At 39.1% G+C, this 72,089-nt stretch overlaps 1 protein-coding gene across 1 annotated transcript; it reads right to left on the reverse strand.

Moving 5' to 3' along the window:
• Positions 1-3,491: 3,491 nt before the first annotated feature.
• On the reverse strand, positions 3,492-41,292 carry jam3b (junctional adhesion molecule 3b). Its single transcript, XM_058414826.1, has 10 exons — positions 41,198-41,292; positions 33,209-33,375; positions 11,002-11,070; positions 10,791-10,904; positions 10,488-10,640; positions 9,586-9,785; positions 8,289-8,388; positions 8,022-8,151; positions 5,852-5,906; positions 3,492-5,760 (listed from the first exon to the last, which is right to left on the reverse strand). The coding sequence occupies exons 1-10, from the start codon at positions 41,290-41,292 to the stop codon at positions 5,725-5,727; spliced, it is 1,119 nt and encodes a 372-aa protein (XP_058270809.1). The 3' UTR covers positions 3,492-5,724.
• Positions 41,293-72,089: the final 30,797 nt, after the last annotated feature.

Here is a 72,089-nt window from a genome sequence, read left to right on the forward strand (position 1 = left end):
ATCTGGTCAGCATCCCAGTGAGCTGACCAATAGCCAAACCAGCCATTAAAATAAGTCCTGTTTCCACCAAATTTCAAACCAAGGACCTGTCGTGTGTTAGAGAAACGTGATAACTGCTGCAATACAGACACTGAGTGCAAGGAGGAACACTAGGAGGAAGCACCAACAGAGACTCATTGGGGCAGCAGTAGTGAAACGGTTACCCCAAATCTTTTGTATTGGGACACTCCTCCAGATCACTGAATTCAGGTGTTGTGTTTCAGGGGTTGGGCTCGGCACCTTAGTTCCAGTGAAAGGAACTCTTAATGCTTCAGCTTCATACCAAGACATTTTGGACAATTTCATGCTCTTTATGGGAACAGTTTGGGGATGACCCCTTCCTGTTCCAACATGACTGCACACCAGTGACCAAAGCAAGGTCCATAAAGACATGGATGAGTGAGTTTGGTGTGGAGGAACTTGACTGTCCTGCACAGAGTCCTGACCTCAACCCCACAGAACACCTTTGGGATGAATTAGAGTGGAGACTGTGAGCCAGGCCTTCTCGTCCAACATCAGTGCCTGACCTCACAAATGTGCTTCTAGAGGAACGGTCAAAAATTCCCATGAACACACTCCTAAACCTTGTGGAAAGCCTTCCCAGAAGAGTTGAAGCTGTTATAGCTGTAAAGGGCGGGACAACTTGTAAGCATGTAAAGGCAGACGTCCCAAAACTTTTCCCAATATAGAGTACTTATTAGTACAGGCAGTGTAAGTGTCTATGATACGCAGAACCATTTCTATTGTAAGATACGTTATATTGAAAAGACTGTAAAGGTATACTGTAAGAGGTAAAGGTGGACTGTGGATAAGATCTGTATATCTGAAATGTATTTGCACCACAGTGACCTTGTTTCCCAAACAAAGGCTAAGAAAGAAGAATAAAAACGTGTCTTCCTTTTCCAACATATTTTGGCTATTTTCAGATCTTTTCTGCTGAAACCTGGCAATTTAGGTGATGATTTTTCACTTCTGTCTTTGCTTCACAGTGTGAGAATGGCAGTGAGATGGCAGTGTTGAACAAAATGAGCTGCTAGACTGTGTGCTGTAAGACTGCATGATGAACTGAATTACTCTAAAAAAATTGCCAGATATTAGCTTGTGATATGTGATAACCTCCACTCCAACAAAATCTTTCCATCAGCTACTGTTTCTTTGAAAGTAACCCAATAAGGCAGAGGTTAATAACCTCCCAGTTCCCTTCAAATCCCCTGCATGTGCTGCTCCTCTGCAACTAGCATGCTAATGAAATTATCCAGATAGGGCAAATCCAGCTGGCTGCCGCTGTTGGATGTCGATGGTGTGGTTTGTCTGGCAATCAGAACTGAAAAGGAAGGACAGGCAACTGGGATCTGACCTGGAGACCAGCCTGCAGATGTTGATAAAGAAGTTGAGAAACCCTGCAAGCGGAACAACTATGAGGCAACTGCCAGGCCTCAATCAGTGACTCATCCCCTCCTGACCATGTAGACTGCTTCCAAATGTTGTGTCATCTTTATCTGATGAGGGTTAAACCCATGTTTTGTAACTGCAGATCTTTTCTCTGGAAGTGTAGTGCTGGCCTGAACATCTCTCTCTCTTTTCTCTCTGGTTTTACTGTAAGAGACGTCCAGACACAACAGCTCGTAGAGGCGCAGATGGTCTCGCATGCTTTCAGCTTGAACGTGTGATGGAATCATGGCAGCATTCCGGTGGTTAAATATGGCACGGGAGCTACATTCGTCTGTAACAAGATTGCATTAAGACTGATAAAGACTCAGCATGTAGGCTTTTAACGCTCCATTACACTCTTTTTCTGAGCAATGGTCAGTGTTCAAATTGGTAGTGTTGTAGAAACAGCTTTTGGAAGAACATTAAGTCTGTAAAAAGGAGGTAAATGTGACCTATCTAGTGATTATAGGAATGTTTTAGTGTGTCATTTATTATCTCCATCACATTAACTACAGAGTGAATACCCCCTGGATCAGACACCATCTATCGTAGAGCATTATGCATACACATTCACACCTAGGGGCAGTTAAGTGTAGCCAGTCAACCTTGTTTTTGGAAAATAGAAAGAAACCAGAAGTAGCCCACAGAGACAGTAATCGAAGCTCTGTACTGAATGAACTGAAGCTGTGAAGACGTTTTCCACCACAACGCCACTCTGATTAACTCCTCTGTGGAAAAAACACTAGATACCTTCTTACACTGGAGCTGTGAGGCTGACAAGTAATGTATAAAGTTAATGTATATTAAATTCTGTTTTCTGTTGTCATTTATTTTTACTGATTATATTTTTATAACAAGGACAGTCAATAAAGCATTTCACTACATGTGCATGCTCGTGTATGTAGCAAATAAAATTTTAGATTTTAACAAAAGTGACCAAAAAATCTGTTCTCTAAATACAGGGGTGTAAAGAACAGTGCCACTACATACACCGGTCAGCATTAACATTATGAGCAGTGAGAGGTGCAGTGAATAAGACTGATGATCTCCTCATCATGGCACCTGTTAGTGGGTGGGATATATTAGGCAGCAAGTCAACATTTTGTCCTCAAAGTTGACGTTAGAAGCAGGAAAAAAAATGGACAAGTGGTCATGATGTTATGCCTGATCGGTGTATATCCGTATATCTAGTAAGTTAAGTGTTAGCATATTCATATCTGTTTCTGTATTTAAACTCCAAGTGGACATGACCTTAAGTGGAAATGTTATTATTAATATTAAATATGAAATGTGATACACACTGCTGATCAAACCCAGAGTTAAAAATACCAATTCAGCTTCATAGCTCATCGTAATGCAATCATAACTCACAGCTGATCTCAACTAGCGATGTGTGTGGGACTTCTTTTTTTGTAATGATTATTTTGGTTTGTAACTGCTTGCAACAATTTTTATCTGTCTATATTTGCCAGAATGTATTTACAAATTAGAAAAACTAAACTGTGCTTTGAGATGCTTTTCTTCTCACAATGGCTGTAAAAAGTAGTTCATTAAGATTCTGTAGCCTTTCCTCTCAGCTTGAACCAGTCTGGTCATTCTCCTCTGACCTCTCTCATGAACAGAGTTTCTGATAACTCACAGGATGGTCTTTTTTTTTTTTTTTTGGCATTTACACCATTCTGTGTAAACTCTGTAGACAAGGTGTGTCCAATTTTATCCAGAAAGGTCCAGTGTGGTGGCAGGTTTTCACCCGAACCGAGCAGAAGCTACACCTCAGAGTATTCTGAAAACTAAGATCAACTTTTTTAGGTGGAATCTCCTTCGCAGATCGGATCGGTCATCCCTGCTGTAGACCACAGTGCGTGAAAAGTCCAGTAAAATACACAAGACCATGTTCGATGTGAACATTAACTGTGATATCTTTAGAGAATGTTTGTAAATCGATGTTATGAATGATAAACCATGCTGGATTTTGAATCATTTTGTCCACCAGGCTAGTAAACTCAGAGAAACAACAAATCTTAAGAAGTAAGTTTTATTAATCACAAACATAAGCTACTGCTCAAGAATTCACACAGGATTTGTACCAACCTAAAATGAATGCCAGACCAAAACTCTGTTTTAGGACTGAAAAGGGCACAAAATGTAAATTTAACCTCAAAAGACAATTCGTCCAGTCCCTCTGTGCAGGAAATTACAGAAAGAGGATAAAACGTGGTTTATTCAGTCAGTATTTGGTAAAGCTTTGCACTCCTCGACTCGCTCGCTGCTGTTAAGTCGACACTCCATTAAACACTTTTATAATGCAATACACATGTTTAAACTGTCGTCATACCAAACGCTTATGTGAAATAACAGTGTCTTCTTGCTTGAAACACCACTTCACTCTATATTTAGGCACTAATACAATATCCAAGCTCTATTTCTACTTCACTGACCAAAAGAAAAAACAAAAAAAAACAAAATCATCAGCCATTAAATCAGCACACAAGAAAATTCAATTCTATTTACAAAAGAAAAAAAACCCAAAAACAGTTGGATATGTGCTGTATATGATCAGAATAAGCCATCATTCCTCTCAAACACCTGCTGTGATTTATACAAATGGTATAAAATGTATTAGAAAATCGGTCAGTCTGGACAATGATGTGTCCAAACAGACATCACAGTATATAACAAGCCACGATTTATATAGAGCACAATAAACACTGTCTTTTATCACACGGCCACACCCAAAGGCACTCAAGAGGAATGATTTTTAGAACGTTTCTTAAAGTAAGTAATCAACTCAAATATGAAGAGAAAAAAATAAAGACAACTCGAAAACATCACACTACAGTTGGTTGTATTCGCCCGTGAGTGTACGTCGAAAATAATCATCAAATTGTATCTGACATTTCGTGTGAATTGTAGATCGGGAATCAAATGCAGCCTGCAAGGCAGATCCTCTCTCTCACATGATACACAGCTCACCTGAAGTCGTGAAAAGAGTGTCATATTTGCCTCTTTCTGGATATTCTCATACCGAAAACCGTTTTTATTTCCAAAAGAAGGGAGGTACAAATGAATTGACATACAACTGACGCGGCTTTCTGTTAGCCGAACACAAAAACCCTGTTTTAATACAAAAAAAAAAAAAAAAAGAAAGTAAAAGACCAATAAAGAAAAGAAAAGAAAACACTACCTGGACACTATATACATGATCAACAAAAGGACACTTAAACTCAAGGATACACAGCTCGGGCTGTTTACAGTGTTTTCTGCTGGCTTAAAAAAAAAATTATTCTGTCTAAGACTATCTACAAAAGCTAACATGGAACCTTACGCTAAAACAATTTAGCCTGCAAAAGTAAACTAAGTAAGGTAAGACCTCTGAAAACGTCATCATTGGATATGATACTGAATCACTGGGTTTTGCCTGGGGTGGGGGGTGGGGGGGGGTGTTAAAACGTCTAGGTGGGCATCTTCATGTTCAAATGAACAACAATCCAAGGCTCTGAAATTAGAACAGGAAGTCCAGCAGAGGGTTTGTCCCCTGATAATGTATTAATGCATTAGGTTTTAATGTAATGTGTTTAATAATAAAGAGAATTTTTTAAAGTAGCCCAACCCAGCACCCCCCACTAAACCTGGCCCTGATCTCAGACTCAAAACAAGAGCGTTGAGAGATGTCAGAAATTTGGAGATGATTTATTTACGGAAAAACTACAGACTGGTCAGAAAATGATTAGCTTTCTTTCAAACATCAAATTGGTCTATAAAACATACTGGCTTCCATGTTAGTCATTTACAAATATTTCTTTTTTTAAAAAAGTAAACCTCTAAGCATTTCAAAATATATTCTATCAAAAAATATTCTGACATTTAACCGGTACAAAACAAAAGTTATACAAACGACGAGCGATTTCAAAGCAAAAATGTTTAGGCGATTCTGCTGAAGCTGTGACTGAAAAGAAGGCAAAGTGAAGAAATCAGTCAAAAAAAAAGTAAAGAGGAAAAACTTCAGTGGTCTTATGGAGATTAATGCTTGGAGGTGGAAAAGGAGACTTTTTTTGTTGTCCGCTTTGGCAAATATGAATTGTGTTGTAGCAAATGTGCTGTGATGTTAACCATGTCCTGGCACAGCTAGAGTCTTTTTCCTCAGTGTGTGTGTGTGTGTGTGTGTGTGTGTGTGTGTGTTTCCCTCATTGACTGCACGGTATTGCGCTAATGACTCCAATGTGTTTCAGGGTGTCTCCTCGTCTTCCCTTGATTTTAGATGACAAACGATGATTTGTGTTTGAAGTCACCCTGAAAAAGACGAGGTCAAGGTGAGCCAATGGTGCCAGAGGGATTCAGCATTTTATAGACAAATCTATGTGGAATTAATCAACCAGTTCACCTCATCATCTGTTCGGATGTAATCCACTCCATCAGTCTTTCCTGGTGCTTTGTAACTAGAAAAAAGGAAGAAAAAAATTTAAGACACAGCTTCATTCACATGATCATGCTGCATCAATTATTATTAAAAATCTATGGAGGTGTAGACAGAGGTTCAGAGAGTTGCTGTGTTTCTGTTAGAGGACTCGTCTACGGTGGCGGAGAAATGCAAAACACGATAACAAACCCAAAAACACAATTCAGACAAAACAGAAAAGGTATGTCTAATGGAATTCTTCCCTCTGATTGGACGAGACATGGGTCACTCAGGATCTACAGGAAGTCCAGCAGTATCTGCAGCAGTAGAAAGTGGATTGGTGTGTGTATGAACACAGCTCTGCTCTTATAGCGCTCCTTACCTCCTTTAATCTGGAATAGTTTGCTCTTCCCAACATTCCTGTGTTCTTCAGGTGTGTTTTTAGAGATAAACTAATCTTTACTCCATGATACACTATCAGTATATCCAACATCACACTGACCATATGAACGTCCTTCCTCACAGTAGAGCTGAATGAACTCCATTTTATTATAAAGATAAATATATATGTTTGTTATTTTCTTTAAAAGATTTAAAGTTGTACTATGGAAAATAACTGGTTTAGCGTGAAGGCAGAACTCCACACATGTACAAGAAGTAATGTTTCCTACTTCCTGTATATCCTGAGTGACAGATGTCTCGTCCGAACAGAGGTCAGAATTTCATTCACATTTTCATACGTCCTTGTGTTTTTGTATTTGTTATTGTGTTTTGCACTTCTCAGCCACCGTACTCGTCTCATAGTGTGCTGTAAGGGGTTTAGGAGGGGCTGACTGTAGTTGTGTCTAATACCTATTAAAACAATCCACCGCTGACAGCTGGAGTCCGTGTGTATCTTGGCAAACTGTCATAGGGTATCGTGTCATAGGGTTCAGTGTGGTATGTAGTGAGGCTTCATGGCCTTGTTATACATGGATCCAGTCCTTTTTTAGGACTTCTGAGAATTAATTTATTTTCCTAATGTTCTCAAATTCACTTTTTTACAGCTAGATATCATTCATATATAGGATGTACATCCTTCTAATCACAAATCAGAGGTTTTCACACTGAAAATACAAAGTCTGGAGGGAAATGCTTGTGTATAAAAAAATGCTATATCAGTATACACCGATCAGGCATAACATTATGACCAGTGCCAGGTGAGGTGAATAAGACTGATGATCTCCTCATCATGGCACCTGTTAGTGGGTGGGATATATTAGGCAGCAAGTCAACATTTTGTCCTCAAAGTTGATGTTAGAAGCAGGAAAAATGGACAAGTGTAAGGATTTGAGTGAGTTGGACCAAAAAGGCCAAATTGTGATTGCTAGACCACTGGATCAGAACATCTCCAAAACTGCAGCTCTTGTGGGGTGTTCCCGGTCTGCAGTGGTCAGTATCTATCAAAAGTGGTCCAAGGAAGGAACAGTGGTGAACCGGTGACAGGGTCATGGGTGGCCGAGGCTCATTGATGCACGTGGGGAGAGAAGGCTGGCCCGTGTGATCCGATCCAACAGACGAGCTACTGTTGCTCAAACTGCTGAAGAAGTTAATGCTGGTTCTGATAGAAAGGGGTCAGAATACACAGTGCAGGACGGGTCAGGGCTGTTTTGGCAGCAAAAGGGAGACCAACACAATATTAAGCAGGTGGTCATAATGTTATGTCTGATCGGTAGAAAATAGAAATATAGGTATAGACAGGTCACAGATTGCCGTCTGGCTCGAGTTACAGGAAAATGCAAGTTAAGATGGGATAAGATATGACATGATGATGTACTTGATAAGTGAAGTGATTTGGATACCACCAGTAGGTGAGAGGTACCTGTTTTCCTCCTCTGTTTTATGTGTGCACACACAGGCCTGATCCACACACTTCACATCACTAACAATCACATGGGCAGAAGCTGCTATACACTGAACCTGAGTGACTAGCAGCAGCTTTGTATTTGCACTGGTAGTACAGGATAAACGGTTCACAATGGACAACACCACTATGGATGACCACCAAATCGGAATCTGTAGACCTGATTTAAAAATGGTGCAGTAAACAGCTGTGGGAAGTGACCATCTATCAGGATAAAATCAGCAGGAAAGGCTCTCTTCCTTTGTCACTTACTTGCTTCCTGTCTGCTTCTCGACAGCAAAAAAACCTCTCCTGTATGCACAGCAGATGCCCACAATTATGAACAACAGCACCACCACTACCACCAGCACACCCAGAACGATGCCAACAACATTCAGGTCATCTGGAAATAATGAGAGAAACAGCATGAGTGTAATATGGGAGGTAAGAGCAGGATGTATACTTGATTCACACTAATTAGGACACAGTTATGACGTGATTATAAGCGAGTGTTTTTTGTCTGTTAAGAAAATGACTTACAGACTTCCATCATCTGTGGGTTGCACTCGGCCACTCCTGCCTCATTCTTGGCTTTGCAGTAGTACTGACCGGCGTCCTCTTTCCTCACTGCACTGAATTTCTACAGGACAATAAATAACACATCTATCATCACTGGTTATTTATGGGATATAAAGATTCTATCAGTCAACAGCGGTCAGTCATCAATTGTGTACAGACAATTTTTAGACAAACAGAGTATATCTCTTCCAAAAAAGATTCGAATTAGACTGCTTTTAGAAATAATTGTCTATCCTGAAGTCTCTGGGAGGAAACACTTGTGGGCTGCAGATTGCATTTATTGACCGGCGAGCTGCTAATCTGACAAGAAATACTAAATAAGGACAGAACTGGAGACTTTCAGAACTATGATACGTTCTGAATATTTAAAAAGACAATATATAAAATTGTATGAAGTTCACATAAATGTTTGTTTAATGTATTTACATTTTTAATTAATGCTAATGTTTTGTCTGAGCGTTTGAAAGAGGCAGTGCTGGAAAAGTACTTGCCAGAAACACACTGGACAAAAACTGTCTATTGAACACACATCTATGAACACAGAAGACTAAGCAGGCAATAAATTAACAAGATTTATTATTATTTATATTATTTTATATAATATTATTATAATATTATATAATATTATTATATTTATATTATTTATATATTTATTTATTATTATAAATTAACAAAAAACAAATAAAAAACAGATATTTTGTGAACTGTATCCGGACGTTTTGTTGTTACGACACTGTAACGCATCATTCTAGAGCACTCTAGCTCAGTCTCGTATGTCAGATTAGTAACTCCTGTGTCAAGAACTGTCATCTACAACCCATAATGCACTGTACATTTGGTTCCTCTCCTGCAGACGGTTGAGATGTGTTTCCAGTGAAATCAGAGGATGGTCTTGGACCGGTTGTTCTGGACTACGCTCGAGAGCGTCACCTGCCGCGAACAAACTGTGCTGGGTTTAATAACAAACACACCCAGGTTTAATTTAAACACACTAAATACTGCACACGTAAAAGTAACCTCAGTCATGCCCAGCACGCTCTATGTCCTTCAATGGACAATGTAAGATTTTGACAGCCAGGACAGGATTTAAAGGGCACTGTGAAGGTTGAGTGACCAGGGTGGGCCACTGAGTGTGAATGGCAAAGTGTGGCACTGTGGAAAGTGCAAGTGAGTACAGCAGATTCCCTTCATGTCTGGAGGCATCACACATCAACTGGCTCCCCAAAATATCCCTTCTCCCATTCCTGCCGGTGCTCACCAGCACGCCCGTTTCGCTGTTCAGCACATAGGATGAGTTCGAGAACTTTGTGCTGCTCTTGGGGTCCCTGAGCTCCTCTTTGTTGCGGAACCACTGGTACTGGGACTTGGGGAAGCCCTCGTTCTCCACACATGTCAACTCGGCTGATTTCCCCACCGGCACAGACGTGGGCACGGTGCACCGAGGAATCACTGGCTTTACTGAAAAACAGAATGCAATATAACCAAAGTAAGACTCACATAGAAAACAGCATCTGCATCTTTAAATCGAGTGAAGAGTACAAGCCGCCTAAATCTGTAAGCATTAAGGCCATGGGTGGTACGCTTTCTCTTTTTAGCCGCCTGATTAAACTCAGATGCAGTTTCAGAATTTTCCCCATTTAGCCATGGACACGCCCGAGCCTGAGGCAGGCCGGAAAGCATCCTCAAATGTGCGCCAAGGGTTGGAAGGGTAGTGAGGCTGAGCTCAGCTTACAGCGGCACGGCGCGGCAAACGCCGACAACAACGTTTCTCAGAAAAGAAATGGTGCACTACTAATTGCCAGCGGTGTCTGAGCAGGGATATGGGCAACTACAATTAATACAGAAAGATCGTTATGGAATGGTGACGTGTGTGTAGTGCATTAGCAAGGAAATAAATGCTCTTATTAAAATGTTATATAGTAAATGTTAAGCTGCCGAGGAGATGATAGAATCCTTAATTATCAATACATACATTAAAAAAAAAACAGTCAGATAGTCAAGTGGACTAGTAAGATAGCTAAATGACTGTAAGCTAATTTGTTGTAATGATACGGACGATGCCCTTCCTCTTTTACGCAGTCACTCTGGAGTGGAGAGAAGTGGCAGGACGCTTTATGTCTCATGCTCTGTGAATCACTGTGACTGTGGAATGTCTCTCACCCCTGATGGCGAGGCTTATAAGAATCTCATCAAAGTTCCTCACGTCTTCAGGGGCCGTGACTTCACAGCGGTACGATGCGGTGTCTAATCTTGTTGCATTAAGAATGACTAAAGTCGCAGGCTCTCGAATCTTTGCTCTGTTCGCCAAGTCACCTGAAGGAAACAAGAGCCATTTTTAAACATCTTATTAGTGATCAAAATATAAAATATTAACTTTACCAGATTTAGGAAAGCAATGTAATGTAAGTATAAAGTCATGTTAGATTTAGCAAAAAATATGATGATGAAAAGCCAAAGATTCACCTGAAATTTTGTTTTCGAAATAGACATAACTTGTTATCCCATTCTTAATCTTCTTCCATTCAATCCTGGGAGCGGTTGTGGAGATTGACTCTATCTGACAGGACAGTTCAGTTGCTGCACAAAGAAAAAAAAAAAGACATTACGTACATTTGACCACCTTAAAATGAGAAAAACATTTATTTACAGCTCCTCAGTGTAGTTTTGTGCTTACATTCAAACTCATTGGCCCATGGTGAAGAATTTGCAGTTTTCAGTACCACTGCCAAGATGCTGACATAGCCTGTAATGAAGAAGAGAAAGAGAGAATTAACCGCGCTGCAATGTTTGCCAAGTTTCCCTTTTAACACAGTAACATGGGCTGTGAGGTGAGATCATTCAGGCTGGCCATCACCAGAGTTTGGGGCTACTGTAGATGTCTACTAGTGGACTCTTCCAGAAAATTCCTGAAACTCAATTAACACTCAGCCCCCAGTGCTTAGTGCCTGCACCCCACCCTCACACATTCTTCACATCTCTGTGTCCTGCTGGCAGATCTGTTACCGGCCATTTTTAGTTTATCTCTGACAAACACGTCACCTTTGAGTTCAAACCACGTACACGGTATTTGAGGGAACGTGACCTGGTCATGTTATCGCTTGAATTTAAACGTGACCCATAAAATCGGTGTGATTTACAGAAAGAAACCAGTGCATCGCTTTGTTTTTGTTTTTCGGTCATGCTGGCCTACCGTATTGAGCTCTTATTATATCTTTGTCTTGTTAGTGTTCTGTAGTTGTTCTGACAGTTGCTGCTGTCTGTGGCATGAAATAAAACTGATTAGCATTCGCAGTCCCCAGCTGAAACCCCTACCTACCTCTCTGCTAAAACTACACATGCTTAGTAAATTATAAAGGAAAAGAGGTAGACATGAGCAGCTCTGTACCAGACAGGGGTGCAGCTCTTTCTCATGCAGAAAGAATCCTGACATGGAAAAGAAGGAAAATACCTTAGTCAGATTGAATATATGGCAATGCTGTGAATCACAGTCTTTATGGTTTGTTTAGCGCATTTTTCACAAGTAGTGTTTTGCTCCAACTGCTACCGTTAACACTAGCATGACTAATTATATTATGGCTTGGAAGTTATTTTATCACCAAGCTAGGAGTATGACAGCTAGCCGTAATGGATGTTCAAAACAGGATGAGAAAAACAATAAGGCAAATCCTGACCTAAGCCTATCATTGTGTATGTTAAGGTAAGGAAATGATCAGCACCGTTTCCTCTGCTATTTGTCATGAAAGCCAGTCACAAGAACAGTTTTAAGTCCAGTGTCTACAATAAAGTGTGAAGTCCATGAAATAGAAACCTTTAATGTGTTTAAAGCATTTTCAGCAGCGTTAGCAGTAGCTGAGACTAACACTCAGGCACAAAGACCAAGCCTCAGCTCTGTTTATGCATGCTTTCTCCAACATCTGGTCTTTGTAACCTTTATAAAAATACACTATCCACTTTGAAGATGTTCTAAGCTGCTACAGGTTAACAGCTGGTGTCTCATACTTCCCAGCCTCCTGGATCACAAGACTTAAACCTCTGCCAGGATGGTGAAGCTCCAAGTACACACTGACTTCGCTCTGGAAATCCTCAACCAGCATCAAACATGAGAGACGTAGTTCTTTGTTTTCGAAAACCTAATCAGGACACTGAAACATTAATGGCTCTCTGATCGCTAAGGATAATTCCTATGAATCTTTGATGACGAGATTTTGGGCCAAGACTCTAGAGGTTTCGTATATTTCACCCCAAGCTAGTATAAACAAAACCGGAGACATGAAATCAGACAAAACACACACTGACAGGGCTTCAAAGAGAAAAATCTTTTATGAATAAGTCATTTTTTTGTATTCTCTGTTGTTATACATTTTTTTCAAGCAAATGTTTGTAAGCAAACTACACATACTGCAGTCAAAACAAAACCCGGCTTGGAAACAGCATCACGTGAAATACAAGGGCATCGCATTTGTTTGCAATGTCCTTTCTCCGAGCCCTTTTTGTCAGTTTCAGGGCAGAGATAGTGCTTAAATGATGTTGACATCCAGTTAAAAGGTTACAAGGACCGTCTAAAAACAGAAGAACTCCAGGAAAGTGTGAAAACAAGTCAGAACACATCACATCTCAGAGTCTATCACTCTGAAACGTTTGGGAATAGGAAGCAAAACGGGCTTTTTTTAATATTTAGGTGTTTGGGTATCTAAATACTACAATTCTCAGAAGGAATACTATTAACAATGACATCCTGTGCAGAGTGTGTAGTGAGGTAGGTGTCTGCTTTCCTGCCTGCGTCTGTCACATCCTGCTTATTGACGCCACCACCGACACCAGATCCCTGAATCCTGACTCCAAAACTTTGCGCTCTCCAGCAGGATGTCTCAGCACACATCTCATGTTGTAACACAGTCAGCGACAGTCGTACTGCTTGTCTCAGTCTGAACTCTGATGCCAGTCGTAGGATAATTGAGCCCTCAAACCAACCAAGGTGCTGTGTGACCTACATAGGCTTCACTAAGCGCTGCCCGGTGCAGCTGGAGCCCAAATCTGACAATCTGGACTAAGTTTTAATCTTCTTCTCCTTATAAGAATGACTGATGTTCCTTGGTAATCTTAGGGTAATGCTTGGATACAATCTAGGTTGCCAATAGAGTTAATAATCTTACTGCTGAACTAAATCACAACACAATGACAGGTATGGCTTTTGGGATGTTTAACTCAGAGAAAATGACAACGCGAAGCAGATCTACACTGTCCTGAGAGTCGTTACAGTGAGAACGGAAAGACTTGGATTAAAAGAATGATCTACAGCAAATGTCTGGCTGTGAAAATCACTACTACACTTAAATCTTGATTCATGAGGGTGTTTAGGCATAACATTATGGCCACCTGCCTAATATTGTGGTCGTCTCCCTTTTGCTGCTAAAACAGCCCTGACCCGTCCTGCACTGTGTATTCTGACCCCTTTCTATCAGAACCAGCATTAACTTCTTCAGCAGTTTGAGCAACAGTAGCTCGTCTGTTGGATCGGATCACATGGTCCAGCCTTCTCTCCCCACGTGCATCAATGAGCCTCGGCCGTCCATGACCCTGTCACCGGTTCACCACTGTTCCTTCCTTGGACCACTTTTGATAGGTACTGACCACTGCAGACCGGGAACACCCCACAAGAGCTGCAGTTTTGGAGATGCTCTGATCCAGTGGTCTAGCCATCACAATTTGGTCCTTTTGGTCAAACTCGCTCAAATCCTTACACTTGTCCATTTTTCCTGCTTCTAACATCAACTTTGAGGACAAAATGTTGACTTGCTGCCTAATATATCCCACCCACTAACAGGTGCCATGATGAGGAGATACTCAGTCTTATTCTCTTCACCTCTCAGTTAGAAATATTTCCCTCACCCTTATATATATTAAGATTACTTGTAGCACTGGGACAATATAAAACACTACGTGCAATAAAACATATCTACTACAGCACAAATGTTCAATTTCTAAAAGTGAGAAAGTGAGAAATAATTCAAATAAAAGTTGCAGCATGTTTCGGCAATCCATGCATCAAAAAGTTCATGTCCTAATTTTTAGGAATTAAAATGTCTGGAATTGGCATAACCACGACATTCTGGCCCCCAACAATGACACTCCAAATCTGTGTTTGTGTTTATTAGCACACAAATCTTCTTCCTCTTCTTTTTTGTGACCTGGTATGTAGAATCAATCATAACTAACAGTGCTGCTAGTTCCACACCTGTGTTCTGTTATTTTTTGCTTTGAGCAGATACAGACGGAATCTTTGGTACTGGACCAGTGGTCAATGGAAAAATTATGGCTGCAGGTGCCAAAAAAACTAGAACTTTGTATTGTGGAAAATGACTTTCTGGTAGTTGCCACAGCACAGAGTGTAAAAGCACCACACCCAAGATCAACATGAGATCTGTAATCATCAGGGAGAGAGAGAGAGAGAGAGAGAGAGACAGAGAGAGAGAGAGAGAGAGAGAGAGACAGGCGGGTGAAAGAGCCGAGGCAGATTCCGCCTCCATGCAGCTTGTCAGGAAGCATTCCACACATCCAGTTCACTCAGCAATGCGTGAAGTGGATAATATTCTTGTTATTTTTAAACCGCTGCATCAATTCGAGTCCACTGGGCCGAGGCTGTGCCCTTGCTGGAAAAAAAAAAAAAAACATCCATGGAGCCATTCATTACATGCACCAGCCATCGTCACTTGCATTGGTTTGGATGAAGCTTTGCTACTCTTTTTTTTATTACCCTGAGCTCATGGAGAGCCTTTCTTTAAATCCTGCTCACTCCTGCTGCTTTACAAAAGATCTGCACGGATGTCACGCTGAACAATACGAGAAGTTGCAAATCCTCCTCCGCCGACACTTTTGGAACTCCTGACCACTCATTGTGTCTCAGCTGGGAGACTGCTTTATTGTACAGAGCTCTCAGAGTACGTCACGACACTCGTGTCCGTTCAAAGGAGTTAAACCTCTCAACAGTTTGAAATAAGTGGACCATCGACAGCAGATCAGCTTGTGCTTTCGATCGCTTTATCGAGAGGTACTTTGTTTCTCTCTATATGAAGGACTGCTCATGGCAAGCCTTGTTAGCAGATTTACAAACTCTTTGGTGTAAATCGTACATTGAGCTCACCCTAAACACAATATCAAGCTAATGAATTAACATCTTATATTTTGTTCTTGACTATGAAACACTTTCACTATATCTTATAGTAATGCACAAAACCAGACAATGCAGGAGAAACACAATTTTTTAAAACCTGTGTACTATTTTGAGGACTCTTTGAAGAGCCATCTGCTCCAGTAATTGACAGTAGTGTGAGAATCCTGGCTACACCCTAAACAAACAATCTCCAGTTCTGAGAGGCCACCTGTTGTGAGGGAAAGAAGAAAAGAAGCCCAGCCACTTTCGAGGTTGAAAATTTCAGCTTTTTCAGGTTGCCTGAGTGAGTGTGAGCAGCATTTTCACATCTGTGGACCTTCTGCAAACATCTCATCCTGTACACTTCTCTCTCACCTCTATTTATATACTCAGGAAGAGCAGGAAGTTCCATTATCCGATTCTTTTAACACCAAGAATGACCGCCTGAGAGATTAATCCCACACCATCTGCTTGCCTCCCACACTTGTTTTAAATGACCAGCAAGAATCCCAGGAGAAGAAGCAGGATAATGGAAGCGCCGCTAAACATAAGGCACCTTTGAGTCATGGCTAGGACTGATAATAATCCTTTTATATGTTGATTGAGTTTCATTAGTTTGATGAGACCCCCAGTTTGAAAATTTCCCCACTAGTGTTTCACCCATTTAATTCACTTTAACACAACAAAGGAAATGATCTTTTCTTCACAGCCTACATGGACAACAAAGCCAAAGTTGGGAGTGAATAATCTGTCACTGTTGCTCTTTCTCATTCCATACTAAATTTAGTACAGAGATAAGAAAATGTCTGCAAAGAGCACACCTCAGATGTTCCATTATCCGGCTAAACCAATGCCATTAAGCTTCTTAACTGCAAGTGTAACTGCAAAGAAAAAGCAACAGAAAAAGCAACAGCGAACGTATGAGTCTTATTTAGTTGATTTACCATGACACTGTGTAAGCCCTTGCTCAACTGTACCATTCTTCAGATCTGAATCGGCTCTGACTTGAATCCTCTGACTGTGATGGACCTAGCAGGAGCCTCCGATGTACACAGGACAAAGACTACTCTTGATCTTTGGCAACGAGAGAGGCGAAGTGTCCCACAGAGTGCCTGGAACATGTCATTTTGTGTCATCGTTCGAGTCTGCAGGATTCCTTCCACTTGTTTGTGAACGAGCTTATGTTCACAGGTTCTGTATGTCCTAGTCGACTAGGATGCCTTCTCTGGACTGGTCACTTGTGATTTATGGTGAAATCTGACAGTAGTGTCTCAAGATTAACACCCCAGAAAACCACCACGCTATGAAACAGAAAATTAATTTGAAAGGTGCTGAAGAGTAAAGGTAATCGACCCCCCAGCCCCTTCCGCTCTATCCCCACCACCCATTACACTAACTGACCCTGCCTTAGCAAGACTGCTCTGTTTCTTGTTTGCTGTCATGTTAATTCCCACGACTGCATATAGCTTTGTTTTGTGACACAGATTTGAACATTGGCTCTGTATGAAAGCTAAGGCCGTGTTTGATGACTAGGGTGAATGAATGACACCATTCCAGATTTGGAACAAAAGCTCACACAACTCTGCTGCTCTGAGAATTCAGAAATTTGGACTGGAAAAGAATCAGGAAATCACACCCTTAGCTGATCCCCTTTTTATATACACCATCGTCGGCCTACTAGTCTCATTCCTCGTCAACATTACAGAGTCTGATCGTTTTCATTGCACAGTAGGACCAGTGACAGCCTACAGGGCCTCGAGCTGTTATTTATATAAGAACATAATCATTCATTTAGTGCTGCTCCATGTTCTCTGTGCTGCAAACAACCCTATATATATACCCTACACCTACAAAGATATTTTTTTGCTTTGTTTTGTTTAATTAAATGCAAAATCAAACCAAATAGCAACAAACTAAAAGTATAAACCTCCTGCTGCTTTAGACTCCGAGGTGTGAAAGCATCCTGTGGCTCAGCAGAGAGTGGGAAAATCGGCGGTGGTTATAGACGGGATACTGAGAACCTCGGTTTGTCAATCAATGACACTACATTAATGGATTTGAAAAATCACAGTTGAAAACAGTTAATGTCACTTATGATGTTATTTTGTTCGAACAGATGATGAAGATGGGAATGCTGCAATGGAGGAAATTACATACCCAGGAGGCTATACATACAGCTTTGGGGAAAAAAAACCTGTACTGTAACTGAATCCTTTGTCAGTGTGAGTTAGACATGATTTAGTGGACAATCAGAGGCAGCGGGTCTGTGAATTATTCTTTAGGGGTTTGAGAAGAAGTTAGTGTTCGGGAAGCCTCGGCTATTTATAGCTGCTGTCAATGCCAGGCAGAGACACAGCCGACCAATTTGTTGCGTTTACAGGTAAGTCTGAGCGCTACGCTGCCATTTTCAGGAAGCTGAGACTATCCCCTTTAATAAGATCTAATTATGGCTCATTTTTCAACCTCCTAGCCTTGCGGATGAGGACACAGACAGAGCCACTTTTCAAAGAAAGTGCTTCGAGACAATTTGTCTGAGGAAATGAACGTGTTCTTCTTTGTCAATAATGTAGGGTTGAATTCAGCTGAGCATGTATTTTTTCAAGGCGAGAATCCAGCATTCACCAGGAAGCTGTCACCACAGAGATCTGTAAATCGCGTCGTGGCCATTGCCAGAATTAGCTGCTCGCCGCTGTCTGCACAGATGGCATCAGCCATGCTCGCTGCAAATGCCTCGCATTCTCGTCCAAGCAGACTGACCTCTTCCTTAATCCTAATTAGGAATGCAATTTGCACCGGGGCCTTCTGCAAATGCCGTGGAAAATAAATAACTGCTGAAACAAATAAATATTTCCTTCTTTGGTTGGTAATTATAGCCTCCAGCAACACAAGACAGAAACGATTCTGATGTGTTTCTGATGATACGATAATACAGCGGTGTCATCGCAACACAGTTCGGGGCAAAGTGTACCTCTCGGCTGTCATAAAACACAAGTGGAGTGGGGCAGGTTGGGGAAATAAGGGGAAAAAACACTTATCCTGCATATCTTGTAGATGTACATGAATATTCCTTCACTGTAGGAACTGTGTTAAACATTTACATTTTATTTACATTTTGAGTCACCTAGCAGATGCTCAGCAATACAGAAAGCACCTTGAGGAATCTGAGAGCCTGGAGAACAGAGTTATAGCTTAGGAAAGTGCTCCAGATGTCAAGTGGCAAATTTAATTTCGAAAATAAATTTCAGAAAAACAAAAACTAATACAAACGACTAGGCAATATGACGTTATTACATCACAATATCTGATCAAAAGTAAGATGTAACCCATTTTGTAACAACTGTTTTATTTCATTCTTCATCAAACTTACACATTGGGACATTTACAGCTATTATAGCATTATAGCATACTTTTTAGATAAAATTTTTGATTATAAATGTAAGTAATTGTTACTACAGTGAAGGATTAGAGTCTTCTTCAAGCTTTGTTGTGCGTTATGATTCTGCAGAAGCATTTTTTGTCTTATTTGCTAACTAAAACTACAAGAGAGAACATATGTGCTCTGCTCTAATACAACCGGTTTCTCTAAACTCCTCTGTAGGTAAATCAGGTATTATAATTGGAGAACTAAACCGTGCAGTACGGCGTTGACATGAGAATGATCCAGAAGTCTTTTATTGTTTACTGATTGATCAGCAATTTTTTCTGAAACCAGCCTGCATACCCCAGTACTAGCAGAATGCATTCAGCTGAATAATAGGACCACATGGCTGGTGGAGACCTGTTGATTTAGTGGGGGTGTATCTATAATCCCCTGCACTTCCTGCTTAAAAGGAGCACTCAAGAATGCAGTGTGTGAAATGAGAAAACCTGAATAAACTGGGAGGTATATGAAAAAAAATAATAAACAAAATCAAATCACTTAATAAGGGTATCAACAGTGGATAATAAAACAAACCAGTATTCAGTGTGTGTGTGTGTGTGAGAGAGAGAGAGAGAGAGAGAGAGAGAGATACATTAGAGAATGCACATATATCCAAAACCACACCCTAACCCCTATCCGCTATCTAGTGCCCTATTTTGGGAGTTTTGCTTAGCACGGAGTATCCACTGCCCTCATAAATGACCACAATTCACTACAATAGCTGAATGCACAGAATACTCAAACTTCTAACACAGAGATGTAGTAAACTTATTAACAATAGTAAAGTTATTCACGATAAAGCCAACAATATTGGTTTAGAGTAGGGTTTTCAAAAAAAATTATTTCTGAGAATGGCACTTTGTGTTATATAGCAGGATGAACTACGCAAGTATCAGAACACTGCTCTCTGAATATTTTGTTGCACAGAAATTGCATTTCACTAAGAGCATGTACCCTCTGACAGCAATATAAACTTTATTTTCAAGTGAATAATACCGAACTCAGCCGAGCTCAGATTCTTGAGTAACTCCGTTGTCTTCGCCGGACTGTAACTGAGCCAGCAGCAGGAAGCTCATAAACACGGCCTAATAAGATGAGTGGAGGCATTCAGTGTGCTCTCTGAGATACTATCGGGCCTAAAACAGCAGACCAAGCACAAATCCCTCAGCTAGCCTTGTGTTTTGTGCAGCAGTGGCCCCCAATAGCAGCTCCAGTTAATTGCCTTTTGTTTGCTGGACTGAATAGAAGAGGTCTTGTTTGGTGAAACTCTCCTCGACAGTTAGATTGCTGAAAGTGTGGTCAGTCACAGAGTGAAGCTATTGCACTTTATATTTATAAAAAGAAATTGGCAGAAATGTCACTAAAAACATCAGTTTATTTATTTAGTGTTGAGAAAAACTAACAAATACTAACAAAGTAAATGTTTTTTTGGTATCTTTTATCTTTCTGCATAATGACAGCGTTTGATATTACATTTACTTTTTACAGAAAATATAGAACCAGCAAGCTTAAATCCTTTAAGAACTATAATCCTTCCTTGAATGACGTCCTAAAGCTGGAGCCAAAAAAGAGGCCTACGTTTATGCAAATCTTTTCATTTGCAAATGTGAAGCATGCAGGCTCAGTGGAGACTCTGAAGCAACAAAATAAAATATCTAGCATGTGATTTATTTCAGTGCTGTAAATCAGAGGAACCAACCCAGGCAATCTGCTGTAAACAATCTCTGGTTATATAACACATTCATTATAAAAACAGAACCCCAACAAAAAAACACCACAGCAAATTTAAAACACTATAACCTAAAGAGCAACGTTCCAGTCTAGAGCTTTGATTAAATGTGAAATAATCTGGAAGTGTGACTTGCTGTGTGTCAGTTGGTGGGTTGGTTACCGGAAATTCTGACCATAAGATGATTCACTGACCCTCACTGTGTTCATAGCTGACTGAAGTATGAGTCAAAGCTGGTGACACACAGAGCAACGGGTGATTCAGTGACCGAACCAAGGTGAAAGGTCAGTGCCCAAACAGTGACCTGCTTCACCCCTGCTTTCACCAGCGTGATCTCCACAGCAGGGTGCGGGCGGCTTACCTGAACTGTGACAACTTTCGCTTTCTGCTGTTGACCAGTGTCTGTGGCTTGACTGAAATGTCTACAGTGCACTATTTCGCGGAGGTAAACATACATCACAAGTAATTGGCTCATTTTTTGCAGACTTTACAGCTCAAACACACAGAGGTCAGATATAACAAAATTTCTGCTGCCCAACTTCCCACTTCTACACTCAAAATATAGTACTAACTACCAAACAAGGAAATCCTTGTTTGCAACTGCACAATTTATCTCAGCATTAAGTACTGCAAAACAAAACAAGGTAGTTACTTATACTGACTTTTGGTCCCAGTGATCTTTCTCTTCCTGATGGAAGAGGCCTGGGGTCCTGGCATCAGGATAGGTCAAAAGTAGGTTTCCTGTACTCTTAAATTCTTTGAGGCACTCCAGAATAGGGAAAGGGTTTAAATATGTATTTATGTATGAGATAAATATATGTGGTATGTTTCTGCCAGTTTAAGTGAAATCAGCAGCTCATAAAATACATAAGATTTACAGTTTATTGGTTAACGGATTTTGCCGAAGTACTGCTTATTCTTCCAAAGTAATTTTAACCTTTTGAGTCTTTCCTGTTATGAACCACAAGCCCGTCGGTCTTTCCCAAATATGGCAACCATAACAAAAAAAAAGTATTTGATTGAAGTACTGAAAATTTTACAATCTTACTTTTATTAAATTTACATTTAGTACTTTGAATAAAACAGCTAGCAGCAATAAGTAAGCTCTATGATGTAGTTTTAGTTTTTTTCTACCGTCATGTATTTGTTTTCCCTTCGTACAGCAGCTTCTGCTTTTTCTAAATTTCATTAAATTGTGATTTGATTAAGCAATGGTCACTTTTGACCACTATGTAGGGGATGATCTCACTGGGAAACGGAGTGCAGCGTAGTCATGATCACTACAATATATTTCATACTTGTACTTGGTCGTAGGTGTTGAGCGTCCGCTTGAAGTGTGGAAAAGAAAACATCATGAAATGGACTCATATTTTTTTAACTGAAACTGAAAAGCTTTGTAAAAGGTGAGTCAAGCTTAAAAACACGTTCCCAAATGCAGGATGCAGACTGGAACAGTTAGTGTAGGCGGTATGAGAGGCCTGGTGGGGAATGTTGTGAAACAGGTGAGGAGTTATGTGGGGTAGTGGGGGAAGAGGAAGCCCTCCATCACCTGCTTGGGAGGATCCCCTGTCGTATGAGAAATGCTTGGTGCATTTTCTTAGTCGACTAAAATGCTGAGAGGTTGATGCCATTGGTCCAGTGGGCATCTAAAACAAATGTGGACATTCCAGGGCACTGGGGGAGGAAGCGCAGCAGCCTGTGGTGTGGGACATGCCAAGCAAAAGCAGCATTCTTTAGTCTTTAACTTTGAACCTTTTTCCCCATTAACATGTTCCTTATGTGATTATAAAACTTTCTTACTTAAACTCATAAATAAATGCGTAAACCATTTCCCCTACGTTTGAGGACCCTCACACCTCTAGGGTTGGGGGTTCGATTCTCAGCTCTCTCTTGTGTATGAGGAGTTTGAAAGTTTTCCCAGTTTTCTCTGGGTTCCTGTACTAGTCCAAAGACATGTGGTAGGATGATCAGCATCTCTAAGTTCTCTGCAGGGTGTGAATGGATGGGTGTGTGTGTGTGTGTGTGTGTGATTGTGCCCTGCAATGGATTGGCACCCCATCCATTGGTTTTCCCCTTGCCCCGAGTTATCCCTGGGATAAGCTCCAGGCTCTCTGCGACCCAGTGTAGGATAAGCAGTAAACAAAATGGATGGATGGATGGATTTTCCTGTGTTGTAGCTGTGCCTGTGAAGCTGCACTGATTTATCAGATACAGTACATCTGATGTTTTGAAGCCCAGATTCAATCACTTGTAGAACTGAAAAATAGAAAGGAATGAGGTTCAGATCTGGAGCTTGACCAATAAGGAACTACTTTAATCCCTTTTTGTCATTGGCAGATTGAGGCCTAACATGATAATCCTGCATATTTAACCTACAACAACAGGGGATTATTCTCTCTCTTTGACTTGCACGCATTAAAACAAAAACGCAAACCAAAAACGCTTTTCCATGCACACTCTTTAAATTCTTCCGAGATTTTTCAAGTAACTATCATTGCCGAGTCTTCCATGATGATGTCACATATCTTGTCTGTTTGTCAGTCAAGGAGAACAAAATGTAAACTCACTAGAAGGAAGTCGGTGATATTCCCAAGCCCATTATTACCACTTTAGTCCAAGCACGGTAATTAACTCCACCCAAGATAAGTGCAAACCAAACGGTGCCTCCCAGCTTCTGCGACCACCCAAAACCATCAAATACATAAAGTACACCACCTTTTTCTACACGCCTGGGGCACGTCACTCAGCACACAGACACTCTAAAACCAGAGAGAAGATTCACCCTCCAGACAAATATAAATTGGGATGATACTAAGTGTTGGTGATCTGAAATAAAGCTTGGCCGGTTGCGCATGAATGACCTCGCTGTGTGTAATTCGCTGCACAAAGTGCTCGGGGCAGTGTGGAAGGGCTCCTCTACTCAAAAAACATAAATTGAAAGCGAAGACTCGGTTAATTTGCAAACAACATATGATGAAAGCTCTAGTTTGAACTAGAGCTGTAGGAAAAAACATTTCCTCTTCAAGGAAACAGTTCAAACAGTTTTATCGTGTTACCTCTTTACCACCGAACTAAATGTTATTTAAAACAAAACACAAGGAGACGTATTCCAGGAAAATAATCAACAACAGAGTTAATTTGTGGTGAAATGCTGCAATATAAGAGGAATAAAACATTTAAAATAAAAAAAACACTCTACTGATTTCTCAACAGCTACAATTTTTAGTTATTAATGAACGACAGCTCGTACTTTTTATCTGTTCACAGTTACTTAAAACGCAAAAGTTAATCTTGCAAGATTTACTAAACGTGCCGCTGCTACTTGTAGTAAAACAAAATTATGGGTAAAATGACGTCTCATCGAAATGGCTTTAGGTATAAAAGACATTGTTCATGCGCAGTCTTCCATTCTTCTCTATTTTCTCCATTAAAAATGGATCGGTTCTATTCCCTCTCTGCTGTTTCCCACTGTGAATATTTCACGAGATACACATCTCTGTTCTTCTTCTTGTAACAGCAATAAGTGCAGGGTGTAAGTTGAGTGTCTGAGGTTGGACGCCGAAGGCAAACTCTCGCCTGTGTCGTCCTGTGTGTCGAAATCTCACAAATGTGGCGAATCCTGCATTTGTGCTGACGAGACACTTAGAGACGAACGGATATTTTCCAGATGATTTTTTTTAAAGGATATCCAGTTTCCTTTGAGATATTTCTTTATAATATGTGTATAAAAGCATAACGTCCATCCATCCATTTTCTATACCCGCTTTACTCCTAATTAGGGTCACAGGGATCTGCTGGAGTCTATCCCAGCACACATTGGGTGAAAGGCAGGGGTACACCCTGGACAGGTCACCAGTCCATCACAGGACCACACATAGACAGACAACCACACACACTCACACTCACTCGTATGGGCAATTTAGAATTACCAATCAACCTAATGTACATGTTTTTGGACTGTGGGAGGAAACCTGAGTTAAAAGCATAACATTTATTTATTTATTTTTAGAAAAGTGGCCCTGATACGCTAATTGATCTGATGAAATTACAGATACTAAAGTATAATATATATATACCTATATAAGTCAGATGCATTGATTCATTTAATTTAGTGTCTAGACAGTGAGGCTATTTGAATCCTGGACCATGTGACCTCTCATTAAAAACAGACAAAGACTTTTATTATGTATATAAATGAGAATAAACTCATACTGTTATGGATTTTAATGAAAGTTTACCCAATCCTAATAAATGCTGCTGACTATAATCTCCATCACACAACATGTTTACGTGAAAGGTGTTTTAATTAACAGTGCATTTATTTCTTATAAATTATAATTATAAAACAGATTAAAGAGGAATGTCTAGAAGAATTCAACGTGTGTGTACACACTAGGAGAGCTGAATCAACTAAGAATAAATGAAGCTGAATCGAGTGTTTTTATCCGGTGCTCACATTTCCTTTTCTATGTTTTTATATCTTCCTCTCCAAATATGTCTTATCCATTTCCACAGCTTACCCATCTATTTACATTTAGTCAAGTCACTCGAATTCACAGGAATTTCTTGGCTTTAGCCAAATCTTTTTTTTTTTTTTTTTTTTTAAAAGAACAAGTAATTTCCTAGAGGAAATCCTGAAAACTATTGTTTTTAATAACTCCTTTTAAGGTTAACTATAATGCCTGATAACATCCATTCCATAAACATCCTTAACCCAATGACTCACTGAGCCTATCGCTAGAGATAAAGTGGATCATTTAGGATCTTAGTAAAGACATGAAGACATGAAGATAACAGAAAAAACCCCGCGAAGTACAGCAGCTTTAGGTTAAAATGCATCTGATCTACAGGTCTAAGGTCATAGACATTACTCCAGAGTGTATCTGCTTTAAGAAAGAACACTAGGCACATGGTCTGTTCTTTCAACACAGACTCTCCTCATCAATACATCAAGCTTGCTGGAATCACCTTACCAGGATATCAGTCATATTGTTGACCTTTCCTACCTTGTGTTCAACACACACACACACACACACACACACACACACACAGTACTGTGGTTAAATTATTCTTTGATTCTTTGTGGTGAAAAAACAATTGTTTTCTCAGTTCTGACTGGGCAAAAGTTAAGCTTTGATTAGCAGGTTTTCTGATGTAGTAAAGTCTTGGAGGATGGAGAGCTTCGCATTTGCTTTGTAACATGGCAGTTCTTATTTTTAGTAAATTCAAGCGAGAGAGAGAAAAGTGAGGCTAATGAGAGAACAGTCGTTAATAGCCGTTAATAATGTAAGTAACTTGTTTCTCAAATGTTCCACAACAATAAATGGATAAAAGATGTACTGTGTTGATGATGGAAAGGAAAAACATTTCGGCACACACTATTTGACGGGCTACAATCATTGTTTTAATATATCAGCACGCCTCATAGAGGTGCAGGGGATATGTCAAAAATATCATATCACCATACTACATTTCACAACAAGACATTTCTATGACACACACTATCATATACAGGTAACCAGTAACACAGTGGTGTTTAATTCAAATACTAAGATGATTAATACTTTTATTATATACTCTACAAAAATGGAATAAACGATTGTCCACAATATCTCAGAAGAATGTAGCTGAAAAACAAACAGACCTTTTATATGCTAGTATCCTTCCGAACTCTGCAAGTCAGCTATAGGAAGCAAGCTGGACATGTTGTATATGTACATGTGTTTCAGGGTCGCTGGATAACAAGCACCGCACTAATGTCAGGCATCCTGATAAATATCTAAAGCACTTAATGACCCGAGCACATGCAGCCTCATGACCAGCAACAGTGCTGAGTACATACTGTTACTAAGCTGAGCCATGGCATAGACCGGATCCTGACTCCATCTTCTCACGAGACTAAATGTTACCCTCCTCTGCTAAGAATACTTCATGTAACCTGCCTATTTATGCAGTGTTTATGGGCTTGTGTTCAGGTTTATGGTCAGGTGTTACGGTCACCACACCAATCTATGGAAACATATACACAAAGTCATCTGGTCTGGAACTGAAAGATAACTGACCAGCCTTAATAATTTAATAAATTCCATCGTATAAAACCCTGAATTACTAAAACGCCACAAATGCTCAGGTTCGATTGATTACAGAGGGTCGCTGATTGAATAAGATAATGTTTAACTCCATCATTATTTTTCCATTGTTGTATGAAATATAAATGCAATTCCCCGTTCCCCCAAGCGTTAATAAGACACACCATGTATATCTGGTTCTGGAAACACTTCACCCTTCTCCTCTGAGACACGGCACTACAAAAAAATTCCAAACCCTCTTTCCCTGTGTGTGAAAATGTCACTGATGAATGGATTTACATTTTTCAGTTCAGGACACAGTGCTCTTAAATTAGTACAACAGAAGAGAAGTCACTTTCCCTGCTGTGAAGGAATTTAATCCTCACTTTGGCCAGCTCAGTGGACAGTCAGTTTGTGTACTGGTGATAGGACTTGTTCGAGGACACACAACAACAACAACTAAAAAAAGAAAAATGTCTTTTCAAGGAGCAAAGCTTCAGCACTGATGCTCCTGATATTACCCACTGTATGACTGAAGGGCCTGATAAGTCTCATATTCTCATATTATTTTATTTCTCTTTCATATCCCATGAAATGTAATGCATTCAGGTTATAACTACAATTTCAATCAAATTCTGTTTCATATTAAAGCTCTGGGCTGCAGGCGGCTAAAGCGGCGGTCTGATGTCAGGGGCAGTCAGATGATCTGTCCTATTTTTAGAAACAATAATTGCCTTTCAGTATAGACGGTAAATACAGAACTGAATCTAACATAATGGCCTGGATTTGATTCAGTAATAAAAATCTACTGTTGTCTCTACTTTGTAAATAAAAGTGTCTGTACCTGTGTATAGTTTGTACAGAGCGTATAATTCCACTCTAACTCAGGCTGATCTGTAATTAAAAATCCCTGTGTGAACTAAGAGAACCTCGCTGTGGCCGTGGACTTACCGATGTGTGTATGGCAGTGTGTATGTGAGAGGCCACTGGCAAGGCTGCACACACTCTAGGAATGCTGCACTGGCACTTTCACCTCAGTGTGAACTTGTGAGCAGAACTTTAAAAAAAACAAGGACTTGGAGGAAAACAACCTCAGAAAACTCATCTATGTAAATGACCTTAATCTGATGAAGAACATTGTTAAAATACAATAACACAATAACTCAGCACCAGTGTTAGAGCAGAGTCCAGAATAAATGTCCAGTGTGGTGCTGAAAAATACTTAGCAGATATGGAAAGGGAGGGGGGACAAATAAAGCATGCTGTTCTGACAGGAAGAGCTGAGCTGCACTTGTTTTGAAAATACATTAGTAATTTCAGCACAGCAGTCAGGCACTATTTTGATCAATGGCCAGCTACACATGGACATCTTATTGACATTTGGGCAATGCACATGTTTGGAATTCCTAAAGCATGAATGTGTACATTCTGAGCTTTCCATGCCATCTGTTCCTGCTTACCAGATGAAAATAATGTAAGATATATAAAAAATAAAAACTTCATGTCCCTAGCAAGCTTAGATAAATATATTTTCCAGTATATTCCAAATTGCAGTCCTTCTACTGAAGTCCAGAATGTTGCGCATTATTGTTTCCTGCCTTGGTTAATATTCAATAGCTAACAGAGTTTCCTTATAATTTATTTCAAAACTAAGTGAATGAGAATTTCATAGATTTTTTTAACAACTGTTCTCTCCCTGTTCTAGTTCTGGACAACGGTCAATTATAGAGCAACTGTCACATCTTCCTGTGTCGACCAGGACATCACTCTATCTATGGGGCAGTTTTGGGACTGAGTTCAGGGGTTGGACTCGGCCCCTTAGTTCCAGTGAAAGGAACTCTTAATGCTTCAGCTTCATACCAAGACATTTTGGACAATTTCATGCTCTTTGTGGGAACAGTTTGGGGATGACCCCTTCCTGTTCCAACATGACTGCACACCAGTGACCAAAGCAAGGTCCATAAAGACATGGATGAGTGAGTTTGGTGTGGAGGAACTTGACTGGCCTGTACAGTCAAGTTCCTGCAGCAGGAGTTCCTGTATCTCTGATATCCAAGCAAACTAATTAATCCTCCTAGTAAACACTGTGCCTTGGTTGATGAGTAGTGCAGCAAAGAACACACTTGTGACAGAATTATGAATAGAAATCTCATAGCATGAATATGAATTCTGCTTGTCTCAGGTACATGTGCTACTATTTGGCCTAAAGTTTCATGACACTCATATGTGGGCCTTCCTCGAACTGTTACCACACAGCTGAAAGCACATAATAGTACTGGGTGTCTTTGTATGCTCTAATATTACTTTTTCTCATCACAGGAACTTAGAGCTCCAAACTGTTCCCAGTGCCACTATAGAGAAAGTGGCTCTTCGAGGTTAGTGTGGAAGAACTCGAGTAACTCAACTCAAGCCCACAGAACACCTTTGGGATGAAGTAGAACGTGGACTGAGCCTGACCTCACTAATGCTTCTGAGGCTGAATGGACATTAATGCCCACAGCAACGCTCTAAAATCCAGTGGAAAGCCTTCCCAGAAAAATGGAGGTTATTATAACGGCAAAAAAAAGGCTAAATCTGGAATAAGTTCAAAAAGCTGCACGATTTAAGATAACAGATAATGTTATCTTAACATAATCAGAGTAATTCAGTGTTGTGTTGAAAATATCACACAACAGGGGAAACAAATAAGAGATATTTTACCTAATCGTTTCATAATGCTTGTATCTCTGGACTGTTAAAAATAATTAATATATTACTTTTGTGCTCTCTATCTAAATGACTGGTTTCTCACTTTAATCTCCAGCGTTCCCAGGCACGGAAAGGCCGGTGTAATGCTCTCGGTGTTTTTGATCCTGTGCATATTTGTAAGCTTCCATTTGCTCTGTGATCTTGTGGGACCACATTCCACATTTGTTCCCAAAGCTGAGTATGTGTGGCGTGGCGAGCTGCCTCGGATATTTCTCTGACCTCCGTGTAAGTGCCGTCCTCCAGTCACTCCAGCCCACAGGCGCTCAGCTGTTTCGGGCTATTACGCTGCGGATGGGCCGCCAGACGCCTCGGTCTCCTGTTGCTCCCAGACTCAGCACGTTTCATCACACCCTGACTGTTGTGGTACCCATGTGGATTACTTTGGTGCCCCATGTCTGGGACGTTCCTCTAGACTACGGGGATGGCATGATAGGAATTTCCTCATACCTGCCTTTCGTATGATCTATACTTGATCTCATTGTGTTCTGCTACGACTGCGCTGGCTTTCGGCTTTTTAAAAGCGGCCTGCTTCAGAGAACCGCGTGCCTGTTTACGGCATCGACGTAGCGTCACTGGAGAACAACCTTAAAAGATTCTCCCAGACAGTGATGTGAGGGGTGAGGTTTCACACATGACATTCAATTATCTCCACCGCTTACTAAAATCAGAGCCTGTAGGCGATGGAGTAATCCAGAAGGACTGGCGAGCTTTTCGCATAGCCCCTGAAACACATTTGCACTGAAACAGTGGGAGGCGAAGCAGCTGACACACGGCACCTCACGGGGGAAATACTTCCAACACTTTCTCTTTTCTCTAAATGCTGATGTATTGCCAAATTATGAACCATATCAAAACAATTCAACACAGCCTACTTACATTACAGGTTTGCTGTCAGTTTAAGGTGACAATTCCCCCGTTTGGACGTGATATTTGAACTCATAATGACTTGCAAAGTGTCTGATTTACTGCACAAGTTTACTATCCGTGAGACAGTTTGCAGCTCACTATCTGCAAAATACAGATATTTATTGGTTTTATCAGATATGACAATTAACATATAAGCGCTTTGTCACACTTTCTTTAAAGACTTTCAAAAATGAAAGTGTATTTTGATGTATTTTGGTCGAATATTGATATAAAAACTCTAGAATCTACCACAGGATCAAATCAGCCTTTCACATTTTTTTTCAATATATAATATGTACATTCTTGCAAAAATGGACATCTCACACTTTTTTGCACGTGTTTCATCTTAAATATAGAGACCAATGTTAAATATTCTCACTTTAAGTTTCATTTATTAATATATGCGTCCATCACATCATTTCACTATTTCTTCTTCTTCCTCTTCTTTTTTTACAGTTTAAACAGTTTCAATTTATTTACAGATATTTTATACAGATTTTTACTCAAAGCTTTTTGCACTAATGGACTTATTCCATTTTCATCATTACAACAATTGTATTTTATTTATTTATGTTATTTTATTTTGGTATTTGCACTGATTTTTATAACTACACTTCGTGCCTTAAATTGCCCGCTGGGGATAAATAAAGTTTTTGAAGTGAATTGAATTGAATTGATTAAATATTTACCTTAAACTGAAAGGGTTTCATTATGTTACGCTTGTCTAACTCTTGGCTTGAAGCATGAAAGACAAGATAACATCCAGAGCACTGCTGCTCTCCTTAGACAAACGACTTTCGAGCATTTGGGCGATAACGGAGTGCTCTGAATCCCAGCTCTCTCATCGGAAACACTGGACGCTGTGCGGTGACTGGTTCTGAGATGATTTACTAGCATCTCCCTGATTAAAACATTACACTACTTTTAGGCTGAAATCATGGATTTGGGAGTGTACGGATTGGGCAAATATTATAAAACCACATTTTGAAACTTGAAAACATTTTTTATTTTCATTCTAACTCAGAGTAGGGGGCAAACCTTTAACTAAAAATAATTATTTCAATCAACATTTTAAAAATAAACAGAGATCAGTGCAATAACTGATAAAACAACCCTAAACAAGATAAAAGACAGAGATTTACAGTAAGGCTCATTATATGCTGGGTGATTTAAGCCAGTCCTCATGCTTGAGTGATCACAGAGAGTGAGCACTTCCTCCAAGTCTACTTACTCCCTTCACTTCATAGCACTAAAAGCTCTAGAGCCAAGCAGCTCTTAACGATCAATCAAACGAGCACACAATCAATCACTAAATTACAACAAAAAAGGGCTGAGGTCACACCCTAAACAAACAAATTCAAATATATAGAGCTGAATGAACCTAAAAACATGGGTCAAAAACTGTTTTTATCTTATTAAAAAAAAAATTATTTTACAGTGTATTATTATTACAGGTGAATAAATTTCTAAAAACAAATAAGTTGCCATGCTCAAGACACATCCAATGTTACACACATCAACAATAAAGGGACAAATAAATCAGTGTCACATCATAGATAATATAACTTTATACCTATAATATAATTTAATATAATATAATTTAATATAACTAAAACCTATTAGTTTTCTGAGTATACCCTGATGTATGTATTATATGTGTACACTAAGATCTTAGTCTATTACTCAATCCTAGTCCAGTGACGTGTACATTGAGCAATGTGAATTTACTCATTTTTTAGGGAGTCTATTTTTTTCTGAAGAACAGATAATGCATTTTGGGTTAAGGGTTACATCGGGAGGTGTATATACTGTAAGGTGGACAGTGATGAAGTAATGTAGTTTCATGATTATTTATTACACATCATCAAAAATATATTCCTGATCTCCTGTGTAAACAGCTGCATTTTATTTATTAAAGCAGTGTAAAGGGATAAGTCAGAGACGGGGGATAAGTCAGTTTCAGTTCAGTACCTTCAGGGCACAACTCATAAGATAAGCACCAGATAAGATAAGAGCCGTTTCCTGAAACTGATAAATGAGAGAAAATGTCCGTCAATATTCTGTACTTTAATTCTCACTGTGATGAAGCACTGAAAGTGGAAAAGGTGGGTGATATTCCTAACCTAATAAAAGCCTGAATGCACACACACACACACACACACACACACACCATCAGACAAAACCGTTATTTCCGCATCAGTAAACAGATAAAGACTTTTCCTCAAGTCGAATATTCTGGAAAACCCAAACGAGTTTGCATCGTGGATGTTTACTCCGGTTTCTCCGACTGTTTATTGTTGTTTTTGTTTTTTTTTAAAGTTTGTAAACAGTTTACTCAAGGGCTAGATCAAAATTTCGAGACTTTCGACCTTCACAATGCTTCACCACAATAAATAACTCCTAAAAATACAATACAATAAAACACCCAAAGAACAAAAAACAAGATCTTTAACGAGTGTTTCTGAAAAGCGAGTCTGAACAGGACCGCGAGTCTCGAGCAGCGATGCCACACACACACACACACACACTCACACACACACACACACACACACACACACTCACACAAGTTACAAAAGAAAAAGAACAAATAAACAGGTTAAAGTGGACAAAATGTTGCCCAAAGCTACTTTTATTCCCCTGATACCCCCCCCCCGTCACACAGTTCCTCCCGGGATTTTAGTTCAGCTCTGAAGATTACGAAGCGCCGCTATTCACTCGAAACATGTCGAATTCTACTTTTACGCTTTCTCTGTATATTATGTGGAGGGAAAAAAAGACCGGAAGCTAAAACAACAACTTGTAAACAATTTACCCCCGGAAAAACCTCGTGACAATAAAACTGCAAAAAACATGACTTACATTGTATGGAGAGGAGAGCCAGAAGACAAGCCAGCCGCATTAACGCCATCTTGGTGTGGATGTAATGTGGAGAATGAGCCGTACATGCGCAAAGTGAGGGTCTGTTAGGAGGATGAGAGAGAGAGAGGGAGAGAGAGAGGGAGAGAGAGAGAGAGAGAGAGAGCGCACTACCGTATTACTCAGTATGGCAAAGCAAAGCTTTTATATGTTAACTACAGAAACCTGTTGGTTACTACTTCCCCCTGCTGTATATTTATTAGACCAGTATGATTTTGTCCAGATGTGGTGATTAGAGACTAAATGAAGGCCAATCAGGTTGAGGTTGCCATGGTTACCGCGTGCCACGCTGACGTCGAGATGAGCCACTCCACCAAAGTGTACATGTAAATGCCTGGGAAAGCATTCACATGATCAGATTTCTAGTATTCTTCTATTTTCTCATTTGAACACTCCCAAAAGTGAAAACAAGAACAGTTTTTGTTTGTTTGTTTAAAAGACTCCCGGGTGGTAACCTCTACTGGTTACCCTTATCAATTTATGTAAAAACATAATTGCCAAATTATACCAAAAAATAATTCCAGACAAATCAGTTCTCACTTTGATTATCGGTCATATCTGTCTAATTCCCCGAGATTAAAGTCATTCGCAGCTCTTAAACCTGAGCCACGTGGCTTCTGTAATCTCGAGTCACACTCATTCACCTGCTTCTGTTCTACTGACTTAATGTCTTATATATATTTTTTTTTAAAATGTATTTTTTTATGATGATGATGTAACAGTGCATGTGTATCACAAACATTATGAGCACCGGTATTCAATTCAGTTCAATTCAATGCAATTTTATTTGTGTAGCAGTTTTTAACAATGGACATTGTCTTTACAGAAACATAAGAAACATAGTACAAGAAGTCCAAGATTAATGTTGGACAAAATAGAGCAAGCGGGGCAGTACGGTGGTTTAGTGGTCAGCACTGTTGCCTCACAGCAAGAAGGTCCTGGGTCCGAATCCCGGGTTCGAACAGGCAGGGGCCTTTCTGTGTGGAGTTTGCGTGTTCTCCCTGCGTGGGTTTACTCTGGTTTCCTCCCACAGTCCAAAGACATGTACATTAGGTTGATTGGTAATTCTAAATTGCCCATAGGAGTGAGTGTGTGTGTGGTTGTCTGTCTATATGTGTGGCCCTGTGATGGACTGGTGACCTGTCCAGGGTGTACCCCTGCCTTTCGCCCAGTGTGTGCTGGGATAGACTCCAGCAGATCCCCCTGACCCTGATTAGGGATAAAGCAGGTATAGAAAATGGAAGGATGGAAAATAGAGCGAGGTGACTGTGGCGTGGAAATAATGGTAAGAGGAAGAAACTTTGAAAGGAACCAGACTCAAAAGGGAACCTCATCCTCATCTGGGTGACACTGCAGAGTGTGATTATAAATGTTTATAAACACCAGAGAGTGTGATTATAAATGATTATAGTATTTGATCCAAAAACCAAGTTGATTAGTCTTAAATCACTAGGACATATAACAGTATTCTGTTATTACTATTAAATTCGTACAGCATTCTATTACATACACGCAATAGCTGTAATATCATTGTACTTGTTAGAAAACAACAATTCTATTCTATTCTATTCTATTCTATTCTATTCTATTCTATTCAACTAGCTTACATCATCAAATCTGACAGGATCTCTTATAGAGGAAAATATTTAAAATAAAAATGACAACTGTGATTAGAGTTTAACAGATTTGGTAAATTAAGAAGTCAGGAAAACGTTGTTGAAGACATCTGTAGGCCGACGTTCTGGATACGAGAACTGAAAGTGACATAAAAATCATTAACCACTGACCATGTGAGCAGCTACTGCATGTTGAGATGAAGCCATATGCATGATTAGAGAATTTCACTCCTGAAGTAGGTGTAGAAATATCGCTGCAATTTTTCTGTTTTTGTGTAAATAGAAATGTTGAAATTGTGTAGGAGATAAAAATACAAGCAAATAAAGTTCTCAGCAATATGAATTAATTATGAATTAATAGGCAGGTTTTACACAAAGCCTTAGGCAATTAGCCTGTTAGCAGAAGAGTGTGATATTGTGCCATGGGAACAAATATGCAGGAGCAGCGCTGGCTATTTTTATCTGAACATTCCTTACAGAAATTGTTGCTTGTACTTTCCATCAGTATAATGATCTAATCATGGCTTAATGAAAAGGATCATCAGATGTCTTGTTCATGCAAATGCAATTGATTCTTTCTGGGAGAGACTTGCTCAAATGAAATCAGCTCTGAAATTCATTTAGTGACCTAATCACAGCAGGGTTTTTTCTCTCTCTAAAGCTCCGTTTCTTCTGGATGCTTTTTTTTTGTTTTTGTTTTTTTTAATTCACTCGGTCATAAAACTATAGGCTTCCTGAACTTTTTTTATTTTGAGTTATTTAATGGAAAGATCAAGTCTATTGAGGAACTACTGTGATTATTAAGAAGTTTGATTATTTCTAAAGCTGTTGAACTCAGCGATGAATCAGTGAATCAGTGTCAGTGAATCAGTGAGTCAGTGTCAGTGAATCAGTGAGTCAGTGTCAGTGAATCAGTGAGTCAGTGTCAGTGAATTTGTGAGTCTGTATCAGTGAGTCAGTGTCAGTGAGTCAGTGAATCAGTGAGTCAGAAGGAAAAATCAGTTTACAGCTACCAAAGATCTTTGATTAATCTCTATTTTCTAAACAGAAGCTCCTGCAGATTGTTGACTGCTGTTAAACCTGCGGATTTCTGACGATCAAATTTAAGTAGAAAGCTCAATAACCACAACGCATTTATTTTATCATTAATCTTTAATTATATTGCTTGTTCCCTCAAGATTTTAAAATTTTATTCATTGCTGTCCATATAAATTCTATGAATACTAAACTCATAATTTAGGATTTCTAATCTGTGACAAAGAAAATACAAATAAAATGACAAAAACAATATAAAATGAAAATACAAATAACAACAAAAACATGTTGTTGACACAAAGTCATGTGTTTGAGGAAACCTTCTTGACATCCAGAGTAAAAATTCCAAGTTGAAAGAACATTTTATTTGTATTTTAATAAATAATTTAATAGCAGTATAAACGTTAGATTAATCAACATAGCAACAATATTTGGTTTAAACTATAGCAACTTTTTTATAAAAGTTACTACACACCACATGTTTCTAAACTGAGTTATTTTGCAGGATTTTAGCACCCTGGGTATTTTTTGGTAATTACTCTAGTGAATTAAATGTAATTAATCTTTCATCACTGTATCTCACGCTTTTCCAATTAGGTAGTGATAATTTTCTTGTTATAACAAACCCTGAGAATTGTTGTTTGGTTATTCTTGAAAATTTAATCAGGAGAAAGAAAACTGTGTAATAAACGAGACAGTCACTGAATTTCAGCAGCACTACTGTCGCTCTAACTAATGACTTTATAATCACCATCAAATGGAAAGAACAGATGAAGATCCCCGGTTGTTTGTTTCTTGACATCTGTTACAACCTTCAAAGTAATCAAAGAGTGTTAGAGTCAATATTCTAGAATAAAAGATGAGTTGATGAATTATTGATTCATGAAATGTGTCATTCTGCATACTGGTGACTCCGAATACATTCTTCCGTTATAATTATGAATACCTTTTCGGTTTTTGTCTCTTCTTTTAATACTGAAACACTGCTCAGTGCTTAAAGATACAAAAAATGCTATTGAGACCAGAGACAGTTCCAAACATAAATCACAAATTCTGCCGTGGATCTCGTGGAACACGTGTTTTCGGGTCCACTTTCTCTGATTTTTCTTCACAGGACCATGCAACAATTTGGGATTTCTCATTTTATCACCAGAATGTGCCACAAGATTCTGCGAACCCATCTGAAAATAAACTCCTTCCACTAACACTAACAACTGAATTAATGCACAGTCGCAAATTTACGTAAATACATGAAGTAGCAAACTATTATTTGGTGTGTAATTTGTTTAGTAACGCAAATGCGATAATTATAGAGGGGGAAAAAAGAATAGTATAGGAATAAATAAAGTGATAGAAAATACTTTTTATATTATCTGTAATTACATTTATAGCCTTTTAATTACAAACTAATTACAGTAAAATTCAATAGCTAAAATTTTGCCAAACAGACAAATAAATAAATAAATTTATAAATAAATAAATTACCAGTGTTGTCCCATTCAATCTCCAATCTTTCACAGATATCATCCAAAAATGAAATTAGACACTCTCTGTTGTATGTGTATTAATTAAATGCACCATGCTGTTGCTCCAACCCAAAACACTCATTGTTAGAGTGTTGATTTAGTTCAGTATACTGTTAACTCTCTCCTATCAGTTTGAGACTCTTATGCCAGGGGTTCCTCAAACCTTTTCTGTGAGGGCCACATCGTTTTTCCTTTTGTTAACGGGGGTCCGGGACGGTCCGTTCCAGAAAATTTCATGGGCCAGAGTGACCACTAGATTTTATGCTGATTTTATATGTATTTTCTTACGCTTCCTAATGCTAGGATAGTTTATTATTTTGTTACGCACCATACAGACAAATGATCATTACTTTTTAAGACATGTGTAGCCTATTAAAGGAGCATTATTACTGTCATATTGACATTTATTCATATTCAGTGCTGTTGACATCACCTGTTTGTTCACGATGGTACGTTATGGTGAATGTTCTGCTCTGTTAATAGCTGAAATGACGTTAATAACTAAGAGAAATTTTAGTTTGAAAGCCAACCTTTATTATCAAATACAGATATGATATAAGCAAAAGATAGATTTAAAATTACATTTTTAAAATATGTCTCTGGCATTGTTCAGAGGGCCGGTCCGAATGTGGGGGCATTTGCCAAATGCCAGAAATGTAAGTTGGGGTGATGTAAAGTAACAGAACCCGTCCACTTCCTGTGCATTACAGTAGGTCTCAGTACAGAGTAGACAGTAGAGTCATCACTTCAGTTTAATTTGGAATAATTTCCATAATGCTGAATCACTATATAAATAACTCTCTTAAATGACATTTCAGTTTATGTAGAATACTAATAAACTACTGCACTACTATAATAATAATAATAATAATAACAACAATAACAATAATAATAATAATAATAATAATAATAATAATAATAATAATAATAATAATAATAATAATACTGCTACTACACTTAAGCTACCACATGAAGGGTAGATGTACTGCATAAACTGGACAACTGGCATAAATACTTCTGATTTATTAAGTAGACTGGCAACAGAGTGAATAAAACAAGTTTATCTGACATTTCAGTTGATTGTGAGCCTGCCTCACCTCTTACCTGCTGAGACTACACACAAACATAAACTATTATTTTTGAGACATTTGTAATTCTGCTTTAAGTAATTGTGCTTTATTCATTTCGCAGATCAGTTTGCAGTTTTGCTTCATATCCAGCAATTTGTAAATTTCATGTGATGTACATTATTGGTAATTGTGTCATAAAAAAAAGTTTAGAACTTTACTTCGTATTGCAGAGCAATTTATAAATTTGTTTTGTGGTGTAGGAAAATTTGTCATTTTTCAATTTGTCAAAATTTGTCAGAAATTAGTTGCTGAGAAATTTAGCCACTTTTCCTCACACAGAGAGATAAAAGATAAAATCACTTCATATCACAATAGAGTAGATTGTACTTTGGGTCATACGTGAATTTGTAATGTAGCATTATTACATCTGATCAGGTCATAACATTGTGACCACTGCCAGGTGAAGTGAATAAGACTGAGTATCTCCTCATCATGGCACCTGTTAGTGGGTGGGATATATTAGGCAGCAAGTCAACATTTTGTCCTCAAAGTTGATGTTAGAAGCAGGAAAAATGGACAAGCGTAAGGATTTGAGCGAGTTTGACCAAAAGGGCCAAATTGTGATGGCTAGACCACTGGATCAGAACATCTCCAAAACTGCAGCTCTTGTGGGGTGTTCCCGGTCTGCAGTGGTCAGTATCTATCAAAAGTGGTCCAAGGAAGGAACAGTGGTGAACCGGAGACAGGGTCATGGGCGGCCGAGGCTCATTGATGCACGTGGGGAGAGAAGGCTGGCCCGTGTGATCCGATCCAACAGACGAGCTACTGTTGCTCAAACTGCTGAAGAAGTTAATGCTGGTTCTGATAGAAAGGGGTCAGAATACACAGTGCAGGACGGGTCAGGGCTGTTTTGGTAGCAAAAGGGGGACCAACACAATGTGAGGCAGGTGGTCATAATGTTATGTCTGATCGGTGTAAATAAATTATACATTATAATACAATATAATTTATAATTTATTATGTTTTATGTTGCAAGAAACATGTGATTTCTCTTCATATGCACAGCAATAAGTACACAATGTTGAATGTTGGTTAATTGTTGATATTGTAAATGATTTCTTAACTTTAACTTAACTTTTATAACAAAGCAGATTGTCTATCAGATTTAGTCACTGCACCCCACTTGGATTGTGTATGAGGATGAGTCCTGGGCTGTCCGTCTTGTTGGCAGGAACACAGACCAGCTGCATCTCAGTTCCAATTAGGTAATGCAATCTGACAGGCTCAGAGTTGGAGCCAGACAGGAGTGAAGCGGGTCACGGGACGATCGCTATACTCTACATGCTGGACTTTCCAGGACACGAAACCTGAACAAACCCTGTATCATCAGAAACCTTCTGTTTGGGGCTCCTCTCACATACCACCCAGGATGGAAGGAGTTACAAAAAAATCAATTCCCAACATGATTTAGAGTGGCCAGATCGTAGGTATAGTAAGCACTCGTAGGTTGTGTTTTTAAGAGGGATTACGCATGGCTGAATCAATCAGGAGTAAAGCTCTAAGTTGTAACAGATCCAGAAAAGCTATTAGGGAATAATACACTGAAATAAGATGAGCTTTTTTCTTTTTTTCTTTTAAGAGAGCATTAAACCCCTAAAGCTCTTACAGCATCTAATATAAAGTGAAATTATTCTGTCATAATGAGCTGTGCATGGCTTTTTGTCTTTGTCTTATAATAGAACAGGAAATCACTGAGAATTTGCATTACAGTGAGACACTTACAAATACACACACATATATCACAGCACTGTTCAGCTGATTGGTCAAAAATTTATTCTTTTCTTTTTTTTTTAAACAAAAAGCCAGCAGACCGGTTTGTATTAATTCATTGTTCTAATACATTATGGTTTCTATAGTAACAGGGTCATTGTGCAGAGACTTGTTGGTGAATGCTCCACATATGTATAAAATAATCAGAAAATCTTCTGTGAGGAAACAAAAGAGACTTGATGTGTTATTCAATACTAAATACAAATCACTCTGTTGTCCACCTGCTGTGGTGTGAGGAATGAAGAATAAAAGACATTGGGATGTGGTGCTATAGGAAATGGAACACCTACTACTTTATTGCACTCCATTATAAATCAGACACAAAGTGGAGTTATTGTTGATTATTTTTCTATAACATCATATCATTGAGAGGTTTGTTCCTTTGTGTATATACCATGTTATAAATGAACTCAGGAATGACAAGTTATACTTGTTTACATGCAATGTCCTTCACCAGCCTCTCAACACACACACACACACATTTTATTATTACCAAGAAACCAGAATATGGACATTCCTCTGTCCTGAAAACTGAACTTACTGACTATTTCAAGGTGCTGACACTGGAAGACTCCTTACAGGTTGTAATGGTTGTATAGCTTGTCTTTGTCCTATAATACATCCCTGTTCTGGGCTATTTATTTCCTGTGTCCTTGCTTTCATGTATTGCTATCAAATGGAACAGAAAATAAACAGACAGATCCCATAGATGCTTGGGAATTTCTGGCAGGTGATATAAAGGTGTGGCCATAACCATGTGGTTTCAGTGCCTTCAGCGTTTGCGGGCCTGTGTAGCTCAGCCTCACCCACATGTTCCCCTCGGCTTGCCAAGACCCTGGCATAGACACCGCTCACACATTCACAGCTGCCACAGACCCCTGGCATACCGAGCATGCACGGGTCAGCTGAGCAGGGCAGGGCATTCTGGCGGAGATACTGAGATGTGGCATCTTGTGCCACTCAACTCCATTCCAGTCCTTGTGTGCATGTTAACATCTGCAGAACAGTAAAGAAAAATAAACACAACGAGAGAGAGAGAGAGAGAGAGAGAGATATGGCTGATTTCTGGATGGCTGCCATGCATACAGATGCTCCATAGCGTAGCACCTGAGCCTAGTGCAATTGTTAAACTCTATTATTAACCACAGCTAAAGCCTATATAATGCTGTAGCCCCACGACAGCGATGCTAATTATCCGAAATTGTATTTATAGCTCTGTATTTTTCACATTGCGGAGAGAATTCATACACCTGAGTTGCATGGCAACCGTGCTGAGCAGTAAAGCCTGTTGCCTCAAGAGTGCAGGAAGCTTTTCCTGTGTTTCTGTAAAAATCCTTGATCGCTTTCGACATAATAATAAAACCCTGATTCAGGAACATGTCTGAAAGTATTGTGTAGCTATAATATGTGCGTAGGTGGAGAGAGAGAGAGAAAAGCTGAGAAGATTTCGTATTCGGTCCCTGGCTTCTGTGTGAGATATACACACGTGTTGAAACAGAAGAAGGCGTCTGTGTCGGTGCCTGTATAATATATTACCAGGAACGCCCCTTATCCATTGTTCTTGAGCTCCTAATAGCATTCCAGGCATGTCGTCCAGGTAGCCAGGTCTTTAAGACCCTGCCAGCTCCCCCAGCTTGGGTCTGTGCCATGTTTCCTCATCAGAATGAAATTCTCAGAACTGTAGTTCAGACCTGCTGAACAGATGGTGAAGGATTCCACACCTGTCCTTCAAAGTGAGCACAACAGAGTAGCTTTAATAACTTTCAGAAAAATGTGGAAAAGGAAAAACAACACAAATCAAAAACGCCTCAAAATTAAATCCCAACTCTGTCAGGATGTGTTTAAGTCTTTGATAGCAACGCCAAACACTTCCAAGCAGAGGGACATAAAGTACAATTACATCTGGCTTTAAGCATCTGCACATTATCTGAGTCTTACTTTCACCCAATATTTTTTATTTTTTCTTGCATTTTAAAAGACTTTCTACTCACTGTAACAGACTCCGATTCCCAGAATGCATCATGGTTTACAAACATGACTGCCACACGACCAAACCCAGCCTACGTCCTCGCTGAGCACTGAACATTCACCTGATTACTGAACACACTCACCTGGAGTCAATCACACACACACACACACACACACACACACACACACACTCCACCGAAACAAATGACTCTTTCTATGATCACCCTTTGTATGAATATAACTACACTGGAAATCAGACAGTAACCAGAGTGAAAATTATGCACAGAATTCATTGATAGATTTCATAAAGCTGCTTCGAAACATTCTATTCTATTCTATTCTATTCTATTCTATTCTATTCTATTCTATTAATGCTGCTATGGTATTTTGTGTGTTAATCACTATTCTGTTCTTTTTTCCCTTTCTATTTTATTCTACTTTGTTCTTTATATTGAATTATTCCATTCTATTAAATTAAAATCCATTCTATTCCCTATTCTATTTATACTCTATTTTGCAATATTCTGTTGTATTTTATTCTGCTCTGTTGCTTTTAAATATGCTTTGTTCTATACAATTCTATTTTGTTCTATTCTGGTTTGTTTTGTTTTATGTTTCATTCTATTCCACTCAAATCCAGCAGTTCATTCCATATTCTATTCATATTCTATTTTGTGTTATTATGTTGTATTGTATTGTTTTCTGTTGCTATATTTTTTGTATTCTATTCTATTCTATTCTAGAAAGGCATATAGTTTTGACTTAAATAAATAAATTCATATAAAATAAAGTAAATAAAGTGAATAGAGTGTAAAAGTATAAATAAATTGCATATTACTAAAGAATAAATAATTCAGTACTTTAGAACCAGACACACTCTGGATATCTCCAGCATTTTAATGGCCTTTTAATATGTATTGGCTTTATGACTGACCATAATCACAGTCCACTGTCACTGTAATATTCTTTTAGATCTTTTTAGCTCTTGGTTCAAGAGACAGAAATAAATATAATAGATGCAAAACAGGAAGATCTAAATGTAAAGAGGCAAGGAGTCATATATAGTTTGAATATTGCATGTGAGTATAGAAATGTGCTTAAATATCAAGACATGTTACCAGCAGAAAAGTAAATGTTTTATGGCTATGGCTTTTGGGTTATTTATGACGTTCATCTATTGCTAAAAAAATGTCGTCATTCAGAAAGTGGCAGTGAAATGGTCAGTTCAAGTGAAATCTGTTGTCATGAGAACTACGGTGTAATTCTTCTCAACTCATCATGATCTTAAATGTTCTACAACTGCTGGAAAATGATGTACTTTATTATCCCCATTCACCACACAGACTCCTGATTCTTTATTCATGAAAGCTTAAACCATCCCAAATTTCCTTCAGACTGCTTTCCTAACAAACATGCAGCTGGAATATCTCTTCGATGATGAAAGTCATCTTTCGGTGAATGCATTATGACATCCTCTTTTAAAATCATCCTCCTTTCTTCTATTTCCCTGTAAAGAGCAGGTTTAGATAAAAGTCTTGATGGTGAAACGTTCGAGAACAGCGCTAGACAGAAGTGAATCGTTCACTGTTTTTTAGTAAAAGAGTGGACAGTGTGATTAAGATCGTAGACGTACACTGTGGACTGTAAACTAAAGTTACTTAGAAAAGTCTCTTTTAAACACGCTTAATATAATTTCTGATATCACAATTTCATGTGCTACAATGCACATTCTATGATTTTTATTACACCTCCAACCCTGCATGCATCTGCCCCCTTTCTCGGATAAATGGTTTGTCCTTCATTTGCATATTAGAACATACACTGATCAGCCATAACATTATGACCACTGCCCTGTAACGTGAATAAGACTGAGTATCTCCTCATCATGGCACCTGTTAGTGGGTGGGATATATTAGGCAGCAAGTCAACATTTTGTCCTCGAATTTGATGTTAGAAGCAGGAAAAATGGACAAGCGTAAGGATTTGAGTGAGTTTGACCAAAAGGACCAAATTGTCCCTCTTCTGCTGTCATAACAGCCCTGACCCGTCCTTCACTGTGTATTCTGACCCCTTTCTATCAGAACCAGCATTAACTTCTTCAGCAATTTGAGCAACAGTAGCTTGTCTGTTGGATCAGATCACACTAACAGGTGCTATGATGAGGAGATCATCAGTCTTATTCTCTTCACCGGTCACTGGTCAGGATGTTATGCCTGATTGGTGTACATTTCATGCAGTTATTGCGACAATAGTGTTTTCATACACTGAGTTTTAATACAGGTGTATTTTAAGAGAAACATTCTTTCTGCTGCTTGATGTAATAACCAGCATCACATTATCTGATACAATCCCTTGGCACAGTTTGAAGCCAAGACGACACTGAATATTTTATTACCTTACATCTTTGACAACAGCAATTGGCTCCTATAAGGAGGAGGAAATTAATCAGACTGGATTTATGATCATAGACCTGACCTGTGTCTTACGCAGCATGACATCAGAGCAAAAACATCTCAGGGGAATAATGAAATACGGCCCAAATTAACCAATTAGCACTTTACAAATCCTCTAGTATAAAACCAGTTCAGAGTTTTCACAGTCAGTACTCAACCATAGAGCTTCTTCTCTACTGCTAGCAAGAACGCTCAGAACAAATCACTCTGACAGCAGAGGAATTCGGGCAAAACACACTGATTTGTGATAATGCGCATACGTTTCTTTAAGTGCCCTGTACTTTAACAAGCCTTGTAACATAACTAGTTGTGGCAGTTCCCTCTGACTATAACACAGATCCACTTGCTGGGATGTTTTTGGGAGGTGGGAAGACACTGGAGAACCCGGAAGAAACGCACACAGACACTGGGAGATCATGTGAAATTCATCATGGACAGTAAAGCTGACCTCAGGATCAAACCTGCGGCCCTGGAGCTGTTAGGACGCACTGAATCCAAGCCTTGAATCTAACGAATTCTATTGGTGGACATTTCAGTAATTAAAAAGCTTTACGTCTTTAATAAATCCACAGAATATTATTGCACGCATTTAAATAATGACCAGTGTATTTAAATAATTCTTAAATATCTTCATAAAGGTATTCATCACATTTATTTTACAATTAAAGGACTCCCTGGATCCCTGAGATATCTCCTCTAAAATTAAGCAAATTGTTTTTTTCCTTTTATGAGAGAGGTTTTTTCTGGTTCCATTGATGGCGGGCTTTCAACCCTGGTTCATCAGCGCCATCTAGTGGTAGTGAAGGCTCCTGAGCTTGGCTGTGATAAAGCTTATGTCCTCCTCGACTTAACTCAAGACACGGGTTCTCATCACTGGAGAGCTTCAAACAGAGTTCCTGAGTTAAAGCAGAACTAGAACTGAGAATTCTCACTATGAATGAAAGCCTACATGCAGTTATAAAATTAGAGTTTGATCATATCAGTGTTTTAATATCAGGTCCCAAGGTCAGTGTCTATATCATATTCAACTCAGCTTAGACAATTCAGTCTGGTCCAGATCAATTCACTTTAATTTAATTCATGTCAATAAATTAATTAATAAGTACACATCAGCACACAGGTCAATCAGGGCTCTCTCTCTCTCTCTCTCTCTCTCTCTCTGTCTCTCTCTCTCGTCTGTCTCGCTTTCTCTCTCTCTGTCTATCTCTCATAAACACACACACACACACACACACACACAGAGAGAGAGAGAGAGAGAGAGAGAGAGAAATTCAAGAACATGATTCAAGGAAAATCATGAATCATAAAGAGGGTAAGAAGGTAGATAGAAAACACTGACCGACCTTCAAAGATTCAAGCACAATGTATTATTTTATAATTAATGATTATTTTATCTTCAGAATCCTTAGCAGTCATTACTCTGAAGGCCTACAAGAAACACTGTATTATATAATTAATGTATTATACTATATCCTTCACATTCTGTCCTAAAACCTGCATGGTGAGAAAAGACCCTAGAGGAGAGGTGTGTAGGTATGAAGGCTACAGGTATAAAGAAGTCACAGAAGAAGCTACAGAAGCCACCAGCTTTAGGATGAGATAACGGAAAGGTCGCATTCCCGAGATCGCATCACTGTGCTGTGTGTCTACAGGCCTGGGTAAAAATAATCAGCGCTAATGAATTTGGTGCACATTTCTATAGACGCCTAGAATAGAAGATGATGTGTGAGAAGAGCAGACAGATTGCCATGATGTCAGTGTGTCACGTTTTCCCCTGGTGTTACCAGAGGTGTAATGAGTTTTATTTAAATGCAAGAAAACCCCAACTCCTTCGTTTGAAGCTCAATTATTCACTCATAAAGAGAAATGCTTTGACTAGTATCTACAGCTGTGTGATTTCTGCACATTTTTTCTTTTATAAAGTAATACAGGTGCAGGCCAAGAGCTTCAGTTATTATTCACATTAAACATCAGAATGTGGAAAAGGTGTGGTTATCTTTGGGTGTGGTTACTGGTGCCAGGTTGGTTTGATTAATTCAGAAAATGCTGCTTCTTTGGATTTGACACAGAATGGTGTGAAAAAACAGTCAGTCATTGGCAGTTGTTGATGAGAAAGGTCAGAGAAGACTGACCAGACTGGTCTGAGCTTCCAGGAAGGCTACAGTATCTCAAATAACAACTCTGTACCATCATGGTGAGCAGAAAAGCATCTCAGAACACAACATGTCCTGGAGGAGGATGTGCTACAGCAGCACTGGGTTCCACTCACTTCCAAATCCAAAATAATCAGACTAAACGTGCTTTCTGACTGTGAAATATTTATGATACAGTTTCACAGCTTGCCTAATATTTCAACAGTGATAAAAGCACACCAAGACATAAAGGTTGTGTTTTGAGTTGATGCCGTGATCTGCTGGAACAGAAGAGCCTCACTCCACCACGTTAGCAGAACCAACACACGTTGCCAGGTGATTCATTCCCACATGAGTCGCTATTATGAGGACCAACATGCAAGGACATCCTAAGGGACAGCATATCTTACAAACTGCATTAAGCCAACGGTTACTACGGAGTGGTTACGTATAAAGCAGAGGCATTTAAGACATGAAGACTTATTTTTGCTCTTCATCGTAACACTCAGTGTTTCTGTGTTTTTATTTATTTTTGCTTCAAGGTCAGGAACGACTCTAGAAATCAATGAAATCTGTGTGAATTGTTAAAACACTGTTAAAGGAAGGTGTCAGGTGTTTATTTTATTTTATACCCCACAGTGATGTACCACATTTCAGTCACTTTTTCCTGACAGTATTCTCAAAAGAAAAACAATTCGGCGAGTTCAGCATGAATGAACAGGCTAATGGTCAGGCAATCAGCAACAAGGACCAACCGAGGACCCGAGGACCGACCGAGGACCCGAGGACCGACCGAGGAACCGAGGACCGACCGAGGACCCGAGGACCGACCGAGGACCCGAGGACCGACCGAGGGACCGAGGACCAACCGAGGGACCGAGGACCGACTAAGCTAACTTTAATTATGTCAACATTTCAACTTATATCTTTATCCTGTCCAGATCTGTCCACCCATCTCACTGTACATTTTACTATCACTATTATGATTATTCTACTCTTATTCTATTCTATTAAAGTTTATTTTTATTCTAAATTTTATGTATTGTATAATGATAGTCTATTTTTTATATTATATTTTTGTATTATATTATTAAACATTTTTTATACTTGATATTCTTTTTATTTTAGATTCTTTTTTCTTCTATTGTATTTCTTCTATTTTTATATTCTAATTTTACATTTTTATCTCCATCATAGGACAGTCGTGAAAAAACATTTCACTACATGTTGTACTGTATATGATTGTGTACGTGAATTTGAGCTACGCAAAATCACAGAAAGCGAGAGACAGAAAGTTATCAGTGTCCAGGTTATCAGTGTCCAGGTTATCAGTGTCCAGGTTATCAGTGTCCAGGTTATCAGTCTCCAGGTTATCAGTGTCCAGGTTATCAGTGTCCAGGTTATCATTGTCCAGGTTATCAGTATCCAGGTTATCAGTGTCCAGGTTATCAGTCTCCAGGTTATCAGTATCCAGGTTATCAGTATCCAGGTTATCAGTGTCCAGGTTATCAGTGTCCAGGTTATCAGTATCCAGGTTATCAGTGTCCAGGTTATCAGTGTCCAGGTTATCAGTATCCAGGTTATCAGTGTCCAGGTTATCAGTATCCAGGTTATCAGTGACCAGGTTATCATTGTCCAGGTTATCATTGTCCAGGTTATCAGTGACCAGGTTATCAGTGTCCAGGTTATCAGTATCCAGGTTATCAGTATCCAGGTTATCAGTGACCAGGTTATCAGTGCCCAGGTTATCAGTGACCAGGTTATCAGTGTCCAGGTTATCAGTGCCCAGGTTATCAGTGACCAGGTTATCAGTGTCCAGGTTATCAGTGACCGGGTTATCAGTGACCGGGTTATCAGTATCCAGGTTATCAGTGTCCAGGTTATCAGTGACCGGGTTATCAGTATCCAGGTTATCAGTGTCCAGGTTATCAGTGACCAGGTTATCAGTGACCGGGTTATCAGTGTCCAGGTTATCAGTGTCCAGGTTATCAGTATCCAGGTTATCAGTGTCCAGGTTATCAGTGACCAGGTTATCAGTATCCAGGTTATCAGTGACCGGGTTATCAGTGTCCAGGTTATCAGTGACCGGGTTATCAGTGACCGGGTTATCAGTGTCCAGGTTATCAGTGTCCAGGTTATCAGTATCCAGGTTATCAGTGACCAGGTTATCAGTGCCCAGGTTATCAGTGTCCAGGTTATCAGTGACCAGGTTATCAGTATCCAGGTTATCAGTATCCAGGTTATCAGTGACCAGGTTATCAGTGCCCAGGTTATCAGTGACCAGGTTATCAGTGTCCAGGTTATCAGTGACCGGGTTATCAGTGACCGGGTTATCAGTGTCCAGGTTATCAGTGTCCAGGTTATCAGTATCCAGGTTATCAGTATCCAGGTTATCAGTGACCGGGTTATCAGTATCCAGGTTATCAGTGTCCAGGTTATCAGTGACCGGGTTATCAGTATCCAGGTTATCAGTGTCCAGGTTATCAGTGTCCAGGTTATCAGTGACCGGGTTATCAGTGTCCAGGTTATTAGTGACCAGGTTATCAGTGTCCAGGTTATCAGTAACCGGGTTATCAGTGTCCAGGTTATCATTGTCCAGGTTATCAGTGACCGGGTTATCAGTGTCCAGGTTATCAGTAACCGGGTTATCAGTGTCCAGGTTATCAGTGTCCAGGTTATCAGTGACCGGGTTATCAGTGTCCAGGTTATCAGTGTCCAGGTTATCAGTGACCGGGTTATCAGTGACCAGGTTATCAGTGACCAGGTTATCAGTGACCGGGTTATAACAATAGTAAAAACAGGCATGGTGAAATGAACATAAACTTCATAACAGGTTTGTGTGTGAAAGTCTCTATTAAAGCATGTGAATATTTGTGTTATTGTGAACTGGTGAGTAGAATAAGTATACAGAATGGATAAGTATGAAAAATTTTGGCAGACTTTTACCTAAAAAGTGTTCATATCCTTATGGGATAGTCTGAATATCTGATATTCTTTGGTGAAATTTTCCTACAAAAGTTTTTTTAATAGTGTTTCAGAAGTATCTTAGATAAACAAATAAACATTTTCCCTAATACCTCGTGATCTTCCACTCAGGCCAGATGACAGACTGCTTCATTCAGTAGTATCGTAGTTATTGCCCTGCAGTGGTAAGAGACTAAAGTTGTGATTCACCCCTCTCATTCTTTACCCCATTATTCAGGCCTCCCGGGAGCCTAGCACACGCTGTCTGTGACGAACGAGCTGGAAACCATGGCAACTGCGGGGTGGGAGCGGGCTGCCGTAATTCAGATGTGCGTGCACAATGACGGCCAGATTGATTCAGGACTGTGATTCATGTCTGTAGGTCCGGCAGGCCTCTTGAATCCAGCGCCTCCTCTCGACATGAGGAGGGCCTTGTAGTGACTCACAGCAGCCTGCAAGAGAAGTACAGTACTCCATCTCTCTCCCCGTGAAAGAGCGACACTGAGTCACTATGTGGATCGTAGTACGGACTGTTCCCAGGCCACACATTTACTCGAAGGCTGTTTTAAAGAGTGATGAGGCGGCAGACCGGTGTGTGTGATGAGGAATCGGCATGTGGGCGTGGTGTGGGCTGGGATGTAGGTGGAAGCTTTGCAGAACATGTCACGTTCAGTGACAGCTGTAAGGAGCAAAATGTTCTGGTTTATGTTATTCTGACAAACTTTAAAGGTCATTGGTGATGTCTGCTCGCTCATTCTGATCTTTATTACCCCATGATTCCAGACAGCAGTGCCTGGTTTTGGTCCTTTTTCCAAAATTTTAGGTATAATTTTATAACCTTCAAAATGTGTACTTGACTTTGACTAATACACCACATAAAGAGTCGGAGGTTGATTTTCTGAAGTCATATCAATGTGCATCTGAATTTATTTTACTTTAGCTTTAATAAGTTCTGCTGAGAGATTTATGGAAAAGCATTTAGAACCAGTCTGAATCTCACTGCCCCCATGTTAATGATATACAAGGCAGTGGTTCGGCTCTGTACAGGAGGTCTGTGGCTTCTGGCTAAATAGAAGCCATTTCGAAGCAGCACGCAAGACATGATATGGATTATAGAGGGGAGGGATTCAAATCATCTTCCAATTATTTCAGAGCAGATATTTATTGTCTAGTGAATTATGAGAACACTATGAAGTGAATAACACTGATGATCTCCTCATCATGGCACCTGCAGTGGGATCAGAATATCTCCAAAACTGCAGCTCTTGTGGGGTGTTCCCGGTCTGCAGTGGTCAGTATCTATCAAAAGTGGTCCAAGGAAGGAACAGTAGTGAACCGGCGCAGGGTCATGGACGGTCGAGGCTCATTGATGCACGTGGGGAGAGAAGGCTGGCCCGTGTCCAGCCCAATCCAACAGACGAGCTACTGTTGCTCAAATTGCTGAAGAAGTTAATGCTGGTTCTGATAGAAAGGGGTCAGAATACACAATGCCTCACAGTTTGTTGCGTATGGGGCTGCATAGCCACAGAGCAGTCAGGGTGCTTGTGCTGACCCCTGTGCACCGAAATATATTTGCATATGTGTCTTACTCCCAGCCTGCCCATATGGAAAAGTTTTGTTAAAAACCCATGAGATTCTTATCTGTTCCAACAGAATATTATAAGGGACATATATGCTGCAAAAACCACATATACAAATTGCATAATATTACTGTATTTTCAATCATATATGTCATATATGTCCTACAAACCATATAATGCCTTATAGATTTTCAGGATGTAAAAACAGAGAAACAATGCTAATTTAAAATGAATTTCCACCATATGTCTTAAGACGTATAAAACATAGTGCAGTTTACCAATCAGTATAAGGCTGTACTTGCTCTTATATTGTCTAAAATGGAGCCCTGCGCATGTCAGAGTCATGTACTGTAGAATCACAGACTTGCATCCTTAGATAAAGCACATTTAAAGTACACACACAAGCACAAAAATATTTATTAGAGTGTATTCTACAAGATGCAGTTGCATATTTCACATATCAAAATATTTTTCCCATATTTTATCACCAGATTTCATGTTCATTTTTGACTATTTCTATAAACTTTAGTATATACAACAGGTTTTGTTCCTAACCTACAGACATAATACTTTTGAAAAGATCAAAGTGATTCTTATGCATACCGGTATCACCAGCAGAGCTAAAGTCACATATACAAAAATATTCAACCCCTCAACATTTTAGATCACAGCTCTAGAAACATATTTGTCACAACTTTGTTCATTTACAAGAATTTATTCTGATTTGTTAACAAACAACAGACCCAGACTGTTCACCATTAATGAAAATACATGGTCTTACAATGTCAATGCTGTCAACTTCTCTTTCAAATCCTGTAGGGAAATGAACAGTCCTCATAAAAGTCAGTGACATTTTGACAGTATGTCCTCGAACCAGCTTCTGCACTGTACAATACTGCCATCCTTCAATATCACAACAGAGTTGTTCTTTTCTTTGTCTTTGTGTATGTTTGGCTGTGAATGACCTCTCCATTGACAACTATCCTGTTATAGTACCTGCCAATAGAGGTCTCGGGTACATCTAGCAATGCATGCAATGCATTCATATCATTTTCAGACACTGGCCTAATCTTTGGCACTCCAATTGCAGTCACTCTCTCATAGCTAGCGTAGTTCTTTACATGATGTTTACTGGAGGTCATTTTATTTACTCCATAAATGTCTACCTGGAGGCCTCTATCTGTGGGGGTGGATTCTTCATTCCCCTTTGGTGAGTGTGCAACATCATACTAAGACAGGTCAGAAGGAAATAATCAAAAGAGGGACATATCAGAACAGTCCGTTTAAAGGTGGATAAAGCTGACCCTTCCATTTCATTCTGCTTAATATTTTTTTTATTCATTTTGTCACAAATATTTACACAATACCCCCATAATGTTTTAAATATAACCTTTGTTCTGTCTGATTTTTAGTCTGATTTATTTCCTAACCTAGGACTTACATCATTAGTGGCACTCTGGAAAGGTTCCCCTTCCAAGTCATGTAGATATTTTTCAATTTTCCTGTAGTTTCAGACACAACAGTATTAGACAGACAGCTTCACAATACATGACTACTATATAATAATAATAATACTATACATATATATATATATATATATATATATATATATATATATATATATATATATATATATATATGTCTCTGAGGTTATATATCTGAGGTTACAGACATATATCTGAGGTTACAGACTGCGGGATTTCTTCAGAGACGTCACCAGGAGAAAGGTAGGAAGAAATTTTCACTTGTTGTGATGTTTACTCAGACATCATAATGATTTGTGCATTTAGCAAATTCTAAGAAGTTCAAGTTTGTTAATGCTAGCCTTAAGACTACAGTTTTAAGATCTTTCTTAGCAGCTGTTAAATGGAGCCTTATCCTGGACTTCACTGTAATATCTTTGACCAACTTGCTCCGTGTATTTAGGTAACGTTAGCTAGATTGTTTTTATGTTGTTTTGTTATTATACTGTTAATATCACCAAACCGTAGGACGTGTAAGATGACCTACAAAGGGGGCTGGTGCATTAACTGAGCTGAATTTTGATAGCCTTATTTCTTCATAACTAATTAATCAGATGGACGTGTTAAATGGACAGCCCTGATTATATTTCATACCGATTTTCCACAAGCTCTAAAGCCAACTGGCATGGAGCTAACACATTTTGTTGACCTAGCATTATGTTTTTCTATCATTAACTGTTCTTACAAAGCAAAATTCGGATTCGTTTCTTATTACTAGGCACCTAAATCACTCACAAGACACAAAAACATTAACTTCCCATGTGACATATAATGAAATGCCTAAATTGCAATCTAAATGGATTAAAATCCACCCTCTTTTAATTCCCAAGGTGTGATGTGAAAGTTTGCAGTGGTCCAGTGGGTCAGTGGGGAGGATGCTGGGATGTACAGTGAAGTGTAAAACTGATGCCATATGTAAATATGATGACACCAAGATGGATGACGATGGATACCCATCCAGAAACTATCTATACAGCTGCTGTGGAATGGCAGAAAGGGAAAAAGCCAAAACATGGCTGGCCAGTGTACACTGCCTCTGTAAGCAGTAAGTAATCCAGTCTAATGCTTTGTTTTTTAAAACATGTTATGCCCAATAAGTGAAGCTGTTGTGATGTGTGAAGTTGTTATGGGGCACCTTCACTTCCATTTATTTTTTTTCTTACTATGGAAGTCAATGATGTCCCAAAACTGTTTGGTTACCAGCATTATTTGAAATATCTTCCTTTGGGTTCAGCAGAACAAAGAAATTTATACAGGTTTGAAACAACTTAAAGGTGAGTAAATTATATTTTTAATTTTGGGTGAACTGTCCCTTTAAGCACACTAAATTTAAAATATTGTTTTCTTTACTTTGAGGTGGCTTAATCTGATCTCTGCCACTCTGAACTACTTGTCAGACAATCCATTTCATACTAATAAGATTAAGGAACTCTTGCGGTTGGAGTCTGATGAAAGCAGCAAGGCACTGCCTAAGAAAAGGGCCTCAGTACCACCATCAAGATACACAGATTCAGATGAAACTGATGTTGAGAATACACCGTTAAGACTGTTCATGTTGTCCCTTAACGAATTTCATGCATAAACACATACACTTTACTTAAAGGGGTCATGCTGAGTTTTGTATTATTGTTTTATGTTTCCTGAGGTGCACTTATAATGTTAATATGATTTTTACATCCAAATATTGACATAATGTAGAAATAAATGGCTGTTTTGAAATTTTAAATTCTCAGATCATGATACCTTAAAATAGTCGGTGACATAATAATACATTTGGAATATTTGCAGACTTAAAGCTGGTATTATTAAGCCAAGTTCCTATTATTATTTGGAACACTAAAACCAGCAGTGACAAAAGTGCTATGCAGTGGATGTGTACAAGGCAAGACAACAAACTAACCAGCTTATTTTTGCTCCTGACTATTGTCCAAAATGTGCATAGCATTAATATTTCCTTTGAGGTCTGCCTCCCTCCCCTTCCACTTCAGGTTCTCTCACATAGCATCCTATAATGTTTATATTTATAGAGGTAAGAACTAGAAAACAAACATATAAGAAGACAAATGTGTATCATCTCCATTTCTTGTTTCTTTTCCCTTGACAGACCCAAAGGAAGAGGGAAGTGATTCTCAAACCACAGAGAAATGTTGCCTGAACGATTGTTGATGAGTATCAAGCCACAAACTTGACAGAGACTCAGAAGAAGCTGAAAGAAATGGAGGAGGAAAACGAAAAATTGAGAAATGACAACGAAAAATTAAGAACAATGCTCATTAGAGGCATGTATTACAGTTATTTTATTGGCGTGGTAAATCAGCTATCAAGATTTTTAAATCATTGTTTAACTGCAATTCTGTTTTGTTATTATTTAACTCTGTATATAATGTTGAGACAAAGAGTTGAAAAATTATTGGTAATTGCATTATCAAGTATATAAAAGAAACCTGAATCCAACCTCTATCATTTGGTATTACATGGCTTTGTAAAACACATCATTGACACTGAATTCATCAGCTTGCATGATTCTGTATGTATGCATAAAAGGATGTAGTTGAGTGGGTAAATAAGTGTAAGAGATTAGATAAGAGATCTCTCTTTTTTTTATGTATTCATTCTTTTTGTTGTTGTTGTTTTATTTTTTGTTATTAGAGCTGCCAGATCTGATAACTGAAGTGAAGACCTGAAGTCTCAGTCTTCATCAGCATCATCAGTCAGCTCTGACTTGCTGACTGGTGGAAAGAGTTTACCAGAAAAACATGACAGAGCCCTCCCCACCGAAAGCAGTACCTACAGAACAGGTAGTGTACTAGTTTATCTAGTCAATGAAGACTGAACTTTTCAATTAACCATTTTGTATCTATATAAAAGTATTGCAGCCCTTGCCAACACTTCATAATGATTTGTTTTCATACTCTACTTAAAAACAGGTGGAAATTTCTCCAGGATCCCATGTGTTCGTGGATGGACTGGCTTGGGCTGTGGCACAGAATGCAAACTCTGCCTCCTGTTTTGTGAGGACACTGCTGACAGCATTGTTCCCAATTGACCTGCTTCTTGTGAGCAATCTTCGTGGGACATCCAAGGATTCTCTACAGTAAGTTTCAAATCAGAGTATTCTAATTATGTAGTGACTCTTTGATCTATATGAAGGTATTAATGAACACTTTATTTTGTGGTCCCTTTTGAATAATCTGTAACTATTGGTAAAATGTTAACTCTTATTAGAGTATTAGTAGACTGTCTGCTTAATATCTGCTTATTCTTTATCGTGATCTTCCCCCAACAGATATTCTACTGACTATAATAAAGTAACTAAAGTAACTGCAAGTACATGTCAGATTGTTCTAACCCAAACCCTACCAGTCTACTAATATTCTACTAACACACTAATGAGCATTAGTAGACTTGTAGGTGCATTGTTACTTAAGGGATATTGTAAATCATATATAAATAGTATATGTAGAGATATTGTAATATTGACTTAAATCATGTATGATAATTATATGCTGTGATATAATAATAATATTGCTGTAATATAAGGAATTAGGTGGAAACATAAAGCTCATAGAACAGGCACACATGTTCCCTATTAAAAACATATTTTAATATGTCTCTATGGAATACATATAAACAAATGACACTAAATGTAAATAAAGCCTATATGAATTTAATTTACTAGCATATGATTCAATCTAAGAACTTTATATGATTTGTATATGAATATCATATATATCCTATATTTTCTGCTATTACCATATACTGTTACATACTGTCACCATGTAGATCTCACACAGGACTTTTTACAGTATTCATGTATGTGACCCAAAAGTCCCCTACAATTTGTATGTCTGCTTTTTAGTATGAAAGTGACCATAATCGGCCTGATTTTGTATAGGATATGTGTTAAACTTATATGAAACACAGAAAGCGATTCTGGCTGATTTAAGAAAGGAAGATGCTTTGGTTGCTGTATATGAAACATGCAGTTTTTTTCATATGGGTGGTCAGTGTGTCTTGAGTGTGTGGTCTGTCACCATGTCCAGTCTGTACTGCCTAGTTAAGAATTTCATAAACAACTTTATGATGCACACCTAGGTAATGCTGTGTTTAAATATTTGATGCAGTTTACTAAAGGATCAGTTCAGGTGTTATTTGTCTGCTCTGCTCTGTTTGTGTGGTCTGCCTTTCTTATTTGTCTGCTTATTCTGTGTGTTTGTTTGGTCTATCTCTCTGTCTGCTTTGACTGTCTGTCTGTTTTGTTTGTCTGTAAGGACTAGGTCTGCACTTCACTTACAAATCTATATACTACACATATTTCTGTATAATGTCCATATTGCATGTTTAACTATTTAATAAATAAGCTTAAAATTTCCTTTAATATTAGTACAATCTGTCTGTCTCCACTGTCTGTCCCATATGACCAATATGACTGTCTGCACTCCTCAGTTAGGAATCAATAAACACTCAAAATTACTTTTTTTTTAATGTATTTTATAATGTTCTCATTCACATGATTGTTTGTGACCAGCATGCCTTCGAAGTTTCGGTGGACTGCATAGCAGGGGTCAGCGTGTTGCTGTGCTCTCACTGATGGCTCCCACTGTGAGATCTGATATGAACGAACCCACACCAGTCAGTCAGTGAGTCACAAAGTCCAGACCACTTCATTTACACTCACAATATCATTTTGTAATAATTTAAAGTTTTCATTGTTGTCTGATCTATTTCTTTATGATTTTTGTGCTGATTTATACAGTAAGAAGTTTAGTTTCCAACACTGTTTGGCAATAACACTCAGACGACATTAGCATAAATCTGCTTTGCATCTGCAATTCATCTCTTAGCTTCATATTCATCATCCACGATATTTAGCACTTTAGCTTTTCTTCACACGATCTTTCCTCTTGCCTCCAGCGTCTGTAATCCATATGGGCAGGTTTATGATTACATTTTTAGCACTAATCAGTGTCGTAGCGCATATTCTATTTCCTGCTATGGACTGACTCTCCGCACCGAATGCATAATCCTTTCTCTGATGCATAACCACAATAGCTCATTTTGCACAACTGACAGAGTAATATTTGTACCTTGCTTACTGGAGCTGGAGTAGCCCTTAGGGAGGTATCAAGCAGCCTTGTTAATATTCAGAGCTGTGGTTTGGATTTGCGTGAGGATCATGGGAGATGAAGCAGGCTGCAGTGTAATGGCCAAGTGGGCAATTTGGCTATGGGTTTGAGGAGCAGCTGTTTCAGAAAATAAGGCCAGTAAAGAAGATGGTCAGATGGTCTTAGAAGTTGAGACTCATCAAAAATTGTTCAAGTAAATCCATTAAAAAAAAAAAAAAAGAAACTTACTGGAAAGTGAAAAAAAACGTGTAAAGGACATGATCCCTGATGATCAGACGCTCCACCTACGGTCCACAGTGCATCTTTATACACATTTCTGGCCACAAGCTTCTATCTTGAAGGTTGCAATGTGATGATCACATCCATGTTGTTACGTCCATTTTGTTTTCTTTCCCTATTAAATACAAAATACCCTTGACTCAGTATTGGTTATGAGTCCAGTCCTGATGGGGTTCTACATTTACATTTCTGCCATTCAGCAGATGCCCTTATCCTGAGTGACTTACATTTTTATCCCATTTTATACAGTTGAGGGTTAAGGGCCTTGCTCGGGGGCCCAGAAGTGGCAGCTTGGTGGACCTGGGATTCAAACTCACAACCTCCTGATCAGTAATCCAACACCTTAACCACTAATCTACCACATCCTATGCTACCCACAACCTTTCTGATAGAGGAACAAGTTCTAGCTAGAACCTTTAAGCCTCTTTAAGACCTTGGGTCCTTGGGTCCTGAATGCCAAGGACATGTCTGGCAACAGGGCTCAGATTTTGCATCCTCCTATTGTCTTAACAGCAAAAGCAGCCTTTCATTTTCCCCTGCATTAATCTGCAGTGCCACGTCCCCTTCATCTCTCCATGTGAAGTGAAGCTTGTCCTGACCCCTTTTTGTGAATTTCGACTGGACACAATGTCTCCAATGACCACCTCACAAATACTGATCAGGTTGCCAATAGATGTGATTCCTATCCATTCGTGCCTTCTTGAGAGGTCCGTTAGCTTTATAAAAACGACCATCATTTAAGCAATCATGTGTAATTATCAGACACAGAAAGAGCAATTAAGAAACACGTGGAGCTCAAAGCCTGAACAAACAAGGACAATTAGGCATAAGAAGGCAATCATTGTGCATTACTGAAAAGTAGAAATGGCTGTTTGTGAAGTGGGTCAGAGGACTGCTTCTAAAACATGAATCGCTCCAAGATTCAGTTACACAAGGAAATGTGGACTAATTTAAGAATAATTTTAGTTTCTGATTGTTGATAAGCACAAGGCACACCACGTGTCTATTTATAAAGCAGTGACTTTAGGTTGAACCAAAGCATAGTGTGCTCAGTATACTCACCACGCAGACTGGAAGACAAATATTAATAATAAGTTTAATAGATAGTAAATAGTCAATACTTTTGTCTTAGAAACCACTGAATTCCCCCATAAAAGTCTTATCTTTTATAAGCTATGCATGTTTTAGAGGAGTGAAAACAATTAACCTTCAAAATATTCAAAATATCCTAGCAAGTGAAAAATTCTTGAATATGATAATTATTTATTTAGTATTTCCCATCCTAGGAATTCATATTAAGGGAAACAAAATTATACATTTATCAAACTTGCACTTATAAATATGCTTTAAACTGTTCTCTTCTATAGAGTTTATTGCACTCTTAGTGTTAAAAGAAATTCTAGATTAATCTGACTATAATTAATACATTTTTTTTAATGATTTGGGTTCAATAATTGCAATTTTATGGCCTTGATTTAATATTTTCTGGCTATATTCAGTGCTGCTTACAAAAAAATCTTCTCATGGCCTTTCAGTTAATCTTTTGCTGAAACTCAACACACCTTCTTCATATCTCACTTCATGTTTGGGGTTCTTTCTATCCAATAGTGCTGCATACTCACTGGAGCACTTTTAATTCAACTGCAAAATAATTTATTTTCAACCCTTTTTTGCATAATGATATTCTATATACTTTGTTCTTGTCAACTTTTATTTTATAGGCTGGCAGCCAAACTATTGTGGGTGGATTTCAGATGGCTAAATTAAGACAAATGAATGTGGTCGAAGCTAGGATTGTTTATGACAATCAGCTTTAATATATTACTTCATACTACACTGATCAGGCATAACATTATGACCACCTGCCAAATATTGTGTTGGTCCCCCTTTTGCTGCCAAAACAGCCCTGACCCGTCCTGCACTGTGTATTCTGACCCCTTTCTATCAGAACCAGCATTAACTTCTTCAGCAGTTTGAGCAAGAGTAGCTCGTCTGTTGGATCGGATCACACAGACCAGCCTTCTCTCCCCACGTGCATCAATGAGCCTTGACCGCCCATGACCCTGTCACCGGTCCACCACTGTTCCTTCCTTGGTCCACCTTTGATAGATACTGACCACTGCAGACCGGGAACACCCCACAAGAGCTGCAGTTTTGGAGATGTTCTGATCCAGTGGTCTAGCCATCACAATTTGGCCCTTTTGGTCAAACTCGCTCAAATCCTTACGCTTGTCCATTTTTCCTGCTTCTAACATCAACTTTGAGGACAAAATGTTGACTTGCTGCCTAATATATCCCACCCACTAACAGGTGCCATGATGAGGAGATACTCAGTCTTATTCACTTCACCGGGCAGTGGTCATTATGTTATGGCTGATCTGTGTATATTAGCCATAGTATATTTGATTTGTGCTGGATTTAAGTTTTTTGGAAATCATGTCTTCTTGTTCTTTGTATATCTTCATATTTGCTCAAACATGGTTAGTCTTTGTACTAATAAATAATATTAAAAAAATAATAATAACAGAATTTACTATTGTGCAATTATTAGCTTACTGCATTTTAGCCATAAAATGTAAATAATTTTTTTTAAAACAAATCCTGTCATGTCACTGGAACAGTTAGAAGTTAAAATGATCAAATAGGAACTTCTCATTTTCACAGAATTTCTTCCCACTGAGGAATTATTGTCTTTATTAATGCCATGTTTGACAGAAACTGATCTCTAGGCTATAGGCAGTTATATTTAATCAAACCTTATAGAAAATTCACTGACATTCAGGTGCTTAAAAATCCAGTCCACATTGATGTGGCAGTAATGAACTACTATCCAAATAATATCGAGTCAGTGGTATTCTGTAATCTGGGCCCTTTCACTGCAGGTTACTTTCCATAGGTGGAGTAGAGGGTGGAGGATAAACTATTATGGTCAGTAATTGTATACTGTCTGCAAGTGGCCTACATGTTGATGTTGATAGCTGGTGGTGATATTTTGTAGAAAAATAAAATAACAGTTCAACATTTTAAGTAGATTTTAGCAAACACATTTGTCTCAAGTCTCAATTTAAGAGTAAGATTAAAGGTAACAAATGATAAAGTGCCCTATAGGCTGCCCGTATGGTGGACATGATTTTATTAAGTACCCTAATGGCTGCAATTTAAATGGAAAAGCATGATGAAATTCCCTCTAGGATGCTATTACGCATGAGAATCTGTGATGATGTGCCCTCATGGTGCATTTGTATGTGGGAAACACGATGAAGTGCCCTCCAGGGGGCCAGTACATGTGGGAAACATGTTGTAGTGCCATCAGCAGTGTCACTGCTTGTGAAGATTAGAAGATTCAGTGCCCTATAAGGTTACTCTATATACAAGAAAATAAAATAAAGTGCCCTCTAGGGTGCCCTTCCACTGGAGAATATGCCATTCAGTGCCCTACAGCGTTCTCTTACATGTAACAACATGAGGTGAACTGCCCTCTAGCTGTTCCTACAATACACTGTGTGTGGGAGGTGCCCTTCTTATCCTCCCCCCACTACCCCCCAGACAGCCTGTTTCAGCCCCTGACAATTTGTTTACACTCGTACATAACTCATATTAAGCATGCCATATTGTCAGCATTATGCCTGTGCATGTTATGAAAGCATTAATGCTCTGCTTGTTACAGCTGCTGTATGTTGCTGATGCATGGCAGTTTCTCTTGTATCGATTGTTTTCACTTGGACCAAAGCCATCATTTATGGCTGGACATATGGGCCATAGTGGAGTCTGACATATAAACAGAGGCTTGCTCTGTCTTAGGATAATCCTTTAAGTACTGTTTGTTTTCTCCCTAATTAAGCAGAGCGATGGTACAGTAGCGAGCCTCGACTCACCTTCAGCCTGTTAGTGTCCTCTATATTGTAAACTGCCTCTCAGTGGGAATCGACCCGCGTGTCTACATGTTTCTCTCTCTCTTGCTTCTCCTGGTTTACATGAACTGCCTTGATTAATGAGTTTGGTACAGAGGCATCTTATGTGATTTCTGTGGGTCGATTCATTAACATAAGGGTATACACCTATATTATTAGCTGACCACTGTCAGACAACAACCCTCATTTTTGTTTTGAATATTAATTCCCTAGCTTAGTCACATTAAATACAATGCTTCACAGGGGAATTCTGACTGATACCAATTATTATCTTGAATGAAGTAGATGAGGTTGAGGAACTGTATGTTCAAGAACTGAATGAACATAAACTGTGCATGAAAATGGTTTCTGTTTTTCAGTAGATGTGTTATTTCAGTGTTTTCCATTGTTTTTCAGGGGTTATAGTGATATGGTGTGCATTAGGGGTATATACACCAATCAGGAATAACATTATGACCACTGCCAGCTGAAGTGAATAAGACTGAGTATCTCCTCATCATGGCACCTGTTAGTGGGTGGGATATATTAGGCAGCAAGTCAACATTTTGTCCTCAAAGTTGATGTTAGAAGCAGGAAAAATGGACAAGCGTAAGGATTTGAGCGAGTTTGACCAAAAGGGCCAAATTGTGATGGCTAGACCACTGGATCAGAGCATCTCCAAAACTGCAGCTCTTGTGGGGTGTTCCCGGTCTGCAGTGGTCAGTATCTATCAAAAGTGGACCAAGGAAGGAACAGTGGTGAACCGGCGACACGGTCATGGGCGGCCGAGGCTCATTGATCTAACAGACGAGCTACTGTTGCTCAAATTGCTGAAAAAGTTAATGCTGGTTCTGATAGAAAGGGGTCAGAATACACAGTGCAGGACGGGTCAGGGCTGTTGTGGCAGCAAAAGGGGGACCAAAACAATATTAGGCAGGTGGTCATAATGTTATGTCTGATCGTTGTATATTAACTATTGAAATAGGAGCTTAATACTAAATATGTATATAATACCCTAGTAACCACTGTATAAATATGGCTTGCATAATGATGCATCATTTGGCACAAGAAAAAAACAAAAACATTTTCTTAAGGGTAATTCTCAGTAAATTCGGTCTACAGGATAAAAAAAAAAGAAAGCTATAACCCCTTATTGAATGGATTTGAATAAACTGGACATAACGAGTAATGAAGTATTTTAGTGCAGTCACCAGTAACCTCTCTGCTGTGGAGAGCTTCTGGAGTAAGATGACCCCCCGCCTCTGCCCATTCTAGTAATTAAGCTTGAGCAGCACTATAAAACATTATCAATGGGAATGAGACATGCACCGCTCTGATTTATCACACAGTTTCCGTTGAGAAAATAAGAATGGATCTGTGATGGAAGTCCCTGCGAGGATTACATTCCAGTCATGGACAAAACCGTAAAGGCAGAGCTGCTGGATAGCTGATGCTGTAGGAAACATAGCGCTCTCTAGTCGATGAACTGCAATGATGCAACAGACACCATGCCATGATAGAAAGGTTGATTAGTGTTCTTCTTACATCTTTTCAGAAGGGAGTGCATGGTTTATTTGAGTCCTTTTTTTCACACATTTCCTCTATAATATCACATGAATCTAAAAATAAAAAAAAATTCTGGCTTAGTTGCTGACAATTTATTTAACACGATACGTCGTTCTTTTTGTGGACTACGTTGACAACAAGCACAAAGGTTAATAATGAAATATCTAATTAGCTGCCTTGATTGTGACTTATTTTAAAGCTGTAAATTATGTCTGACAGTAACTTCTACACTCTCTTACTTAGAAATAGTAATATCACCGTGCCCTAGTTTACTGTTTACAGAGCGAGGAACGCTGGCACTACCCGATCTTATCTATGCTAGCGACTGGCTCCTGATGCGTGAACTTCATCTCTTTCTGACATTAATATGTCGCCTTCCTATTAATCAAATTTGAAGGGAGAATTTTAATAGAGCCTTAACTGAATTACAAGCTGCTCAGCATCCAATTATTTTGGATGACTTACGTAGCAAATGACAATGAGCATGCTGTGAAAAGTGTCTTCACACTTCCCTACCTCAGAGATAAGCAAATTTAGAAATGGGTCTGCTATCCGGTGAATTAAGATAAGCGAGGTTTTTAAATCCTTATGATTTAATTTTTTTTAGAGTAGGTTGATTTGACAGCGTACTGTTACACAGAGTACCAGACATTTGCAGCGTATTTTCTGAACTGTATGTTAATCAATATGTGCTGTGTTGTGAGAATTTGCTAATTCCTCATTATTGAAGCTACGACTATCTAATATGATAGCGTGTGGTAGCTAACAAATGTATCTAGCGGTTTAAGAAAAAAACTACTAAACTTTCTAATGGTCAGTCTCAGTCATCTTCCTAGTTATTTTGTCAGGGAACTGATCAGAGAGTCTCCTGTCTCAATTGCAAAATCCTTTACAGTCGAACATCTGGGCTCTAAAAGAATCCCACAATGCACTGCAGCATTGAGGAAGCATTGATGCTCATTATGTTCCCTTTCTGGAAATGACATCATATTTTCTGAAGCATCTCAGGTTAAAAAAGATTGGTGGGTGAGTTCTCTATGAAAATTCAAGCTTGCCTCATCTAGCTGTCATATATCAGAAACCGTGGTCTGTTGAACTAGCTAGCAATGTTAGGCTGACTAAGTGGTCTTAATGCTAATGCTAAGCTCGACAGCAATCCGGTAACTGAACAACTGAACTGAACATTTAGCAAAACATACCAATAGATTTTAACATATGTATAGTTTATATGAGAGAAAATATGTGCCTAAATAAACAGTGTGTCTGGGGATGATTTCCTTCTACCCCATACTGTAGATTTATGCTGCCTATCAGGTGTCCGGTGATTTCACAGGCTGGAACAGCCTTGAACAAGGTGTTTTATTTACTCAATCATTCTTTTTCTCCCAACATGATGTAGGAAAACATATTTTGAGGTCACTCTAAAATCTATTGTATCCCAGCTCTCACCACCAAATTGTGATCAAATCAGATGGTGATCAGGAACTGTGAACTAGCTGATGGATGGGGGTCAACTCCTTGGATTTCTCTCCCATTCAATGCTTTGTATAAGAGTATTGCCTCTAGGCTTTTGTATTGTCACACCTCAAAGGCCTGCCCACTCAAGGCCTTTGAAACTGCAAAGTATGTGCCTTTTCACTGGACTCGGTGACTACAGTGCCACCGCCGTGTGTTCTGATCTCCAATAAAAGATTCCTGCTGAAACTACTTCCAAGTTTCCTGGTCTGAAATTCACAACAATGCCTAGCTTAGAGGAGAAACTAGAAGTAAATAAACTTGCATGCATTATGTAATGAAAGTACAAAAAAGACCACAGAATCACCAAGATAAGGATGAGTTCCCTTTTGAGTCTGGTTCCTCTCAAGGTTTCTTCCTGATATTATCCCTTCCTGCCTCTGGCTCGCTCATTAGGGATAAATAATGTGCATCTTGAATTTATATATTTCTGTACAGCTGCTGAACTGAATTGAGAATTATAAGATTCTTGTTATAATGAGTTACGACTTCTGTTTACCGTCTTTATTATTTGGGGAAACATGGCATGAACCCAATAAATGTTTAGAAATAGAACTCACAACCATATCTGCTTCTGTGTGTGTGCGTGTATGTGTGTGTGTGTGTGTGTGTGTGTGTGTGTGATAGCCTGCACTGCATCATGCCATCAACTGAATCTCATAATATTATGTTTTCTAATAGTTTGACTATTTAGCTGTTAAAACCTGTTAGTGAATATTGGCTCATTATGCTATAGAAATCTTTTTATTAAATGGTGCTAGCATTAAAATATTCCCAGACATTATTAGGCTAATAATTATTCTGTTCTAGTGTCCTTCCATAGCCGTATTCCTTCTGCGGTGTTCTTGAGTCGAGTGGAGATCAGTATGCACCACACACTAACCCTATTCACCAGACCATAGACTCCCATCAGTCTGTAGGGCTGCAGTAGTTAAACACATAACATTCTCTTTTAGCTGACTTCTAGTACGCTATGCCTGCAAATACCATCCCCTCCTCACAGGAATGCGCATTTATGTCATAAAAGATGCAAATACAGCGTGGTCATTAGTGTTGCAGCTGGATGGTCACTGGTGTAATATGAAGCAGCTGCTGTGGAGGTGGGCGTTTGATGTAACTTGCACTCCATAGTGGATGAGTAATAATCAAAATAAGTAAGGAGGAGTTATTTTCAGCTCCTTTTCGGTAATGATCACTTATCAGTGACTGCAGTGACGCTGATCACACCAGCAGTGTCATCTTCATTTTAAAGGGCAGTTTGTTTCAATGACATGCAAGGAGAGAGAAAGGAATATGTTCATGTTCTCATGTAGCTCAGACTGATATGACAGCATGCTCACTATGACTACCATGTGTAACATACAGAGTGATGCAAAGACCTTCAGATTGAGGCAGGTATGTTTTTAGTTGATGAAAGAGTAAAGCTTAAATCATCACATTAGCATTTTAATGAATCCTTCGGCAGATAAACAATAAAAAAAAAATCACTTTCTATTTTTCCATCCTGGCAACCAACTATTTCAATGATAAGACGTCAGAGCCTCTGGGTTTCTTCCCACAAGCACCGGCTCTCATTAACAGCTCAGAATATGACACCTGTGGAATTGAAGTGGTAAATAATTCGGATATGCAATTTCATGACACACCTTGTACATATGTACATATGTTTTATATGTACACCGATCCGGCATAACATTTTGACCACCTGCCTAAGATGGTCCCCCTTTTGCTGCCAAATCAGCCCTGACCCGTCTTGCACTGTGTATTCGGACCCCTTTCTATCAGAACCAGCATTAACTTCTTCAGCAGTTTGATCAACAGTAGCTCGTCTGTTGGATCGGATCACACGGGCCAGCCTTCTCTCCCCACGTGCATCAATGAGCCTCGGCCGCCCATGACCCTGTCACCGGTTCACCACTGTTCCTTCCTTGGACCACTTTTGATAGATACTGACCACTGCAGACCGGGAACACCCCACAAGAGCTGCAGTTTTGGAGATGCTCTGATCCAGTGGTCTAGCCATCACAATTTGGTCCTTTTGGTCAAACTCGCACAAATCCTTACGCTTGTCCATTTTTCCTGCTTCTAACATCAACTTTGAGGACAAAATGTTGACTTGCTGCCTAATATATCCCACCCACTAACAGGTGCCATGATGAGATACTCATTCTTATTCACTTCACCGGGCAGTGGTCATAATGTTATGTCTGATTGGTGTATTTCCTCTTGTTGTGTATAAGACTTTAGGATATTTAAACTTGAAAATTCGTGTGTGGCCTAAACAGGAATGGGGTTGTTGTTGTTGTTGTTGTTTTTGTTGTTGTTCTTTTAATGAGCAGTGATGATTTAAGTGGTTAAGACTCTTGCTGATTGGAGGATCAGGGTTCCAGCATCACCAAGCTTCACTGTTGGGCAAATAAACAAGGCCCATAAGCCTCCCTGCTCCAGGGGGCGCTGTATCATAGCTGCCCCTGATCTCTGACCCAAACTTCCTCAGCTGGGAAATTCCACTCTGCTGTATTGTGGTGATAATAAAGGCTTTTTGTCTTCTAACAATGGAAACAATGAAAACCCAGAGATTATGGCTCTCACACTTCCTCCTCAACCTTGAGTTCGATCACTCGAGTTCATTATTCTTCTCATTCGAAGATGCCTCTGCATTTGTATGATTTTTAAAGATGTAGAAATGCTTTTAAAATGTTATAAAGTGCGCTTTTTAAAAGAAGGTGTCTCAGTTGAAGCCTGTGTTAGCTGCTTGTAGCTGTGGTATGAGACGGGAGAGCTGGCTGGACAGTGGGGTTTGGCAGGTGACTAAATTGAGGTAGGAAATGGGGCAGAAAAACAACAACAATGAACTAGATGTAATTACTATAAATGCAGTAAAGTGAAAAAAAAAGTAGTATATCAAAATGTTATTGAGTTCAAGTACCTCAATCTGTGTCTCATTTCAATCATATAAGCAACTAGGCAAAAAAAAGGAACAATCTAGACGTTTCCTGTCATGGATATAAATATAATCACTGTGTAAAAAGTGCAGTTTATTGGACTGTAGGCTTTTGTCTCAATCGTCTCTTTTACACAAAAAGGTTTTTCAGTTACTGAAATGCAACAGTGTGCTTTAATATAACCCTGCAGACCATGTGCACTTGTATGTATGCAATCAGTGTTTCTGAGTGACAGCGGTCAGCACGGGTCTTGCCTAAGGCAAGGAGAGACGCTGCATCCAGAGGGAGACTCCGTCAGGACCGGTGTTCTGCTCTGCCACTCAGGCCTGCTGTTGATGTCTGTTTTTGAGCTGGGGTTCGTGACCGTGACTCCTCTGTCAGCTCAGTAAATCCACCCTTCATGAGTGGGCTATCAGGGTGCTGTGAGGGTGGCCCTGCTCAAGGTCACTGGACTCAGCCACTCCCGCAAATTTGATCTTTTGTTAACTTTTTGTTTTAATTCTTTATTTCTCCAATGTTCCTCAGAAAACACAGTGTTTGTTTTTGTAGTAAAATGTGACTTGATGTTCAGATAACTTTAATCAAAATTTAATCGAAGCAAATACTCATTAATGAGATTGTAAAAAGAAGATTTTATTTATGTATTCTGAAATATAGCATTATCTGGATTTTTATTTATTTGGAAAAGCCTGAAATAAATAAATCACCATCAGTGACTTGCCGCTAATATAACATTAAAAGCTCTGCTAGCAAAAATGAGCATGATCATAATGGCAGAGATTGTACAAATAATTAATAAACCTATTATTAGTTATTAAGATACTTACAGTTTAAGTATTGAATATTGCTGTATAATGGCTATATATGGGCATTTTTTAATAAGATTCGAAGCCGCAATTATTTTCTGAAATAAAGCAGCACTAGCAGGATAAACACTAAACCAGATTTTACTGAGGGTCTGTTTAACAGCCTGCTACATAAATGTATGTGTGTATTGATCTCTCTAAGTAAACAGCTTTAATGAGTCTTACGTCCCAGAATTAACTTATTCAGGATAAAATGGAGGTGGATAAAGTGGATATCTTTGAGAGTCTGCTTTCCTGCATGTAAACTTTGGAAGAGCGTCAGCGTCACATTCGGCCCACAGCAGGTACATCACGTTCAGCACCCATGCTGCTGCTCACACTCTTATCCCTTCATGCACTTAGTCAGACGTCTGGCGTCATACTTCACAGCTTACCCTCTTAGCATGTCGGAAAGAATTTTCACCCAGAGCTACATGCTTTAAGCTGGATTCATTTACAAACATTTTGTGACAGTCACACAGTGCTGTATCTCTCCAGTAACAATAAACAGTGCTGTATCTCTCCAGTAACAATAAACAGTGCTGTTTCTCTCCAGTACCAATAAACAGTGCTGTATCTCTCCAGTACCAATAAACAGTGCTGTTTCTCTCCAGTACCAATAAACAGTGCTGTATCTCTCCAGTACCAATAAACAGTGCTGTATCTCTCCAGTACCAATAAACAGGCTAGAAATGTTCATTTTATTCTTTCGGTTCCTTTCACCCTGTGAAGGTAGAACCCTTAATTCCCAGTTGAAACATAGATTAAAGACATATCTCTTGATCCAGGTGTACACACAATACATCCCATAACCTTGTGCTTCAGTGCATCTGACCAAATGCACATCATCCTCCAGTTCTTGCTAATATTATCAACACCAGCATCTACACTAATTCCTTTCCACTTGTTTCTCTTTTTCTACCCATCCAGAGGCATGGAGAGATCGTGCCAGCTCCAGTTGTTTTCCGCTTCATGAAGATTTCAGACTTTCAGTGAGAAGAGCCAAACACTTTGAGTATCCCGAGGCATCCAGAGATGGACCAGCTCCAGTTAGACATGAAGATTTCGGACATTCGAAAAGAAGATGTCGACCTCATGTGGACAACATTCTCCTAATTATTACACACAATAACAACCTACACACCCTGTATCTCCATCACACAACTCCAACTGACCGTACAAGGTTGTAGAGAGGTCATTATTCATAATCATACACTCTGGTGTTTATAATCATTTATAATCACACTCTCTGGTGTTTATAATCATTTATAATCACACTCTCTGGTGTTTATAATCATTTATAATCACACTCTCTGGTGTTTATAATCATTTATAATCACACTCTCTGGTGTTTATAATCATTTATAATCACACTCTCTGGTGTTTATAATCATTTATAATCACACTCTCTGGTGTTTATAATCATTTATAATCACACTCTCTGGTGTTTATAATCATTTATAATCACACTCTCTGGTGTCACCCAGATAAGGAAGAGGTTGCCTTCTGAGTCTGGTTCCTCTCAAGGGTTCTTCCTCTTACCATCTCAGGGAGTTTCTCCTCACCACAGTCACCTCAGGCTTCTCGTTAGGGATGATTTTGTCTAACATTAATCTCGGATCTTTGTACCATGTTTCTTTTGCTCTGTAAAGCTGCTTTGAGACAATGTCCATTGTTAAAAGCGCTACACAAATAAAATTAAATAGAATAATTCCTAGGAAAAAAATCTAGTACCCTAAAGACTTCCACATATATGAACTCTGTGTGCAACCAATCATGCACCTTAAATATACTATATTTCAAAACGTCCCTCTGGGAAAATCCTTAAAACAGGTTCTCAAACTAGTGGACACTTGCTTTACAAATGATTTCTTGAGAGAAATCTTCTCTTTTAATTTAATCATTTATTTTACAAATTAATATTACTAATGCTGCTCTAACTATAAAAATGATTTTTTTTATTTTTATTTTTTTGCTACTGAAATGCTGAAGAACAAAAATGGACAAATGTGACCATCCATCTACGTCCTATACAGTTGTTTATCCACACTGAGTAACTTCATCTCAGTGGAACAAGAGAAGAAGAGAGAAATTAATGAGAAAACGTATTGAATAAGGATTTACATTCCTGACAGTTAATAATGAGGTGAAACCAAATTGCCAAGGCATTAGCATATGGGGCAATTTATTATGTCTTTTTTGCTCAAAGCTTTGGAAACTCCAGGCTTTAAAGTTTTAAATAAAAACAGAGTGTTTTCTTTATACACTGATCAGCCATAACATTATGACCAGTGCCAGGTGAAGTGAATAAGACTGATGATCTCCTCATCATGGCACCTGTTAGTGGGTGGGATATATTAGGCAGCAAGTCAACATTTTGTCCTCAAAGTTGATGTTAGAAGCAGGAAAAATGGACAAGTGTAAGGATTTGAGCGAGTTTGATGAAGGGCCAAATTGTGATGGCTAGACCACTGGATCAGAACATCTCCAAAACTGCAGCTCTTGTGGGGTGTTCCCGGTCTGCAGTGGTCAGTATCTATCAAAAGTGGTCCAAGGAAGGAACAGTGGTGGACCGGTGACAGGGTCATGGGCGGTCGAAGGCTCATTGATGCACGTGGGGAGAGAAGGCTGGTCCGTGTGATCCGATCCAACAGACGAGCTACTGTTGCTCAAACTGCTGAAGAAATTAATGCTGGTTCTGATAGAAAGGGGTCAGAATACACAGTGCAGGATGGGTCAGGGCTGTTTTGGCAGCAACACAACACAATATTAGTCAGGTGGTCAAAATGTTATGCCTGATCAGTGTATTGTGTATTGTATTGTAACACCACAGAACATGAGATAATATTCTTCCATGGAGAGATCCACGGATCTAACTCCAATGTAGGAAACTCAAAAATTTAGGAAAAATGGTCCAGATTATTGTTATTTATAAACAAACACTGAAATCTGTTAGCATAT

This window comes from Hemibagrus wyckioides, linkage group LG18, assembly GCF_019097595.1.
Source record: "Hemibagrus wyckioides isolate EC202008001 linkage group LG18, SWU_Hwy_1.0, whole genome shotgun sequence".
NCBI lineage: Eukaryota > Metazoa > Chordata > Actinopteri > Siluriformes > Bagridae > Hemibagrus > Hemibagrus wyckioides.

Coding starts and splice junctions, on each gene's coding strand:
- jam3b (XM_058414826.1), bottom strand. CDS start 41,292: ATGCCACATCTCAGTATCTCCGCCAGAATGCCCTGCCCTGCTCAGCTG. Junction 9,786..10,487: donor TATAAGCCTCGCCATCAGGG/GTGAGAGACATT, acceptor TCTGTTTTTCAG/TAAAGCCAGTGATTCCTCGG. Junction 5,761..5,851: donor ACATCCGAACAGATGATGAG/GTGAACTGGTTG, acceptor CGTCTTTTTCAG/GGTGACTTCAAACACAAATC.